At 37.3% G+C, this 50,987-nt stretch overlaps 4 protein-coding genes and 2 long non-coding RNA genes across 7 annotated transcripts; 3 read left to right on the forward strand and 3 right to left on the reverse strand.

Moving 5' to 3' along the window:
* Window positions 1–931: 931 nt before the first annotated feature.
* On the reverse strand, window positions 932–5,203 carry LOC133711123 (cyclin-J18). 2 transcript variants are annotated; one of them, XM_062137289.1, is made up of 10 exons: window positions 5,089–5,203; window positions 4,886–4,965; window positions 4,705–4,804; window positions 4,516–4,614; window positions 4,371–4,388; window positions 4,209–4,279; window positions 3,969–4,095; window positions 3,775–3,835; window positions 1,981–2,122; window positions 932–1,591 (listed from the first exon to the last, which is right to left on the reverse strand). In XM_062137289.1, exons 1-9 carry the CDS (start codon window positions 5,158–5,160, stop codon window positions 2,037–2,039), a joined length of 714 nt encoding a protein of 237 aa, XP_061993273.1. In that variant the 5' UTR covers window positions 5,161–5,203; the 3' UTR covers window positions 932–1,591; window positions 1,981–2,036. The 2 variants fall into 2 exon arrangements, with proteins under 2 accessions (XP_061993273.1, XP_061993274.1); XM_062137290.1 differs by lacking the exon at window positions 932–1,591 and adding an exon at window positions 2,368–2,782 and having other exon boundaries at window positions 1,992–2,122.
* A 6,263-nt stretch (window positions 5,204–11,466) lies between these two features.
* On the forward strand, window positions 11,467–12,941 carry LOC133711158 (uncharacterized). The gene is made up of 4 exons (XM_062137322.1): window positions 11,467–11,690; window positions 11,835–12,076; window positions 12,312–12,669; window positions 12,875–12,941. Exons 1-4 carry the CDS (start codon window positions 11,467–11,469, stop codon window positions 12,939–12,941), a joined length of 891 nt encoding a protein of 296 aa, XP_061993306.1.
* Window positions 12,942–13,860: 919 nt separating this feature from the next.
* Window positions 13,861–17,127, reverse strand: LOC133710659 (type IV inositol polyphosphate 5-phosphatase 9). Its single transcript, XM_062136795.1, has 8 exons — window positions 16,704–17,127; window positions 16,401–16,609; window positions 16,131–16,232; window positions 15,710–16,037; window positions 15,396–15,580; window positions 14,781–14,889; window positions 14,536–14,690; window positions 13,861–14,429 (listed from the first exon to the last, which is right to left on the reverse strand). The coding sequence occupies exons 1-8, from the start codon at window positions 16,731–16,733 to the stop codon at window positions 14,177–14,179; spliced, it is 1,371 nt and encodes a 456-aa protein (XP_061992779.1). The 5' UTR covers window positions 16,734–17,127; the 3' UTR covers window positions 13,861–14,176.
* Window positions 17,128–24,787: 7,660 nt separating this feature from the next.
* LOC133712360 (uncharacterized) lies at window positions 24,788–26,895 on the reverse strand. Its single transcript, XR_009847308.1, has 3 exons — window positions 26,513–26,895; window positions 25,954–26,054; window positions 24,788–24,984 (listed from the first exon to the last, which is right to left on the reverse strand). It is a non-coding gene; the product is annotated as an uncharacterized LOC133712360 (long non-coding RNA).
* A 7,024-nt stretch (window positions 26,896–33,919) lies between these two features.
* On the forward strand, window positions 33,920–34,885 carry LOC133708755 (histidine--tRNA ligase, cytoplasmic-like). Its single transcript, XM_062134276.1, has 2 exons — window positions 33,920–34,095; window positions 34,283–34,885. The coding sequence occupies exons 1-2, from the start codon at window positions 33,943–33,945 to the stop codon at window positions 34,397–34,399; spliced, it is 270 nt and encodes an 89-aa protein (XP_061990260.1). The 5' UTR covers window positions 33,920–33,942; the 3' UTR covers window positions 34,400–34,885.
* An 11,571-nt stretch (window positions 34,886–46,456) lies between these two features.
* LOC133713096 (uncharacterized) lies at window positions 46,457–48,455 on the forward strand. The gene is made up of 3 exons (XR_009847776.1): window positions 46,457–46,775; window positions 46,867–47,779; window positions 47,903–48,455. It is a non-coding gene; the product is annotated as an uncharacterized LOC133713096 (long non-coding RNA).
* Window positions 48,456–50,987: the final 2,532 nt, after the last annotated feature.

Here is a 50,987-nt window from a genome sequence, read left to right on the forward strand (position 1 = left end):
AAGCCAAAAAGACCGGAAAAGAGCCTAGGAGTTTTTTTTTTTTTTTTTTTTTTTTTCAGCCATTTTCACGGAGACTTCGCAAATCAGAGCAACTAGACCACTCATAAAGCGGCAAGGGATGAATAAAAGTCATACATTGTCCAACCAAAAATTGATGAAGACCATATGTATTTATAGTGGATATGTATTGTAACCTACATTTTTTTTTTTTTGAATAAATGGTAATTCCATTGATAATAGCGCATGCCAAGAAGACCATTACATACCCATCCGCTGACACATAACAATGGCCAGACAAGACTTCGTGGAGGAGCCACCGTGATACATAGGATATACCAACTATATTTGAACTTATCGCCCACTTATGACAGTGAGCCTATAACTATGCCAGACATTGTATTGTAACCTACATTGAAGAGGGAAGAATATATATATGTAAATATTGTATATCATATTCGTCCTTGGGTGGGGAATAAGAATAGTTATAAAGTACGGTTTTGCACTAAATGGATGTGGGGTTTGGTTTGCTTGGAATTATTAGCCGACACCATTAAAGCAAATGCGCCCAGTAAACAGCCTATTAGGGACGGCGATGCCACGGACTTTCTTGAGGACCTCCTTGTTAGTTAGCTTCTAACAAACACTTCTCTAATCAGATCATTAAGCACACGAGAGATAATCCTATAATTCAGGTAATACTGTAATAGAACCTGAAAATAGCTTGAATCGCAGCCCTTCGTGTTATATAAAGGGTTAAGATTAGACTCACCGAGTCCGATCTCCTTCTAATGTAACCCCGTACAATATAGAAGCAAATGAAAACGTGGAAATATTCAAGGGGTTTTCCTTGTAAGTTACTCTCTGAGTCCAACTCCTTAGCTTGGAAGTTGGACATGACATGTAGTCTTCTTTACAGCTGCGTCATCAACAAATCAAATGTATGTGTGCTTATTATACATAACCATACCAACAATAGTCAAAAACATGTTCTAGTATTCAACAAAGACTGGACGAAACTATATATGAGAATATAAAAGACTAGCTCGCCAAACTTGACCTCCAACAACAGCACTTGTACGGGCCCCTATTGATGAGGCAAAGCAAATTTGGTTGGACTTCAGCCTTGAGGTGGTTCACTTGCTCACTTCAGTATGACTATTTATATGCTTCGACTAAGAACTAGATACAACCTATCCTCAGCATAAAGCCTTACGGCCCTTACCCTTTGTTTTTTGATTGAAAATATAATAATTCATTAATTGATATAAATGTTACAACAATCAATGTCCGATATTTATCGACTCCATAAGCCATTCCGTCCAAACTCTGCATAATAGAAAGTATCACTTTCGTTCAAAGTGAAATTGAACTTTTTTTTTTGTAAATGTAAAATGAAATTGAACTTAGCTAGGTCATGAGCTGCTTTGTTGCACTGCCTTGATTAAAAGAAAGTTTTGACGCTACCACAAGTCCACAACCATGCAAAAGCGCCTCGGATTCATCTCCATTACGCCCTCTTCAAACCAACAACAATCAATGGAACTCACCAACCTTGTAATTTGTAAACGCTAAAGCCCTAAACCCGACAGTTCTGTAAATTTTAAGAAGGGAGAGATTATAAGGAAGGTGTTAAAAAGGAAATATTCCACAAGGGGACAAGGGGACAAACAACACCACAGTGATCACTGATCACACACTAGTTTGGCATCTAACACTGGTTTTCATATGGACCCAAACAATGTTAAAGCAAGAAAAAGTAAGGCAACTTCCCGATTGAAATCAATGGCCGTGTGTCTGGTAGAACCCACAGATCACAGAGCTTAAAAGTACTTTCTTGTGTGTTAATATCAATGGTACCCAACACCCTCTTTAATTTTTTTTTTTCCAGCTAGTTTATTTACCAGAGATATGAATGCGATCTTTATAAGTTGTAACAGAATAATTGCATCCAAAGCATATTGTTAAGAGAGAAGACAAAACCTTTGTGTCCCATCCATCACTTGTACCAAACACAGACAAGTTGCCCTCTTCAGACTTCAGCAAGAAAGATGGAATACGTGCTTAAAAATTTCTCTGACCATCTCTACAATATCCTCTTCTTCGCATCCGGTTACAAACTTAACTGCATACACGATAATGTATTTCAATTAGTAAGAATACTAATCTCTATCAGTTCAGCACAGAATAAGCTAGGAAAGACAAATCCCGATTCCATGTTCATCACTTAGATTGATGATCTAAAATCAGCTCGCCAAGATCTTGCAAAATTCTTTTATTTATTACTGACTGAAACACCTATCTCAGAGTTTGCCCAATGTATTTACAGTTAAACAAGCACATACTCGAAAGGCACATACGCACACTTACACTGATAGGGTGTGAGTAAAGGCAGTACCAAAAACTGAAATGCTGTAGCGGCATAAGAACACAAAAAGGATGGAAAGTACAGAACCACCAAACGAGAAGGGTAAGGCATCATTAAATTCAAGTAGGAACTCATGAATGGCCTAACAAACAGGCAAGGTAGGTGATAGTGTACGAAGAGCGTCGATCTTCCTTGAAAGCAAGCTAACAAAACTTGGGAAAAAGGTGGGTGGAAATGGACCCCCAAGCATTTGGCCATGGATGATGATCTAGATCAAATTGACATTGTGTCTTTGGATAAGGGCCAGTACAGAGAGGCTCCAGACCATCACTCCACCTTAATCATGAGGTTGAAATTCTACAGTCCACTTCCCAGTTCATGGCATTCACAAATGTGGCTACCTTGTTATCGGCATCACTGAAATATGTACCATCAAATCACATTGTGCAAGTAGAGGTGTACAAATAGAAACAGCCAGAAAATGTCCCTACATATCAAATCAGTTTGTTCAAGTAGAGGCGTACGCTCAACCACTTTTTCCTTGTAAGAGATACGACACAGCAGATCACAGACCCATGTCATGCTTAGGAAAGGAATATTTTTTCTCTTCTTTTTGAGCTAATCTTCCAACTGTTTTATTGATATCTATAGTGTTGAAAGAGCATCAGTAAAACAAACTTATTACCAAAAGAAAAAAAAATAGTTGGAGTGAGTCCGTAAGGATTTGCTGCCCTCTTAGTCTGTCTAGTAGGGAAATAGAAAGAATAACTATGAGAAGGATAGGCAGTGTTGCCTCCGATATGTGGAATTTCCTTTAAAAGAATATATTGTCAGCAAGGATTCTATTTCTATGTAGCTGTACGAATGGTACGGTGGACCAAAGAGTCAGCTAGAGCTGCGTATGAGGAAAGGGCCACCAAATTGATGATAAGATATGGCCGGTGGTCAAAGATCAAACAAGGCTGTGGTAAGGAAGGTTGCAAGAATGTGGAGGGACACTTAGTCAGTGCACAAAGACTAGAAGTTAATTTGCATCTTTACATGCATTTTTCTCACTAGAGTTGGAGCCCCAGTAAGGTGACTCCGATCATCAGATTGCATCTCAGATTCTCAGTCACCTGGAAATTTCTCATTGTCCCTACCAAGATTTTCTACTCTATCATACGAGTCAAGAATCAGTACAATTGATCTTTCTGAGGCAACTCACTGTTCTGTCTATCATTCAACCAACAAAGCCTGTTCCAACACATTAGATCTTTCTTGCTGATTTCACAGAGATCATTTTCTTTAGTTTGGAACTAAAATACATTCTTAAGAACTTCTAAATATGTTAAGCAGTTCTAGCAGTCAGGCACCAATTTGATTCAGGTTAAAGCACATAACAAAAGAAAAAGCATACGAGATCTTACCCCAGGGAAGAACCGGAAATTCCAACTTCTGTTTGGGAACTGTAATGACATATGAAGCAACCTGCAAAGCAACAAATAAAAAATCACACTCGAGAACAGATATTAAAGCTAGCTGCATTTGGTTTTCGGCTAACAAAGTTTTTTTTTTTGGCACAGCATTTAAAGAGATCAAAATTCAATGTTATCGAACGTGCCAAGACTGATGCAGCGAGAAAACGAGGATTAGCATAGAGCATCGTTGTCTCCTCCTTTTCATAAAGTAGATCCATGATGTCCATGCCTGCTTCAAAGTTCACTAGTTCCCCAACCTTTGACACTCCCCTGAACTCAAAAAACAAAAAACCAGGAAGGATGCATCAAAATGAAACAAGATTTCCTTGAAACAAATAAACGAAAGAAGAAACTAACAGTACAATGAAATAATAAAAACTTACTTGAATTGGAGTAAAAGCTCTTCAAAGTATACGAAAGCAACATTTTCCACACAAATCTCAAAATTCACTACCTTAAATAAGAAAACTCAATTGATCTTAGACTCTCAGCAGTGTAATAGCAAAACAACAGAAGAAAAAGAACTCCAGAGCTTTCGAGTTGACCTGCATTAAGACCACCTCCTACAAAATATCGACAAACCAAAATGCAGATGGTTTACTAGCCTCTAAAGGACCTTTACACCACTATATGTTACTGAAGAAGCTATTGTAAAAAGGTCCCCAAATTCGAGAATAGGAATTGGCTTACCGCTTCAGAATAATCTCGAATGGTGAAGTGTTGTTCACTGATACATTTGTCTCCCAAGGACTTGAATATCTTCACGGACAATGCAGGAGAAGAGTGTATCTACAAAGCATTAGCATCCATATATAAATGCACATACATTATATCAAAAAGTAAACGAAAAATCGCAGAGAAAGAGCATTGAAACCCTACTTTGTTTGAAATCCATAGCGAAACAAGCGCAAATAGCTGCAAATTGCTCTCTCTCAAGGGTTGCAAGAGCCAGTTCCCCATGTCATTGCCTTGTTCCATCCTAATTTACAGTTTTACAGCAACAGTGAATTCTTCTCTATAATTACCAAAGAAAATTACAAAAGTAATTCATGCAACTTACTGGGACATAAAACGGGGGTAGAATCTATGAGCGAAGAGTGACAAGGCGGTGTACTTCTCGGTCGGAGAAAGTTGGAGCCGCTAAATTGAGAATTCCGATGAGAAAATTGGAAATAGCAACTAATTAGGTCACCGGAAATTGAAACGAAGAGTGAAATTGCACGGTAAATTCAGAGTGAAAATGAAGGTAAAAAGAAGAGTGACCTGAGCAGATTGGATGAGGAAGTCGATGAGTCTTGCTCGGAGCGGCAAAGCCGAACCGGATTCTCTCTGCATCTCTGCGCCTCTGGAATTCTCCAAAATTTTAGTCTCTGTTTTTTTTTTTGCGCGAGTTTTTGAAATTTGGGAGATTTTATAGGCTAAATGCAAAACCCTCAACGTGCTACTGTTTGTTCATCTCTATTTGGGCTTCGAGCATTCAGGTAGTGACAGTCCATTTACTATTTAAAGGCCATAGGTCCAGGTCTTCCAGGAGGAAGAGAAAAGGTCCAGTCCAATTTTGAAAAGAGTGGATTGCAGTGCAGCCCAATGTTTCCTGTCTTTTATTACTCGAGATATATAAAAAAAAAAAAAAAAATTGGGAAATATGAGATTGAACAATTTCAACGAACTCTTTCGGTTTCTTATTGTACTTTAAACAACTCTATGTATTCGTAGAGTACACTATATTTATAGAAATGACTACAATAGAGTTTATGTTATTCGTATTAAACTACTCGAAAAGGAATGTTTTTATGCAAGGCTAACGATTTGATAACTATTGTTGTAGCTTCACAAGTTTTCAGTTTCTGCTACTATCACATAACATGGAAGATTATTTTTCATTTCAGGTCAAAATGTCATATTTGAAGTGTCTGTATAGTAGGTGTCGTAGATTGTTTGATATCTTGAGATTTGTTTGTCTTAATTAGTGCTTTTACCGAAAGGAACATGATATTTTGAAACCTTACTAAATATGAACATGAACATGATATTTTGAAGTCCAGTGTACATTTAGGATATTTTGTTTGTTTTCACGTTTAGATTTGTATAAGTTGTCAAATACAGGGGCGGAACCACGTTGAAGGCTTTATGGGCTCAAGCCTAGACAACTTTTTGGGCTAAAAACCCTTAAGTATACATATATCTCTCAGCCCATACCAGCCCAAAGAAAAAAAAAATTATAGGTTTGATTCATTCGCGTCCAAGCGTCATCGACTCATCGCGTGTATTCCCAGAAGGCCAGAATCCCAGCTGATTCGCGTCAGCGACTCATCCCAGCTCCCAGCCCAGTAGCCCACAGCAGCTGACAGCCTCACGCGGTCACGCCCTCAGTCCCTCACTGTCTCTAGTGTTTTGAACTTTCGATGGAGCCATGGAGGATTGGAGGTTATCCCTAAATCGATTGAAACAACTCAAACAAGGTATGAAGCTCTAAACCTATCGATCTCCCCTGTTTTGAATTTGTGAAGCTCTAAATCCCAGATCTGAAATCCTAGAAATCCCAAATCTTTCTGAGTTGGGCTTTGCCGATTCTGTTTCTTACCACTGAGGGAGAGAGGGACTGAGGAAGATAGAGAAAGAGAGACAAAGAGACTGAGAGAGAGAGAGAGAACCCGGTGGTTACTGGTTAGCTGAGGCGGTGAGGCCTGAGGAAGTGAGGATCTTGATTGAGTTGATTCTTGATCTGTTGAATGTTGATTACTTGATCATGGTCTGAATGTCTGATGGTCGGTCAGTCCACTCAGTCGCCCAGTCGGTGGATAGCAGGATAGACCGATAGAGTCATAGAGGGGATTAGAGGCTATCTGGTGAATTGATGATTCATGAATGATGAATCATGAATGATGATTGTATTTGTATATTTGTATTTTTACTTTTTTAGTTTGAATTACTGAATGATGTTACTATGTTAGTGATGTAGTGATTATTTTTTATTTAAAGATGTGCATTTTGTGTTGCAGATTGGAGAATGTTGAGTTTTGGTGATAGTGTCTGGGTTTATGCACAATACTGAGATTGTTGTTGATGTCATTTCCATCTGGTTAGTGTTACTAACTTTATATTCTTTAGCCTATCTTATTTAATCAGTGAGTGTTCCTTTCACAAATCCATTAGAATTATATATATGTGAAGGAGACACATATTAAATCCATTAGACATTAAAGTCTGCTGCTAGTTAGTAACTAATAACGATGTATAATTAGTTGTAGTTGCGTTATGTCTGAAATGTGTGTGTGTGTGTGTGTGTGTATATATATAATTCTAATGGTGGTATCTATATAATATTATAGGTATTGAATATAATGACGGATCACCGGAAACCCAAGAGGTACAAAAATCTTTTGTCATGGTTTACAAGTGGTACTCCATCAAGTGATAGTGTCGATGAGATTAGAAGTGGGAGTGGGAGTGGGAGTAGAAATGTGACTGAGAATTCTGTTAATGATGTCCCTTTAAACCCTTCTCCATCTATTCCACTAGAAGAGTGTCATAATGAAAGAATTGAGAGAGAAGAAAGTTTTGATGTTAGTTCTCTTGAACGTGATCCAGAAATACGACGTCCAATATGCAAGTACCTTTTGAATGAGCGTGACAATATTAGAAGAGCTTATGTGGTCATAGGACCGTATCAACCTCACTTAAGTTTTTACCCATTATCATTTGACGGAGGTCAAGGTCAAAAATTTAATCCTAGGTGGTTCAAAGAATGGTCGTGGCTTGAGTATTCCGCAGAGTTGGACAAAACATTTTGCTTCCCTTGTTTCTTGTTTGATAGATACCCATCCCATCATCCAGCATTTACTGAGCATGGGTTTCAAGGTTGGAAGAATGTTATGTCAAAAAAATCTGGCATTGTCTTTCACATGGGAGACATAAATTCCCCACATAATATTGCCATACATAAGTGGGAGTCACTAAGAAACCCATCTAAGCATATTGAAAGAGTGATTAGCACACAATCATCACAAGAAGTAGCAGATAACCGACTCCGGCTTATTACTACTATAGAGAGTGTAAGGTTGTTGGCACGTCAAGGATGTGCTTTTAGAGGCCATGATGAATCGGTTAATTCATCCAATGGTGGCAATTTCAATGCGGTTGTGGAATCCTTTGGAAGAATGAATATTGATGTTCGTAGAGTCTTTCAAAATGCTCTTGGAAATGCCAAGTATATTTCTCCCCTTATTCAAAAACAAATTCTAAATATACTTGCACTACAACAAATCTGGGCATTAGTGGCCATGATAGTGATCACTAAAACTAGGAAATTTGGTCATTAAATGTGGTTAGTGACCAAATTTGGGTGGTCACTGTAAGTCCCTCACTGATTCTATTCAGTGACCAACATTGTAAGTTGGTCACTAATTTAAAATGTCTTTAGTGACCAAGATTTTATGGTCATTAAATCAAAATGTCTTTAGTGATCACGATTTTATAGTCACTAATTCAATATGTCTTTAGTGACCACGATGTTATGGTCACAAATAATAATGGCTTTAGTGACCTACATATTCATCACTAAATTCTATTACCAATAGTCACTAAATTACAAAATCTGCTCATTTAAAGCCATGCCCTCGCATGGTTCGAGTGACCATATTTCTAGGTCACTGGTAATTTGGTAACATTATTCTTGGTTGTTCTATTGGCATTATTAACTATAACAAATCTGGTCATTCAATTATTCAATGTCACTACAAATCAAATATGTGAACAATGGTCAATTCTTTATGCAATAAACGGCTCAATAGTAGCCTTCAATATTCCAAAACCACCATATGAAAATGTACTGTAAAACTGCTGGTTAACAAGGGTTGATTATATCAATCCAATAATAAACATCAACCTCCATCTTGAAATACTAACTTTCTAAATCCAAAATATACAAATGTCAATATCCATCCTTGATAGCCATTTCAAAATAAAAGGAAGTACATACAAGTCTTCCTAGAAGTTCAAAAGCCTTCAATGATATGTATGTTGCTTGATCCCTTTTCATCTGCCAATTTTTCCAATGCTGCACCTGTACATATTGTGTATATCTAGATTAATTAACAAGAGCCACATGGGCAAAACACAATCTGAAGGTAGCAATGGCAAAATATCCATCAGTCATATCCAGATACAAATCTTCTATGTAACAACTTCGCTAAAACCTATCAATCTTGATTTTGCAACAACATGTAGGCAATGGAACTGAGATATTGATGGAAGCTTAAACAAGATAATATCATAACAGAGACAAATTAAAAGAAATGCCCAGTATTTAGTATATTATAGTAAAATTATGTTTCTATGATATTATGCAATCGCAATAGCACAAGTGAATATGTATGCATACCTTCATTTTTGGGAGGACAACTGCACCATCAATTTGAGTAAAAGTGTGTCAGTCTGATTTTGTCTTGCCTTTAGTGCCTCCAACTCTTCATTTTGTTGAGCGGATCTAACCTTCACTGCCTCTAACTCTTCATTTTGTTGAGCTGCACCAGCTTTGACCGTCTCTACCTCCTCATTTTGCTGAGTTGCAGTAGACTTTACAACCATCAATTCATCTGCAAGCTGCATTGCTCTTCTTTCCGCTTCATCTGCCCTTTGATTCGCCTCCCTCACTTTCCAAATCCTAATACAAATGAAAAAGAAGAAAGTTAAGAGCTTTACAACAACTTTGTGGTCTGCATTAAAATCACAGAAAACAGGGGAAAGTGAGGGGAAGAGAGGCAAGAAGAGTGAAAAAAATGGACCTTTGCATATAATATCTCATCTAAATGTCATTAGAATTCAAAACTAATCAACCTTTACAAAATGAGGTTAAAATGTTAAATAAATAAATTGGATCACATCACTTTAATACACTAGCAAGTCTATCCCCTCTAAACTCCCCAGATTGCAAAACCAAATAAAGAACACAACTAAGTTTGGCCAGCGATATCAGAACTTCACCTCCAGCTTTCCAACACCTGGGGAACCCAATAGAACTATTTCTCTTTTAAATTTGTAAGATATAAATCTATTTATGCCATCTGACAGTTAAGGACAAGTAACTAGAATACCAAAGAACTTCTGAAAACTTGATAACCCAAAGGAACATCTTGAAATACACCTCAGTTGGCTCAAACATTTAGGATGCCTAGCTAGTGTTTCACAAAGTAAGTTAGCTATGCCCTATAAACACTACTGAAATACACCTTTGACTTCATTGATTGTCAAATAGCTCAATCATGAAGTGAAATCAGTTCAACAAGCCTCTCAATGATTGAAAGAGATACTTACAATCAAGTAATTTGTTGGAGGAGAAGATCGACGGAGTCAGAGTTGGGGGAAGAACACGATGACCGACGAAGTTCACTACATCCACAGGGTTCAACAAAACAAGATAAGGAAATAGTGATAATACTTTAACTATGAGATGCACTTTTGGCTCTGATACCATTTTGTCACAGGTTATTATTCCTGGGAATCTACTTCCCGCTCTGATACCATTTTGTCACAATAAAACTAATTGAAATGCAGCCAGAAAGAGAACAATTCCATAATCACCACACGCAAAAGTGTTCTTTAATTTATGCAGATGCAAGTTTGAAACTACAAAGAAAACCAAACAACAGCTACAAAAATGGAATCCCTGTACATTTTGTGGAATAGTTATAAGTTATAACCAATTCTGCCAAAGAGGAATTACACTTTTGGCTCATCTCTACGGAAAGCAAAATCTTCAAGTTCATTGAGAGCAAAATAAACAACCAGCGGTTCAAATTTCAAGTTCGTTTAATTCTGTATCGTTTTCTGAGCAACCGAACAAGCACAAGAAAGCTTCGGATTACAATTTTACATGGAATCGTACCTGAATCGCAATCAAAATTCGGTGCCAAAACTTCGAATCCATTGCTAGTGACCAAAGCTCTCAGATTATCAAAATCTGCAACCGCTGATTGTGATTCTCCGGTTCTCGAATTGTTCTCAGATTCTTACACTAAGCTTCCTGAAATTCCAGAAATTAAAAAGATAATGAAAACTCATAGATCTTAGGATGAAGAAATTAGCGATGAGCGAAACAAACGACAGACTAAAACCTTGCGAAGATTCAATCTGACGGAGTCGGAGTCGGAGTTGTTGCCGAGGGAAGAACGCGATGGAGTCCAGCTTTCGATTCGTTCACCTCGAGGTATGCGAGTTATATATCAAACCTACTCTAAAAGTTTGCCGCTTGAAAATTCATTGGAAAAAAAAAAAAAAAGATAAAATAATTGGTCACTAACCCTAAAACAACAGCGTATTTGTTCAAATGTAATCAAACATGTAGTGGCCAGACCTAGCTTGGTCACTATTAATTATACATTTGGTCACTAATAGTCAAATGATTAGGCGGGAATCTGAAAAATTTTGCGCCAACTGTTTTAGTGACCAGTGACTAATGTTGATCACTAATTTTATTATATTAATGACCAATTACAAGTTGGTCACTAGGATTTGGTCACTAATGCCCAAATTTGTTGTAGTGTTGGTAACAAAGTTAGAACCAAGATTCGGGAGGAAGTGGGAGATGCCAAATTTTGTATCCTTGTTGATGAAGCTGTTGATGTATCTAATAGGGAACAAATGGCTATCATTCTTCGATTTGTTGATTGTGATGGGTTTATTAGAGAACAGTTTTTCAAAGTGCTTAGTGTGGCAGACACTTGTTCTCAAACTCTAAAAGATGAGATATCCAAAGTCCTTACTCAATATGATCTTCAAGTAGAAAATATGCGTGGGCAAGGATATGATGGTGCTAGCAACATGCGGGGTGAATTTAATGGTTTAGAAGCTTTGTTTCGTGAAGAGTGTCCATATGCATATTATGTTCATTGTTTTGCTCATCGCTTACAATTGACTTTAAAAGCTGCAGCTAAAGGGGTGCATGATATTTGAGAATTCTTTTCAACTCTAAGTTTGATTGTAAATTTTGTTGATTCTTCTGTAAAAAGACATTCAGCTTTGAGAGTTATCAGGGAAGAAGAAATTGCAGATTTAGTGGCTGCTGGAGCACTTGAGACTGGTAGAAGTGCTAATCAGACTTCCACTTTGCAACGAGCAGGGGCTACTCGTTGGGGTTCACATCTTCGCTCTATTTCAAGTTTGATTAAGTTATTTGGAGCTACCCAAACAACTCTTGCAAATTTGGTTGCAAATGGACCAAATAAAGTACAAGGAGAAGCAAAGAGTGTAGGTAATGCAATGAAACGTTTTGATTTTGTGTTTTGCTTGCTTTTGATGCATGATGTCATGAAGATTACTGATTTTCTTTGTCAGTCATTGCAAAAAAAAAGCCATAGACATCTTGAATGCTCTCAATTTTCTTTCAATCACAAAATCAAAACTTCAAGATATGAGAGAAAATGGTTGGGATGATTTGATTATGAGGGTTGAAGCATTTTGTTGTGAGTATGATATTGAAATGCCAGATATGTCTGCTCCTTATAAGAAAAGTACAAGGGCTTGTGAACAAAATATTACAAATGAGCATTATTATCAAGTCAATATACTTAATGCTGTGACAGACTTTCAATTGGCAGAGTTGGATAGTAGATTTACAGATAATTCGTTGGAGCTCCTTATTCTTAGTGCTACATTTGATCCACGTGATAATTTTCGATCATTTAAATGTGAAGATGTTTGCAATCTTGCTTTGAGATTTTATCCTCATGATTTTACATCATATGATATGCTTGCTCTAGATATGGAGTGTGGGTATTTTCTAGCAGATATTCATAAGGATCCAAGATTTGCCAACACAACTACTGTGTCTGATTTGTGTCGGCGGTTAGTTGAATCAAGAAAGTCAGCATTCTTTCCTATAATTTATAGATTGGTTTGTCTTGTGCTGACTCTGCCAGTTTCTACAGCAACAACAGAGAGAGCATTTTCATCTATGACCATCATAAAAAAAAAAACTTTGAAATAAGATGGAAGATGAGCTTTTTGATGATTTGATGGCTGTCTACATTGAAAAAGAATTTGCTGATAGCATTGATAATGATTCTGTGATTGCTGAGTTTGAAGTGAGTGGATCTCGGAGGGTACGATTTAGTTAGTTTATTGTTGTTTTACAACAAATGTATACTTGTAGTTTTTAATTTACGGGGTTTGGTTTTATGTCCCCTCCGTTGTATGTTTTGATCCAAAATAATAAAGGCGTGAGGATGAGCCTCCCACTGGGTTCCAAACCTTTAAAAAAAAAAAAAAATATTTATTGTGCCCTTCTAATTAGCCTAGACAGGAATTTGATCATGGTTCCGCCACTGGTCAAATATAGTAATGTACAAAGTACGTTCATGATAATATAACATACATTCTAAAAATTTGATATTTTGTTGCAACTTTTGTTGAATTGTTTGTGGTGAGGCTGGTGAGCAGGAGCTCATATATATTAGCTTTTCCTTTAATTTTTCTAACTGCAGTTTTTTAAGCTCCACATAAAAATGGTACTGGTGGAGTTGGTATTGAGTGAAAGATGGAGATAACTGTTTTTTAGGAACAACTTGTAGTTTCTTTGGCATGCTGGAGGAACAACTTGTAGTTATTAAACATATCTTTGGTGTCTACTATATATATAAAATGTAAGTATCAGATGTATCGAAGAAATGTTGGATATTAATTGATGGATATAGCTTCTTCAACTCAGCAATAGCAACTGAGAGAAAATGGTGCTCCCACTAGCGCGTTAACCATTTTATTTATTAATCCAAACGTCTCAGTCTTATATGGGATTTAATTACGTTTTTTGTCCCCGACAAATGATCGTTAATTGAAATTTGATTCTTGGGGTGCACTAATCATTTGGAAAGTTTGATTATAATATGCCAATGAGATTCATATGGCTGGATGGTAGTTAGCAAACAACACCCTAGTTGGGAGCATATCTTATATCCCTGCAATTTAATTAGTTGATTAATTTGTATCATAATTGAACAAAGATATATAGATTATATATACTTATTCGCCGGACAAAAGTAACAAACCGAGCTCCATTTTTATAATGTATCGAAAAAGATGGAAAGGATGCCTCAGACAAGCTTTCACGTATCAACTTCCGCCACTGTACATTCATCATCAGTCGAATTAACTAACCAACTAATGACCAAATATAATGAGGGTGATTTTGGCACTTCTCCTTCCAATATTGTTTAACTCTCACGCTTCACTTTAATATTATAGTTGAAAGTTGAAACGAATTGAAGCACAAAGAGTGCAAGTCGATCGAGTGCCGAAATCATCCCCAATATATAAGCTTCTTAGAACGAACCACTTTTGTTTTGGATGTATATACTCAAGCTTTGAAGCTTGATGATCTGCGTTGACATAGAAATCGATCGTCGGTGGAGGGTACCTCAAACTGGCTTGAAATTTTGTCAAACCTGTCTGAAAGAAAAAAGCTTTGGTATCCTCTCATAAGCGATGGTAGAACTTCAACTTGGGCAGTAAATATTGACTTCACTGGCCTGTGGTCAGACAATTTTGATTCACCTCGGTCGTATACATGTTGCTTCAACCCTTTTCCATACCAAATTATCCGATCACACCTAAATGACCACAATTTTTAAGACGTTAATTTGGTAGGTTACACGACATAAAATGAATCAATGAATTTGAGATAGGTATAAAACTAGTGAAGTAAAAAATAATTACCATGCAGGAGCACGCCTCTTTTCACCTTTCCTTGCAGGAGGAGGACATCCATAATATGTATCAGAATCTGGAAAATATTTGTAAGTCGGGGCAAATTTGATACTTCCTTCAAGCCAACCTTCAAATACTTGACCATCATTGAGCTCCATACTCAGCTTCATTCCCATTCAAAACTTAACGTCAAATTTAGGTTCACACACACAAATACACACATATTAAGTAAACTAATAATTATATATAAATACCTGATCGCTCTTCAGTAAGGCATTCCAATCTCTGCTATCCACTAATGACCGTGTGGTTGCTTCTGGAAGGGAAATTCTGTAATTCAAATCTCCCAAGAAGATTACTCGTCTGCAATATTAATATCGAACACACGCGTAATTAGTGGCCTATTCAGATATTTAATTTATCACTGTTGAATTCATCAGCTTGCTTTCTAGGGTTTATATAATATCAGCTTTTAATTTGATTATATATATGAAGTCAACTAATTATTTGTTTAAGGAAAGAAACCAAACAATGGACTGTTTAATGGTAATAGAAACGATCATGCAACCGCCCCTTCATGTGGTTTAGCAACCCATTTAACGTAATGAGTCCAACCATGACTATTTTATTATATGTCTAACAACTACTTAATTATAAAGAAATGCATATAGTACAAGTTTGGAGGCTTTCAATCTGTCACGACAAATTCAAAGTTGAGAAGAAACAATAATAATGTTCATCTCTGTCTTATTTTCGTGATACGTAGTGAAAAAAAAAAAAAAACTTTGATTAATTAACTAGCTGTAGGTTAATTAATTAACTGAAAAACGAAAAAGTTTGGACGGTTTCAAAGTTTAGTCTTAACATACTGGTGGTCTAGGATCTTTCGTGGCAAATCAAGCAATGGACCTCTAGGGAAACTTGTTCTGTTCAAGATTTCAGCTACGTTCGAGTTTCTGAGTTTCTCATCTCCTTGTCTTCCCCCTGAAGCTAGATGACAGCACACGAAGCAGAAGCTTGTTTCATGCAGTTGAAACCTAACTGACACCGAACCCTGCAAAAGTATAAATTATTTTAAGTGGGTGTAATTAACTGTATCAATATTAGCTATGAAGTGCTTGAGGATTAGTATACTTCTAGGGTTAATTATATTATTACAACATATTAGTAATATTATACGTACCTTATTGCCGAGGCAACCCATGATGCCACAGCCAACACATGAAACACTCGGATTCCGAATCAAAGGACGAAGATTTCTTCGAACCCAGACTGTTATTAGTATTCCCACCATTTGCTTACTTATAATACACTGGAAGTAATCCTGTGATTCTGGATTGGTACTGCTTTCCACAATGATTGACTTTCCATTTTTTTCCTTATTCTTGTCTCCCGGGTGGTTTATTTTCTTGTTCAAAGTTTCTCTAATGAAGGAGTTCCACTTCATGCAGATCATACTATTCTCAGATCCCAGAACATTTGAGGCTTTGAGAGGAACAATTTCTTGAAACCTAAATGGATTGAACATAAAAACATGCATCGTGAGTTAATGAAAAATTTCTAATCTTTTGGAATTTACATATCAAAATTACATGCCTACGTACCCAAAAACATAGATGTCACAGGATATGTCAGTAATCCAATCTGCCATGTTCATATCATCTCGTGGTTCAACTCCACCAACATTCCATGTACTAACAAAAACCCTTAAAGATGGAAGAGAAAACCAAATTAAATTAAGTAGATATATGAAAATGAGAAAATATCCGGTAAACGTTATTAACTAATAATAACTGGAGTTCCAGACGACCTTGCCGTGCTGGCAAGTTTATATATTTTATCTATGGAGTTATGTATTATGAAGAAATACATACTTGTAATTGTGTGTGTGCTTGTGGTGATTCAAGATTTTTGGAGCTGGTGTCGTCGGGCATAAAGATAACGGTTTCTCTGGATCAAAACTTGGTGTTTCCAGCTGCAAGGTGGAGTCCTCCGAGTTGCTTGGGAAATCTGCTACAAAGTTGTTGCTTCCCAATCGCTTCTTCAGAATTTTGTTCGCCACTAATCTAGGCCACATGATCACCTACACATATAAGAAAAGAATAATTCATTTAAGCATATCTGCGTGTAGATTGATCGGTATGAGTGAAATAGATCAGACGATAGATGATGCTCACTTCTCTTTGATTTCTTGCAGTTGCAGTCATGGACAGAAACTGAGAAATAGTGGGGATCAAATGAGGACAGATGAAGATGGAGTACTAGTACTTATGAGAAAAGGTTGGATAGAGAATGCCAAAAGAGATAAAAAGAAATTGCAGAGATAATAATTATTCATGCTGTGAGACCACACTGCAAGTTGAGAAACATGGAGGATGGAGTTGGGAATTAGCTCGCTCGCTCTAAACTAAAGCGATCGACGTGGATGGTGTATATATGTACGTGAATCAAAGAATAGAAATGCAAAACCTGTTAACCAATCACAAGAATCAAATGGCTACCAATTAAGCCACATTGTCTTCCCACTTGCTATATACAAATGTAATTTCCATCACTATATATATTTATATACGAAGAGAGAGAGAGGGGTTATTTTGAAGGCTGGTGATTTTGAAGGATGTATGATATCTATAGATATCTTGTGTTATACATATAGCTTAGATAGTTTAAGGGCAAGTTGTCCACCGGGGTGGTCCATCGATCTCACTATATGCATATTGGAAAACAGATGTGCAACAGAAAATTAACCATGCTCACTCTGATGTGTCGACAACTTACTGGCTATCCAAATGTCCGAACGAAGAAAGGTACCCTTTATTTAATCTGGATCATCACTCAGCTGGCTTCTACTTTCTCCAATGGCTGCACATATATCATGCCGACCTGGCCTTAATTAACTAGCTACTTGCTGATGAGGGCATTTGAATTTTAATCCAGGCGCGCGTAAAAGAGAACCATTTATAACTATTAATGAAATTCTCCATGTCAACCTCCCTCCCTGGTCATTGTCAAAAAAAAAAAGCTACACTTTAAAGTTTAAAACATTAAAATTAAGTTGTATATCTTATTGAACGTGGTGATACTTACTCATGTATATATGATTTATATCTATACATACGTATCAAAATTTTATTTATCTATTTTTTAATAAAAAAGACATCACTATATTAATAATTAATTGTATGATGTAAGAGAGCAACTCCAAGATATAATCGATGCAAGAGAAACCATAAGCTAGTAATACAACTATATATTGTGACATGTAAACTTCAGATAAGAAGGAAACGACCAATAATTAAAAAGACTAGCAATTTTTCGACAAATAATGACCCATCACTTCTATATATTTTGAAGCACAAATCATTTATTCTAAAAGCTGAATCCATAAGCAACTGACGAGTGTGGCAAAACACTCATAATCTAGAGTCGAGTATGAACATACACACACCACCGCTGAGAAACCTCCAACCCTAGCAACGGAGGATTAGCATGTGAGTTTGATTGATTACTACCCTAACAGTTACTCTATAATATCTAATACATGAGCCAATAAGTCACATCTTCAATTTGAATCCCAAAATTGGTACCTAATTCCCACAAGCAATCAGTCAATCACATAAATATTTTATATGAAATGATTGATTTTATCTTCCATGTAGACCCTCAAAAGACACATCCAAGTTCCAACTAAAAATGGCACTTAGTGTACTGTTGATTCTGTCATTCATAACATAGCTATGTTTCTTAAAAGCTGATTAAAGGTATGGTCTGATATAGTATTCCAGGTAGCTGCATATCATCAATTAACACAAACACACACACACACACACCAGTTGGAGGCACTATGTTGGTCCAGAGTCCAGAGCCGCCGGCACAACTAGTACCAGTTAGTGCACAAGTTGCTGTATAAGAAATTCACGGGCTAATGAACAACTTAATCCCGGCCCGGTGGGATTCTGTCTTGTAATGGATAATGTGAGTTTTAAAAGAAAAGGGTACGTGACCATGGAATAGTATCTAAACCTAACCAGCTAGGGCTAGAAAGAAAAAAGGGCTTCTCTTCCAAATTTTAAATATTACTTTTTTCAGTGAGTAACTGAGTACCCATCAACTTGGTACAACAATCCAATTTCCCTTTCATCAATAGAAAGTCATCTTTCAACACTCTCCAATCAACAGTCCTGATCACCTGGTCAGCAACTGACCAGGGATCATTTGCTCAATCACCGTCCGATTTCAATCGGACGGTTTACAACTCTCTTCTCCTCTCTCATCACTTAGCTGTGAACCGTCCGATTTCAATTACAGTTTTTTAATTAACCACTTTTTCTATTTATATACACACACATTCATATATACGCATTCATTATAGTGATTATACTAGTATACTAGCTATCAGACTCGAACTTTATGACAGCCACAGGAAGCGACAGACCATTCAGAGTTCTTATTTTTTTGAAAGGATCAGAGTTCTTGTTTGGATCGAATAAAACTATCACGCATCTCTTTTAAAATACACTGAATTATAAATATTTGTTTGTGCATGTCACTATAGTTCTTGTAGCTTCACGACTTTGTATTAATTAATATGATCCCCTATTGATGAAAATTAATTATTAGCATGAGCACCACTAACGGTGATTATATAATATCAATTGACGCTGAGAGTTTTGTGCATTTGCGTTATAACAAGCTAGTCGACTTCAAATTTCCTGTACATGATGCATGGAAGCTTACATTTCTGTTGGCTAATGCAATTGGAATTACCGATTTTTTTTTAATTTTTTTTTATTGAGATCACGCGGTTCCTCAAAGGCTTCTTAGACTCAGAGACTAATTTGTGCTGGAGGATCATGTCAGAACGCTTCCTCCCCCCTGACCACCAAGAATAGATTGAGATTTAACTCCAATCAGAGTAGGCGGGATTCGAACTCGGGCATGGGAGTTCCACACTTTGAGACTCTTACCAACTCGACCACCTGTGGTGGTTATTACCGAAATTACCAAACTTGCAAGCTTCATTAACTTCATTAATCATCGGAATTACCAAAATTGCCCAAATTACATACATGAATGATGCTTTAAGGGCTTCAAGTACAGACTTAAAACCCTAACCTAAAACCAAAGCCTCTTTTTCTTTTTCTTGTTATATACTTATATATATTGGCCGATTAAGTCAAGGACTCAAGGGTATCTTAGCTAAAATATTGTTGATTAAGGTACTTAATTGTAGACTTTCCGCCAAGAACTTCCTGATCGATCATTACAAATTGAGTAGTTGTTGGGGAGAATAGCAAGAAGTACGTGGATATAGGAATCAATATCCTCAAGTGCTGGACAAACATCCCATCTCACTTGTTACTAAATTAATTGACCTATTAATTAATTATTTAGCCTAGCTAGCTAGCTATGTAGTTTTTCAATTGTAAAGTGCGGGCTTAGCTCAAGCATTTTGTTGGACTCATGAACTAAATTAATTAGTGGAAAAGAAGCGAATATATACACTAATCAATTTCAGTAGAAGTTTCTCATCAAAAAAAAAAAATTCAGTAGAAGTTGGTGGTTCTGAATATGAAGGACCGACAAGAAATAAATTATATATAGGGCACATGCCCTGATTAACAAAAACACTTAAGGACTTGAAGCTTATATAGTATTGTATTGGTTCCCAACAGTCTCTGTCTTATATCTGATTTTATTTCACAAAGTATTGGTTTGACGGCATGGATATCAATTAAGATCGAGAATCTGAGATTAATTAAACTGCATTACAGCCAAGCATATGCATTATATCCCATTAGGTCTTCTAGTACGTACTATTGATAGCCAGTTAAGTACTTAATTACGCAAGTACATATATGCATTTAGCGAGGAACGAACAACTGATTTCGGTGCTAATTAAGGAAGATATTATTAATTAAGCTAACTTTACTGTAACTTTTTCTGCAAGATTAGATCTAATGTTATTATTATTATTATTATTTTTCTTGAGAATAGACCAACAATCTGGTCCTGGACATTTAGTTTTATAAAAATTAAGTCGCTTTTTTAGTTAACATTAGTGATGTAGTGTTGGTTAGCTGACTCTAGAAGACCTCAATTTTTACTATGTTTATTATTATCCTTTGCATCCCTATCCCTGTGGTTATGGAGTTTTAGCTAGAGAAATCGGATTCAGGATCGTAATGAGCTCCGACTAATTATAAGGCTTTAATTTGACCATTATTACAGTAAATTAAGTGACGCCTAATGTCCACGAAAATTGGTTCTCATGTTTAATTAACCTAAGGCGTTAATTGTAAAATCAATGTGCAACGTTTAATTGGTTTACGTATTGTCATTTTCTCTTCTAATGAAACAGTAGTCAACCTATGGGATTTGAATAATGCTAAATCCCATCAAATTGATTTGCAAAGTAACTAAGAAAGGACCACATTGATCTTATTCATATCGTCTATATCTCATATATGTCACTGCTGACGCATCTTCAACTAAAACTCCAAAAAGCTAGCTATCAGAAAGGGAAAAAAATAAAAAATAAAAACCTAAAACCTAGAGGATTAATACAACGCAGAGATAGCTGTTGAGATTATACATCCCACATGGGAAAAATGAGACCTTGCGTATGAGTTTATAAGGGTTTGGGTCACTCCATCCATTGTCAATTGGTTTTGAATGTGAACCCCAGATTACCTTATCATGGTATCAGAGCCAGGTTATCCCATGTGTGAATGTTTAACCGCCACACGTGCGGGGCAGCGGGGGCGTGTTGAGATTATAGATCCCATATGAGAAAAATGGGACATTGCCTATGAGTTTATAAGGATTTGGGTCACTCTATCCATTGCCAATTAATTTTGGATTTGAGTCACTCTATCATAGACTTTCTTTTCCCTAATAATTTGTTCCCGGTAAACAATAGTACGTCAGGTTGATGAAGTTTTTTCAATGCTCCTGCATGGGTAGCTTAGTTACCGGGCAATACAGTACGTTGATGGCCTAGATGAGTACGTAAAATATGTCACTCAACTAGACCAACGGCCGCAAAGGCAATTAAGCTTAGCCTGTATAACCTAGAGCGCATCCCGCAATGGGTTAAGTGGTTTTGAACTTTTGACCAGAAAGACATGGATACATATGGAGAATTGTCCTTCTCTTTTGGTGAAACGATGAACGAGTTTGTTGCTGTTTGTTTTAATAAGCTACAAAAATGGAAAACATTGATTTCTCGATTGAATGAAGTTGAACAAACAATTAATCATGAACTGATCAGCTACCTGGGAATATTGATATCGGGCCGGGACGGGAAAATTAGCAGTGATCTAATGAACGCTGCAATAGCTACTTATTAATACTACAATACAAAGCAATCAAATTAAGCTTATTATATTAAAGTACCCTCCCTTTCAGAAAAAAAAAAAAATTATAGTACTCCTGGTTCAAACAAGGGAAATTAGCAGGGACAGACGAAAAAGGCTGGAATGGCATCTGTGATCATCCCACCGGTGCCACCTTCGCTGCGTGATGATGCTGCTCATCTCTACCAGGCCTTCAAAGGTCAGATTGAATTCCCCTGGGCTTCTTTTTTGTGCATATATATATATATATATATATATATATATATATATATATATATATATATATGCACAAAAAAGAATTATTTCTGCATTCTATAAAAATAAAAAAAATTCTGCCTATATATAACATATTTGTATCCCAGTTTAAATGTACATTAAGGATCATAGTGATAACATAGCATGATTAGCATCCATGGATCTACACGCTTGAATCTTAAGCAAGCAAAACGAAGAAGAAGATGAACTTACAGAGAGAAGCTTCAGAAATATCTTCAGTGTTTTTCTACTAATTACCAACCTGAAGAAAATTATTACAAGCCACCCTATTTATAGTAACAACTAGAGTCAAAGCTACCTAATTAACTTTCCTAACCGTAAACCCAAATATTACAGGCTGGCAGTAATGTAAACTGAAATGATAGGCAAGGAAGTCCTCCACGTCAGCACAGGTAAGACGTTTCAGCAACATACAAAAAGCTGGTTAGAAAGAGCTAGGAATTGTTCGGTTAACACCTCCCCTCAATCTCAGTGGGGCTTGTCACACTGAGATTAGCACAATGCTTCTTGAAGACTGGACTGTGAAGTCCCTTGGTGAAAACATCAGCTATTTGTTCTTCTGTGGGAACGTATTGCAGCAACAAATCCCTTCTCTGAACACGTTCTCTCACAAAATGAAAATCATTGTCGAGATGCTTGATTCTTGAGTGGAAGAATGGATTAGAACACAGAGCTAAAGCAGACAAATTATCACATTTAAGCAGTGATGGTGCAGGAACCCTTATATGCAAATCACATAGTACATGCCTAATCCAGGATATTTCAGCAGCTGTATTGGCAAGAGCTCTATATTCAGCCTCAGTAGAGCTTCTAGAAACAGATCCTTGTTTCTTAGATTGCCAAGACACTGGACAGTGATCAAGGTATATTATGAATCCAGTAGTTGACCTCCTGTACGTGATTCACTTCTCTAGCCCAATCAGCATCACAATAGGCATTGATATAGGGTATAGAGTGTCCAAACTTATAAAAGAGTCCCTTATTTACAGTGCCTTGTATGTACCTTAGAATCCTCTTAACAGAAGCAAAATGAGCATCAGTTGGTGTCGACATGAATTGACAAACGTTATTCACAACATAGGCAATGTCAGGCCTTGTAAACGTGAGATATTGCAAAGCTCCAACAATGCTCCTGTAGAGGGTAGGATTGGAAAGAGGAGTACCTTCATTCTTAAGAAGCTGAACATGAGGCAAACAAGGTGAGTTGCATTCTCGACAAGTATATCAAGGCCAGCTTTGGCAATTAATTCATTTGCATATTTTTCTTGAGATAAGAATAAACCACTTTTCTTGTATTGAACTTCAATTCCCAGAAAGTATGACAAGGGTCCAAGGTCTTTCATGTCAAATACCTCACTAAGTTCAGAAATAACAAAGGATATAGCTTTCCTATCTGAACCAGTAATGATAATACCATCCACATATAACAACAAAGCAACCATACCTTGATCAGTAATCTTCACAAACGGGCTAGGATCAGAATGGGAAAACTCAAACCCCAAAGCAGGAAGGAAATTAGTAAATTTCTCATTCCAAGCTCTTGGAGCTTGCTTTAAGCCATAGAGAGATTTCTTCAACAAACAAACAAAGCCAGGGTGAATCTTATCAGTGAATCCTTGTGGTTGATGCATGTACACTTCTTCTTTGAGATCACCATGTAAAAATGCATTTTTGACATCAAGTTGTTTCAATTCCCAGTTGTTCTTGCAAGACTAAGAATAAGTCTCACTGTACTGTGTCTGACCACAGGGCTAAAAGTCTCTTCATAGTCAAGACCTTTTTCTTGGCTATATCCTTGTGCTACAAGTCTAGCTTTGTATCTAGATATTGTGCCATTAGGATTCTTTTTCACTTTATAAATCCACTTACTACCAACAATATTCTTCCCCACAGGTAATGGAACTAACTCTCAGGTTCCTTGTTTCTTAAGAGCCTCAATTTCTTCATTCATAACACTATCCCATTCAGGTATATATACCAACAACAACCTTAAAACTTTTAGGCTTAACAGGATCAACAACATCCATTACAGATGTGAATCCTGAAAAGAAGGCAAGTTCATCAAGTAGGTTTTGATTCACAATGCAGGAGTATGCACAAAAATCTTCAAACACCTTCTGTTTAACAATGCCATTCTTAGCTCTAGTTAACATAGAGTGATTATTGTATGCCTGTGTTTGATCTTTAATAAAAGCCAATTCTTGAGGTAACACATCATTGGGAACAACCTCCTGAGGTAACACATCATTAGATCACAGGACCAACTGAACTTGCATTGGAGGATTCAAATGAACTATCATAACTACCACTGCTATTGTTGATGTCGCTGTTATCATTATTCCAATTGTTAGAACTAGAACTCAAAGACCTCCCCTCATCCACAACATGAGAAGCAGGTGAAGGCTGATATCCAGTGCTGAAGGGCAAATGGTGCAGGTTAAGTAACAGTAGGAGCCACTACAGGTTGTGAAGAAGAAGATGAACCATGAAGAGATGGCAACACAGGAGAATATGACCTAGAAAAAGAAGAAGAATTATGTCACGCCCCGAATTTTGAATAATCAATTCAAATCCGAAACATGAATAATAACAAATTACAACTAACATCCTGAATTTTTTTCTCACAAACAACCACACTTCACAACTCTCAAATTTACAATAACCCAAATCCTCAAGTTATTTATTACAGCACACTCCCACCAAATCAAATTGTAAGGCTCAAATGAGCTTAACTCGCCTCACTATTACAATTGCTGTAAAACTATAACCATTGCTCTAACCGCACGATCACCGTCCTGGTTCTCCTGTCCTGTAGGATTACCCGCTACACAATTTGAATAGTGTACCGGGAGTTGCAACAACACAAAACCCGGTAAGCTTTTTACAGCCAGTATGAGTAAACAAGAAAGAACTGTTGATTTATTAAATTACAATTCAAGTAAAATTCAACAGTATTACGTCTGCAAAGAGACATCAAACCACTCATGGAAAACCACAAGGAATACATTTTCACAATCCTCAAATCACAATACACCACACTGGTCCTGCAAACACCCAACCCACATAACACCACTCTGGTCCATCCCAATAACACGTTAGAGCTCTAACTGCCTCGTTACCTCTGACACCTTGGCCTAGGGTCAAGCAACGGCAAAAATACTTCGGTTAACACTATAACCGTCGCGCTTTGGACATCCCCGTCCTCAGCACCATATACTTCGGTTAATAATAAACCGTCGCGCTTTGGACATCCCCGTCCTCAGCACACAACTTCGGTTAATAATAAACCGTCGCACCTTGGACATCCCCGTCCTCAGCACACAAACACTCCGGTTATCCTTAACCGTCGAACTTCGGACACCTCATCCTCAGAACCTTACATTCTCTAACTCTATACATCCTCCAATGTAAATCATGAATATTAACGAGAACTCATCAATCATGTTCATCACATATAAATATGGTAAGTCACATGTCAATTCATAATAATTTAATCATCCCAATTTCCACACTCTTCAATGTCACACCATTCACATATAATCACGTAAATATATATATACGTAATTATCCGCTCAGGGATAATCACTAATACCAACTATAGTTCACATGCAATAAAACCGAGAAATTCATTTGTATCGTAAAAATCATTTTACTTACCCATGGACCGTAGTTGATCAAGTCCATATGATTTTAAAACAAATATTTATTCCATAAATATTTTCACGCAATTACGACAAAATAAGGTAATTAAATTTATTCGGTTCGTAATATGAACCACGTGAGGTTTACTCACCTCTAATTCCCGCTGCGTCTTCTAAAAGCCAAATATAAATAATACTGGTTGGCGACCACGAAAACGAGTTCCTTCATCTAGCCGTAGCTCGCAACATTGCCCTGTACACAATTATATTTCCGTAAACGGCAATCCGATAAAATAAATACGAACCTAAACGAAACCCGAAAATCCCTATCTCCATTACTTCTCAAATTCCACCCAAATCTTACATCTAATACCAATTCGTTATCTTAAAGGTTCCAAGTCAGAACCAAGAGATATCCGACGGTCGGATTCTCGTAAATCGATAATCGAAACCCTAATTCCCAGAAATTCATAATCAATTGAAAACTTCTCCAATTCCAACTAAATTGACATATTCAACCTCTACAAAAATTATAGGATTTAACTAGCTAAAAAAAAAACATAATATAATCACTGCTCATACACCGCACTATTCATGCGACAAACACTGTTCATGTGGCGGCCAACACCTCCTCTGGCCACCAAATTTCATCCACAACATCATCTCAACATTTCCAATCACTTTCTCAACTGTGACAAAGTCAGAAAATACCTTGAAGTAGCCGAACAATTAAGCACTCCGATGTACAGTGAAATTTTCCAATTATGCTTTCTTCCTCCATGCTTCGATCTGGGTTATGAGACTTGGCGAGCATGAAGAGCGGCTTAAGGCGCTTCTAATGGACCTGGGTTTATGACTGGAGGTGGCCGGAAATCGGCGTTGACTAATTTGCTACAGTAAAAATGTTGGCTTCGATCTCCACATTTCCGGCCAAATCGTCGTAAACAACTCCCACATGCGTGATAAGGAGGAAGAGACGAGTCTATCGATGCTCGCAGCTCGCCATTTGGTGGTCTAGAGGGGGTGAAAGAGGAGGTTGCAGAAGAGAGAAAGAGAGAGTTGCAGAAGAGAGAAACTGAGAGAGCACGGGGGAAGGAGAGAGAAAAGAAAGAAAAGTTACCTGGCTACAGTAACATTCCAAATTTATACCAATCTACCAAAAACAGTAACTTTCATATTTCGCTTATAACTTTCGCATACGAACTCCGATTTTTACGTACCACATATGCACGCACTCGGTTTAATGTCCTCTACAACTTTCATGAAGGAAGTTTTCCCAAATTCCCAATGTATAAAAAGTCACTTTTTGAGACCCCCTAAATAACGTTCGTTTTTCGAAAATTAATCGTTCGAACTAATTCCACAATTCCTCCGAGCCTCATACTCGCTCCCACTATCGTGAAATCATTTCTAAAAATCCATAGAATTTAATTTGGATTTTTCGGGGTATTACAAATTATGACTAGATAAAGACAAGGGCACATGAACATGATAAGGGAAGATAGATTCATCATGAATCACATGTCTGCACATCCACAACTTATTTTTCTCAATATTGTAACAAAATACACCTTTATATCCCAAGGCATAGCCAAGAAAGACACACTATGCAATCCTAGGTTCCAGTTTATCATGTGAGTAAGGTCTGAGATATGGATAGCAAGCAGTCCCAAAAATTTTAAGAGACTTAAGATCAGGAGCTGATCCAAATAATTGAATATAAGGTGAAGACATGCTCAATGACTTACAAGGCATTCTATTAATGAGATAGCCAGAATGAGCAACTGCATGGAACCAGAACATTTTTGGAAGTTTAGCAGCAGACATGAGTGTTATACAAGTCTAAACAAGATGTCTATTTTCCTTTCAGAAACACCATTCTGCTGAGGTGTATAAGGACATGTCACAAAATGTAATATTCCTTTCTGCTCAAGAAAATTTCTGAAAGCCTTACTATTGAACTCACCACCACCATCAGTTTGAAGAGATTGAATATCATGACGAAATTGTGTAGACACAAAGTTGTAGAACTTGATAAAAGTAGACAAAGTGTCTGTTTTATTGATAAGAGGATAGACCCACACAAACTTTGTACAATCATCTATGAAGGTTACATAGTACTTGAAGCCCTGAATAGACAAACATGGTGCAGGACCCCAAAGATCAGAATGAATCTTTTGAAAAGGAGTAACAGACTTGGACACAGACTCTTGAAAAGGCAATCTATGCATCTTTTCATCCAAACAGTGAGAACAAACATGGCTAGAGCAATCTTTATTAAACTGAATTTGTGACAATGACAACATCTGTTAGCTAAATAGCCACCCTCAAGTATAAGGGCCAAGTTATAGTGTAGGGATTTTGAGTAGGGGATATCGTACCCAAGGGATTGGAAAATCCACTCTAGCTAAGGAAAACCTAGAGGATGCTAAATGAATATGCAAATGTACAAGTCATAAACAAGAGCTCACAAGTGAACCAAAGTTCATGGTGAATATATGCAATATGGTGTAGTGGTTTGATTTTTGGCTTTGAAAATGGTTTCGAATCAAATTAACACAAAATGAAACTTGAAATGTAAACTAGGCTATGTTAAACTAGATGTGATAAAATGGATGGAAGTTAGAGCTTTAGGTTGTTCACCATAGCCTCCCTTGACCTGCATTGATGTTCAAACTATAAGTAATGCAATATCAAATATCCAATTACCCTCTTAGCATCCGGATAAGACTACTAAGGCCTAAACTTCTTTTATTTTATCAATTTCCACCGGATAAGTGCGAAACTAACTACCCAAGAACAAGTTATATTACCGGATAAGTATCAATTCCTTGCTCCTAGATGCATAAAGATTTAAGTTTAGATAATCAAGCAAGCAAACCAATCCTAGATCTAGGTGATTTTAACTCACTACCCTCACATGCACACCTAGTGTGCTATCATGCTTTCAATGTCTAAAGCTAGCTATTCTTTAAACATTGTTCATGTAATGACAAATGCAAAGTATTCAAATTAGCTAGATTCAAATACAAGCATTCACTTCTTGAATTAGCATGTGAAGATGATCATGGTAAATGCATCAAATAAGACTCAAACATCAATTCATTACAAGTTTGGCTAGGGCTTTCAACCCTAGCCCCAACAAACTAACTACTCACTCATAATCAAATACATAAGCTTCAACATGTTTATAAACATCAAACTAAAAAGTATGGATAGAGAAAAGACTAGTGATAATCAAGTTGAGGATGGTGTAGATGAACTCATGAAGGCATTGACATGGTGAAAATGGTGATGGTGACAAGTGATGCTAGACTCCTCACCTTCTTCTTCAAAGGTTGATGATGGAATATGAGATGTAGAGATGATCAAGTGGTGAAATGGTGGAGTAGTGAAGCTTTTTGTCTATGAAATGGAATGGGTAGATGGAAAAGATGATGAAGGTTGTGGTGGTGGAAATGGAGATTTTATGAAGGAGATGAAGAGAGAAAGAAGATGTTATGGATTAAGGAATTGGTGATTTTCTTCTTTGTTGTAGCCTCTATTTATAGGCAACCAAGCAAAACTATTTGGCTTTAAACAAATGATGATGGGTTAGGTTTGAGCATTTAAACATTGATGGAATTTGTTAGGTTTGAATATTTAAACACTAATGGAATTTGTTAGGTTTGAGTCACTTTCTACTCATTTTTCTTTCAATTAATTCTCCACCAAGACTTCAGATTTTGCCCGTGACTTCTTCATATGAAATGATCCACCATGAGTGTAGATCATTGTGTCGAATTTTCAGAATTTATTTCCATGCCATTGGGCCGAAATCGCTGCTGGACTCCTTACAGGTCCAGTTTTGCAGTTTTGCTTCTGCATAAAATTGGGCTGACTGTTTGAAGGCCTTCCACTTCTATTTGGCTCTTGCACTCTTCATAAGAAATGTTTCTTAGGATGTCTAGAATGGATCTGGAAGGTTTCAGCTCATTTGAAGTTCATTTGGTCAGGTGGTCGCTCCTTCTTCCTTGCTTGGCTTGGTTTCTCCTAGCCGGAGTAGGAAAATGTGTAAAGTTGACATTTTTAGTGCATTTCCATTTTTCTCCATCATTTTCTAGCATGATAAGAAAAACATAATAAATATATATAAGTAAACTCAAAGGTTAAGCAAAAGTACAAGATTAGGAAAATAATGAAATTGGATTAGTCAACATTAAATTTGGACTTTAGAACAAGTAATTTCCATGTTTTAGGGGACAAATATGTATATGAATTATGATCCAACAACATCCTAGCAGCAATGTCATCAGTGGATGACCAAGTCTATGATGCCAGATAGAGGACTTGATAGCAGCTCCAACATAAGCAGTATGAGTTGAGGAATGAACAGGTTTGAATCTTGGAGTTTTGAATAAGAACAGTCCTTCTCCATTACTCTTTCCTCTGTACAGAAGAGCCTTTGACACCTTGTCCTGCACACACATATCATGTTCATCCAAAATTATGAAACAATGATTATCCCTGCATAACTTGTTAAAGGACAATAGATTAACTGCCAAGTTAGGAACATGAAGCACATTATTCAGGTAAAAAGTGTGTTTATCAGGTGTTAACTTTGTTGCACCAATATGCTTAACACTCAAACCTTGTCCATTGCCAATGGTGATTGAATTGTTGGACTCATAGGGATGAGCAATGGTGAGATTCCTCATATCAGAAGTCATATGGTGAGTTGCTCCAATATCTCCAATCCACACTTCACTATTGTCATTGTTCTGTGAATTAGAAGAACTTGCAATATTGCAATTAGAATGAGCAGTCATTGCAGTGAGAGAGACTGATGGTTGAGTACCTTGATATGAGTAATTACTCCTGTGATGACAATCAAGAGCAGCATGTCCTTTGAGTCCACATATCTGACATACAATCACAAACTTAGCAGGATGATCAACTGGCACATCAGTCCTATAAAAGCAATTCACAGTTGTATGGCCTCTCTTGCAGCAGATCTGGCATTTAGGGATGATACCATTGTTGTTCCTGTATTCTCCATTGTTGCCATTAGCAGGGTTTTGAAAACATTTACTAGCAATATGCCCTTTCTTGTGACAAATTTGACACTCAGTGTTTTGATAACAGTTGCTTGCAGTATGACCTCTCTTGTTGCAGATTTGGCACTCAACACCATTATAGTTCTTGAAGTTGCCACTGGCTTGGCCCTCACTTTGAACATACTTTCATTATTGCTCCAAGAGGATAGTTTGGAGCTGTTGCCATTCCAACCTGCTTTGCTCTTATCAACTCCAAAAGAGTTTGAGGAATGCTTGGTTCTATCATCATTTCCAGTGCAGTATTGTTTGACCTAAATGAATTATTTCTAGCTGCCATTGCAGTCAAAGAGCCTTAAGGCAGGAGCTGTCCTTCAATATCCCTTTGACTCCGCCTAGGAAGCATGGCTGCCCAGATCGCTTCTGAAGTGCGGTACCCATTCCCTCCCCTTTCTTGTTTGTTTTGTTAAATCTTGTTTCATTATTCTTGCAGTTCAATATTCCCAATCTACGCGTCTAAACCCTTGATTCTCTTCTCTCCCTCAGCGACGATCTCTTAAAGGTATTCCTCCTCATCCTCCCAATTGCAGGCTCTCTATGTTCAATTTTGTTCTTTAGTGTGTTATAACGCTGTTGTTGTGATTATATTATTATTGAATGCGAATTGAATTTTTCGGATGTAATCGCTGGCGATTTCAATGCTATTTTGTTATTCGATCTGTTCATTGACATTGCAATTCGGCAATTTGCAGTCCAACAACTTTGTAGAGGGTGTTTCTCACAAGATCAGGCGTCAGATCGAGGAGCTAGAGAGGGTTTCAGGAGTCGAGAGCAGCTCTCTCACTGTGGATGGAGTTCCATGGATTCATACCTCACTAGGTATTCATCACATCACTTATCAGTAGCTTTTCCATAATGTCTGTGTGTGTTTGTTTACCCACTGAATTTTGAGTTTCTCTCATGCTAGGTTCGTCTGGGATGAATCCTAGTTCCCCACAATGTCTCCTTTGAAGGAGGTTATCGACAGCATTCATGGTCAAGTTGCAAAGATTGAGGATGATCTCAAGGTAATGCTTTTTACCAATTTTCATTTACATTCGGGTTTGGGTCATTTTGGTCGTCCTCTTTGTTGTGACTTGTGAGGAGCTAAGCTGTTGTTGTTCTTGGTCATACTAAATGAGGACTCCCAAAGCTTCCAAAGGTAGTTGCATTGCTAGAATCTTGCTTTCATTTGTTTTATTTTTATGTACACAAAAAGAGGATCAAAGGGTTTCACTCCTGCCCCCATGGTGACAGGGGCGGATCCAGGATTGAAACCTTGGGCGGGCTTGGATTTCTTAAACAAAAAAAAAAAACCACAATTTTATATGCACTGATGCACAATGAAAGGAAAAGAAAAAAGCACCTCGGAAGACAGTAGACTCAAGCTTTTGCCATTCACTTAATCCCCTTGTGTTCCAGTTTGTAGTTCCAATTCATAGAATCATAGTGCCATTCACAATTAAACAAAAAAACAAACAGAAAGAAACCTCCTGTTTGAAGTACAAACTTGATTAGCACAACACTTGAATCAAATAATCAATTAAACATTTAAACCCACAACAATTGCACAGCAAAAATAACTCAGTCTTTTATGTTTAATTCATTGAGGTTTCTGTTTATCGTTAACAGGAGACTGGTGTGTTAATGTTCCTATGACTATAAATACTTGAGTAGATATATGTGTACATTACTATCTAAACTCTAATATGTTTTGCTACCTTTGTATTTGCGAATACCAGATGCAGCTCACCTGGACCCAAGACCCCAACAGTTACTTATCTCTCTCTCTCTCTCTCATTTTTCTGGGTTTGCAGATTGATTTGTGTTTTCATAACATTTATTGAACTGGGTCATCTTGGTTTTGGTACAAAAGTTCATAATTCAATGTTGGGTTAGTAAAGATTTGATCTTTCACTTCCACCGGCCACTGATGGACATTGATAAGAAAACAATCAATTAATCACAGTATCAAACCCACTTACCCACATCAATTAAACATTAAATTGCATATTTGCAAAACAAGGAGAAGGAGAGAATGCACCAGATTTCCAGACCAAGAGAATTTGACCGCAACCTTCATTTTTCAATCCACCAAATCTTCAATCCAATACAACCTACGAACATGAATTTCACATCAATCCTTATCCCTGATTTGACTACCGCAGGCAATCCTTTATAAATCAGTCAATTAGAGCCCTAATTTCAACAAAATCACCAATTTTACTGAATCAAATCAGCAACGAATCGGTTTGATTAAGAGGAACTAGATTCAGAATCAGATAGCGAGCGAAAAAGAAAGAGTACCTGGTGTAGTCGGAGATGGAGTCGGAAGTCCGGGTTGGCGCGTAACCCGTTGACTATGGCGGAATCATTCACCCAATTAGACCTGACGTAGCCCAGAAACGTCGTCGTGTACTACCTGGTGTAGTCGGAGATGGAGTCGGGAGAGCCAGTTGAGCCGCAGGCGGCGACTGGCGAGAGGAGGAGGAAGTGGGAGAGAGCAACTGCATGGAATCGGGACTGGGGAGAGACCAAGAGAGTGACTGGGCTTCAGGGCTTCTATTGTCTGGACAAACCCCAATTAAAAAAAAAAAGCATACATCTAATTTTTTTTTTGGGCTTCAAAATCTCGGACGGGCTCAAGCCAGTCCTAGTCTGTGAATAGATCCGCCCCTGCATGGTGACAATCTTGCTTTCATTTGTATCTTGAATGCTTTTTCTCCTATTTTTTTGTCATTGATGATTTGGAGTATGGAAAGGGAATATTATTCATATCTTGGCAACTATGACATTATCCTTTGAGCGACAGAGGTATCTCTTATGAAAGCAGGATCCTATCAATTTGGTAGTAGATTCTCAAATAAGTTTGATCTAGCTACAACTTATAATAGTTGTCTGTAGATTCTAACAGGATACTGTCAGTTTGTTAGTAGTTTAGTTGCCTTTCCTTCTTTTTTTTTTTTTCCTTTAATATACTGATTTTTGGGTTGTAATGAATGGAGTTACTAGCACATGTTGACATATTATTTTGCATGGTAGGCTACTCGTGACTTTACAAACGAACAAATGACAATAAGAAAGAAAGCATTTTTGATAATAGAAGATGTTTTTGAGAGGCATGGTGCCACAGCCCTGGATACTCCAGTTTTTGAATTGAGAGACACTCTCATGGGCAAATATGGGGAAGACTCAAAATTGATTTATGATCTTGTTGACCAGGTAATTATCTCTATCTCACCTTTTCTCAATTCAATCGAAGACTTGAAGTCCTGCCAAGTTTTGCTTGTCGTGCTTCATGTAAATGCAATGTGAAGTGGCATGGAAACATAACATTCTAGACAATGTTTCTGTATTTAGCCATGTTGTTTGCACATCTGATGTGCTTTGTGTTTTTTCTTGTTGACAGGGAGGAGAGCTTTCCTCACTGCGATATGATTTAACTGTTCCATTTGCTAGGTATGTTGCTATGAATGGCATCACATCCTTTAAAAGGTACCATATTTCGAGGCTATCTATGTGCTAACAGAACTTCTTGATGAGCTAAATATTGGAGACTATGAGGTAACTCTTTATTTTGAGACTGTCTTCTTTGATGTGCATCATTTTGTACAAAGTTTCTTTTTAAGTTGAAAAACTTAATGGATGATAGTCCCAGTGCTCCTTGTGGATATTAGTTTTACATTGATAGGTCACTGATATCATATATAGTTCATGTTAGACCTATATAGTTGATGTAAAGTTTTGAGTGGGAAAGACATTAAAGCCTGATTCATCATCGCAACAAATTGATATTATTTTAATCTGGTAGTTGTAGAGAGAGTTGAAGCAAAGATTTTTTCTCGGTGCTATGTATATGGAAGCAAGATTATATATAATTTTGATACCCTTCACCTTTATGTAGAGATGGACTGCCACATAATTATTGTCCTCACCTTGTAAGAGGTGCTATGCCAATATAACAAGTTTTCTTCATTTGATTTATAACTGTTGTTGAAGTGTTTTCTAGATTAATTTTCAGACTTCTTATGCCTAATCTTCTGGCTGAAGATTATTTTTATAATTGCCTATTGGTGTTTCTTGCACATGTTAAGTTAAATCACCGAAAGTTGTTGGATGGAATGTTGGAAATATGTAGAGTGCCGCCTGAAAAATTCAGAACTATTTATTCTAGTATCAACAAGTTAGACAAGCAGTCTTTCGAGCAAATAAAAAAAGAAATGGTAAAGTCTCAATATCATATGTCTTCCACATCATGTGCTTTGCTTACATGTTTATGTCTTGGTTTCTGTACGTGGTTCTTTGTTTACATGAGAAGTAATGGCTGTCTTTAGTGAGAAGTATTCACAGAGCAGAGTAGTTTTTAGTGTCCCACCATTATTATATTGTAATTTTTGCCTAACGGTTCCTATTACTTTGCAGTTTCATTTAAGCTCTATGACTGGGATAACACGGGCTTTATTGAGCACCAAGAGGTATTTCGTGTTCAGAGGAATATTACCACCACATTTCCAAGTTTTGTATTTAATTCAGAGGTTGATGAGATTGCTACGTGAGATACAATAGCTTAGATTGCAGTTAGAGTTCCATTGTCAAAAATTTGGACGAACCTTACATGAAATATGGTTAAAGTGAGTATCTATCTCCTCTTTTGCATATTTCAGGAATTAGAAAAGGTTGCTTCTATGTTTGAATGACTGGAGTTGGTATTAAATATTCATAGCATCTTGGTTAATCATTTCTTGATAATCTTTAACTTATGAGCAATATACTTGCAGGAAAAGAGGCTAGAAGATGCAGAAGCACGGATGGAGCTCACTAAAAGGGTTGTGTATTCTTACTGAATTATGAAGCAGGTTCCAAGCTCACTATGAGTTGCAGTGGCATCCCATTATTATTCGTTGTTATGTTTGTGAAGGTTCTTTTAATTACTCATTGAGCTGCAATTGCTCATATGTTTCCTAAATCTTCTTTTGCAGATCCTAAGGGTGCAGGGTAGGGAATGAGTGGAGAGCGCATGCATAGAGACTTGTTTTTTTTTTTTTTGAGTAACCATCTTGTTTACCTTTGGGTCTGGCTTCTGCTTGTAAGATCTTGTTATTATGCCCTTCTGAAAACTCAACTTTGTATATTTGCAAATGTAGAAAAGTACTAGAACTTGAAATGGAGCAATGTTTTATATTCAAATATGAAGTGCTTTCACTTCCTTTTCGTTTCTTTCCTTCTGTTAGTTTTTTTTTCAGTTAATTGTCAAAGTTCTTAATTCCATATATATTGGGATTGAGAGAAATACATCAGTCTCAAAATAAAAATCGATGTCTTATTAACCACAGGAGATCGAATTATTATGTTGGAACCGATATGCCACAAACTAGTGCACATCGTGTTTTAGATAGAGATCGATGTCCAGTATAAGTATTGTCATCGATGAAGACCAGAAAACCGATGTGTAAAACAGTATCAGTCATCGTTTTTAAATGAATAATGATGTTAAAATGCATAGTTATGCTGTAGGATCTATATTTCTTTAAGCATTAAAGGCAATAAAATGAAGGTTTAACAATAGTTAAACATACAAGTTTGTTATCAATTAAACGTATTTACATCGATTTATAATAGATAACCGATGTGTACACTGATACTAGACATCGGCTAAAAATCGATGTCTGCATTTTCCAGACATTTCTCATCACCCACTAAGACATCGATCGAGATTTTTTTTCTCATCGGTTTTTGGCCGATGTCTGAGGGCATAATTCTAGTAGTGGATGCATGTCGTAGGCGGGGCTAACCATGTTGCGGGGCCCACCAACGAGGTTGTTGCTTATGCTTGGCGGTATGTACAGTTTCCATGACCAAACAATATTGAATCCATTCTTCCTTCAGTTGCAAAACTCTTATTCTTCCTGCTAATGGGAAGTGGCATTAATGCAAACTCGTGAGGAAAGGACTTTGAAAATGTTTTACGTGTGTATGCAACATGCGGTGATGGCGTATGGGAAGGCTGTGTGGCTTTGCTCGAGGAAGTTATTATGCGTTAATCGCAGGAGAGGGTGAATATGCTCATTCACCCTAGGGGTGAACCTAAGAATTGTTCGTTCTAGATGGTGGGAATGTTGGAGGCGTTTGGTGGTATTATACGAAATGACAAGGGGGATGTTGCAGTGGCAAAAACTATTTTCCTTGTATTAAAACAACGTCATTATTGTACTTCTCTCTATTGTTTATAGTCAGCTGCGTTTCTTTTTTATTTATTTATTTTTTTTTATGGAAAGGATTGGAGGTCAAAATTTTATTGAACTTTGGATGAAATTACATAGAGATAGCGACGCCTGCTAATGTAGCAAGAAAAAACAAAGGAGAAGAAGAAAAATAATAATGTTCCTGTAATTCAAACTAGCATGCATTGCCATGAGATGAGCCACCTTGTTTGCACTCCTACTCACGTGCACAATCTTCAAATTTAGATGACTCAAATAATAAACTTAGATCATCATCATATATTCACCCCAGCACCGAAGTATTAGGGTCATCACGCTGCGCCAATTGCCTCTGTAGCACCCGATCGAGCATCAAGCTCTAGTAAAGCAGGAACAAACCCCTGCTCCACAGCAAAGTTCGCTGCCAACTTGCAGTCCAACACCTCAGCGTGCTCCAGGCATAATAACCCCTGCAGAGGCATACCTCCGCTAGCAAGAAAGTTGCCCAAGCTATCCCTTAGTACAAAATCCACTCCTCCACATTTTGTAGCATAAATATAGGAACCATCCACATTAATCTTGCACCATCCCAAAGGAGCAGAAGACCAACGTGACATCCACACAGTACGTCCAATATGAGGTTTCGAATTATGAAACCTGCATGCAGCCTAGTCATGGACATAGGAAGCACTTCAGAAATTGTAGCACTCCTATTCTCCCAAATCCGACAATTCCTTTCCTTCAAAATTCCCCACGATAGATAAATCAAATCACCCAAATCTATAACCGAAAGTGCATAAACACTAAAACTCATGCAAATCAAGAATATCCAAGTGAGCAGCATGAGGATTGTAGCACACCTGAGATAACACTCCATTGGTTTGAAGCAATTGTTTTGTGAATGGGCAATCCCGACATAAATGTATCATGGACTCCAAACCAGAAGAGCATAGAAAGGGGTTAAGCCCGTATGCCCAAAATTTCATGGTATTTTGCCCATTTGATCCAACATCTATGTATTTTGCCCAATTACACAACTTTTAGGGGAAAAGACTCATAAAGGTAGTCCTTTCTAAAGTAGTGCCTAGTATATCCTATGCTGACTTTTGGGTTCAAAATTCACTTTTTCTTAGAAAACCATGTTCCATCTTTTGAGAGAAACCAAACTAGCCTTCAACATGCCTAAGTTTTTCACCTAACGGCTCCCTGCCTAACGGTTACTTTAACAGGCGGAATCACTGCTGCTTGATTCTATCCTAAGCTGTGGCAAAGTTTACTAAGCTAAAGGAAATCTGGGCCTAAAGAGAGTATATGATAATGGCAGATCACAATTAGTAAAACAACAGATAACAGATAATTTTGTTGAATTTAAAATCTGATGAAATGGGTGAACACACTGAAAATATTTATATAAACATAATTACAAGCTAAGAATTCAGAACCTCATTCTCAGGTAAACAGCTAAAAAGCTGTTTAGCTATCCATGAGAATGATTACAGTACTTACTTGTAAATGGAAGCACACTTCACACTAGACAGGAAAGAAAGATCACACTGCTACTTCTTGAGAGAAGACTCTTCTGCTCAAGTTCTTAAGCTATCTTACAGATTGTGGAAGGTTTTTGATGTGTGGGGATTTTTCGATGCCCTTACAAATGAAACTCAAGCTCCTTATATAGAGAGCGGACTCCAAACTTAAATTCAAAAACATAAAATATACAGTTCAACTCCGTGATTTCCTGCTTTCCTGAGTGCTCCTGTTGGTGGAGGTCGGACAAGGAAAAGGCAGGTTCCCTTTTGGGTGAAATGTTTTTCACCTTTCCTTTTTTGAAAAGCAAAAGTAGCTTTTGGGAAGAGTCCAAAAGTACTTTCGGTGTTTTCTACACCTGCTGCTTCACATGTTCTCGTCTGTTTCAGAGTGGTGGCCAAAGACAAAGGAGTTGTTGTCTGTCTGGGCCATACGAGCGGTTGTTGCATTGTCCTCGACGTCTGTATCAACATACATCTTGTAGTGGTTGTCAATTTCAAGTTTTTCCACCCATTGCATGCATGCCATTGTCGAGTCTATCTCATTTCTGGTGAGAGATAGGAATAGGTCACTGCTGACTACGTCAGGGTGATCGTAAGCAGTGATGATTGTCTTTTCTCCTGCTGCCAGGAAGGTATTGTTGACATCTTCAGAGATGAATCTTCTTGATGTAGTCTAAGGCCATGGCTTTCATCCATGGGATGCTTGAGTTTGGTTGGCCATTGTATGCTACACAGGCTGGTTGAAGATATTTCCTTTGAATAATTCTCACATAATGATATGGAGGAATATATTCAACCTTACCGTTTGCCTTCTGGATCCATTCTGGAGGAGTGGATCTGAACTTCAGTCGAAGTGTACAGTCATTTTTTCTGATATTTTTGACTGTGTTGACAATGATGGGCGGCAAACCTTTTAGATCATCATTTGTTTTGCTCCATAGATTATGGACAAAACCATTTTCAACAAGCCAAAGCTTGTGTTCTTGAGGATGTTCACTCTGAACATTAACCAAGTATCTTCCAACGTATGCTCCTGAGACAATGAAGAGGGTTGGAGGAACAAGGTCTTCTGAATTGTGTCTTCCTATCAGATTGTGGAAATCATGCCAATCTGATTCAGTGAGTGCCATGATAGGGATCCTAGCACTTTCTGGATGTTTAAGGAAGTTAATTTTTTCTTTCTTATCAGCACTCTGCTGTAATTCTTCGAACTGTGGTCTTGCATTCTCGTATAGTTCTTCAGCTAATGCAAAGAGAGCTGGAAACATGAGACCACTGCTTCTTTCCTGAAAGGCAAACAAAAGATTATCCAGAATTGCCTTCTGGTGGTAAGCTAATCTCCTGCCAGTTCTGAACACAGGAGTATCGAACGTTCGAAGTTCATAATTGAAAACATTTATTACTCCAGTTGGAGTAGGTTTGCTTTTTGGCAAAGCAACAGCCTTCAACGGTCTTGATGAGCCTTTACCGTCTGCCGTTTGAGACGGGCTAGTCAATCCTTTACCCTGGGATTGATCAGTTGTGGCTAAGCCTTTTGAACTTAGCAGGAACCTCTTGAGGAATTTTTCTTTGGGATCCTCATCGGTTTCATGTTCTTTCCCAGCTCTTCTGCTTCTGGGATTGCGACCTTCGTCGTCGTCATCATTTCTTTTACTGAACATGGCTAATTCCCTTGTTAAGGCGTTTGGAAGATAGTTCTTGTTTCCTGCAATTAATTCAACAACATAATCATATTGGTTAAGGAATAATTGCCAGTTAGCTAGTCTTCCTCTATCAGCAGCTTTATCAAGTTTGAAATTTTTGAAATTCTTTACTCTGGCACAATCGGTGCGGACAGTAAAGGGTTTTCCAAGGAAAGCTGGAGAATTTAAAATTGTTTTTTTGACAGCCAAAATTTCTTTTTCCCCTGTGGGATAATTCAGTTCTGCAGGGCTGAACTTGCCACTACAAAATTTACAGATCTTTTCAATGTTAGTTCCAGGCGCTTTCGCCAGAACAACACCGGACCAGTAATTATCACTCGCATCTGTCTGGAGGATAATCTCATCATTCTCTTCTGGTTGTTGAAGAGGAGGGAGGTTTTTGCAGAGATTTTTTATCTGCTTCACCGTTTTTTCATCATCTTCTGTGAAGTTCCATTTTCTTTTGGAACTTGTTTTAGGTGATAACATTGCTGTTAACCCTGAGATCTTGGGGATGAAATCTCTCCCATAATTTATGACACCAAGGAATCTCTCTAGACTTTTGGCATCAGGAATTCTATCTGGGAATTTCCAGATTTTCTCAAGGATGTGAGGTTGGAGTTTTATCACTCCATTTTTGATATTTATTCCTAGGAAATCAACTTCATCAAGGATAAAGAAGATTTTCTTTTCTCCTAGGGTAATTCCATGCTGAACTATCAGCTTTACAACCTCATAGAGGTGTTTCATGTGTTCTTCTCTGTTTTTGGAGAAGACAAGGATGTCATCTATGTAGACGACGCAAAACTCCGTGACATGCTTGAATATGTTGTCCCTCTTACTTTGGAAGATTGAGGGAGCTTGCTTGAGACCAAAAGGCATTACCAACCATTCGTAATGTCCTTGTGGTGTTCCGAATGCAGTGAGAGGCATACTCTCAGGATGCATCTTGACTTGCCAAAAACCCGATTTTGCATCGAATTTCGAAAAGACTTTAGCTCCTCTGAGCTGGTTGATCAATACTCGTACTTGAGCAATTTGATAACCGTCTTTGACAGTCTTCTTGTTGACATCTCTATAGTCAATCACCATTCTAACTTTTCCTCTTAGCGTTTCTGCATGGTTTCTTACGTAGAATGCTGGAGCATGATGAGGGCTAGTGGAAGGTTGAATTAATCTCTTGTTCAGGAGATCTTCAATATCTTTTCTGAATTCTTTTTGGTCTTCCTCTTTGTACTGAGGAATGGCTTTGACATGACAGATAGCATTCATGTCATGCAATCTTAATTCACAGACCACTGGGTCTTTTTCCCAAAACTTCTGAGGATCTACATCGATGTTCTGCTCGAGTAGTTTCTTGATTCTTTCAAGATTGGGAATTTTCTGAGACTCAAGCTTATTCTGAAAGTGCTTGAGGTTATGCTCATGAATGAAACTAGCTTCTTCTTCTTCACTAGTTTTTGCTTCTTCTTCTTCTTCGTCAGAAGATTCTTCAACAAGTAATTCTTCTTGTTGTTTGATTTGGAGTATGGGTTCAAATTTGGGTTTGTAGGTAAGATCACCACTATTCTGTTGCGATCTCTGATATTGGGTAGTGAAGTTTGGTCCTACCACACTTTTGGCTTGAGTAAGCCTATCTGCCCAGAACACCCGTTCTCCTTTTCTGAAGCCTATTGCTTCTTCATCCTGAATAAATCGTTGTTGGAGAATGAAATCATTACCCAACAAGAAATCTGCGCCTTGGCCTTCAGATTGCCAGACGTTATGGATGATAAATGTTCCTCCACCAATGGTGATATGAACATTTTTTGCTACTTTATTCATGGTGAGATGGCTTCCATCAAAAGTAACACCAGTAGCTGTTTTCTTTTCTTCTTTCCAGAGTTTTTCTGGAATTGCAAATCTTTTTGCAACTGTAAATCCTGATCCATTATCTACAAAGGCATGTAGATGATATTTTTTATGATCAGGGAATTTTAGGCCAATCTCTATGTAGTTGCTGTATCTACTTGTAGAGACGACTTTCGATTGCTGAAGCTCATTTTCTTGAGCTTGTTCCTTTGGAATGAATGGTTTACATTCTTCTGGAACATTGTTCTGAGTAGGAGATTTATCAAAACTAGAAGGTTTTGTATCATCCCAGTCTGTAGGAATTATCTCTTTGCTATCTGGATTACTGAACCATGACGGAGGGTCATATCGGACTTTATAATCATACTTGCCAGAAGGTTGGCCAAGTAGATCCCATGTTTCAGTAACTGTTATAGCTGCTTCTTGCTTTTCTAAGAGATGAACAGTTTCTGGTGGTTTCACCAGTTCTATATTTTCTGGTATTTCAACCAGTTCAAAGTTGTCATCGATTTTTTCTTCGATGATGTCTCCCTTTTTCGAGGAAGATGGTTCCATGGTTTCCCGGAACAAAGTTTCTACTTCTTTCTCTTTTTGTTCAGAGAAATATTCTTCATATTCTTGTTCAACCAGTTGGCTGACAAGACCATTCTTGGTTTTTCTTCTTGCTTCAGCTATGAAGCATTCTTTGTGATAAGTCCTTTTTGACTCTTCACAGAACATAGGGAGACCATTCTTTTCATGACATAAGCAGTAGTCACAAACGAATGTACCAGGGTTCACCTGATAAGAAGACATTAAGGATTCTGTCTTGCTTTCTTCCCAGTTTTTGATTCTCAAAACATTCATTTGTCTGGATTCGAAGTACTCTACTTCAGAATCTGTCTCAGACTCAGATGAATCTTCTTCTTCAGACCAGGCAGAGTAAACTGACCTGTCGTCTTCTTCATCATCAGAATAGGCTATTTCGTAGCCTTTCATGTTTGCTGATTCTACTATATGCTCATATTCTTCAAAGAGAGCCTTAGTAGAAGATCTTTTACCCTTTTCCGGGCATTCATTGGCATAGTGCCCTTCAGCTTTACATAACCAACATCTGCAAGCTTTCTTGCTTGGTTGTTTATGTTGATGAGTATTCTTCTTTTTCTTGAAGAATTTCTTTTCAGGATTTTTCTCCTATTGTTTCTTGTAATTGGAACTTTTCTTGAATTTCCAATTCTTCCTTTGATTGCTTCTCTTGAACTTTTTAGAGTAATATTTTCCTTTCTTCTTTCTGTGGAACTTGGATTCATGACATCCCCAGTTGGTTGGCATATCCAGTATTCCGTAACAGAAATTTTCAACTCCTTTGAGTTGTTTCTTGGCCATCTTAGCTCTAAGATTGGCTTTGCATTGTTCTTTCAGTAATTGCCGGATTCTGTCGGCAATTCCTCCAACTGAAAATCTTTCAATTGGTTTTTCTGCTATGCTTTCTCGCACAGCTGTTCTCCATGGTTCAGGGAGTTTCCTGTGCAACAGGTTGACTAGATCAGTGCTTTCTAGTTCACCAATTGTACAGTAATATTCTTGAAATTCATTCAAGTATTCTTCAAAATATCTCATGTCACAAATTTTGAGAGCATAGATATTTGATTTGGCCGTTTCTCTGGCCTTTTCACTCATATTTGCAGAATCTCCACAGAACTGATCGTACAGGGGTACTGCAAAATCATACGGAGATTTTGAAGCTTTGATATCTTCCAGCCATTCTTTTCCTCTGGCTGTTTCTTTGAAAGAAAAATAATATTTCTTTGCTACTCCTGTGAGAGTAGTTTCAAAGTACATCTGAAGATCAGGAGCTTCGAATTTTCCAAAGGTGAGAGCAGATGCCATCATCAGGCTGTCTACCCATTGGTCAACAGTTTTTCTCTTGTCTAGAGTTTTATCCAGGTCTAACCAGATACCAAAATTGGTAATTGGTACTCTGGGTATCTTGTCCTCTGGGACAAATCTTTGAGAATTTCTTTCTCCATTTCTGCCCGTAGGGGCCTTCTGTATAGGGAGTTTTACCTTTCCCTTTTCTCTGGTGATGGAAGTTTTGGAGCTTTCTCCTTCTTCCATTTCAACATCCTGATAGGGAAGGAGTTTTCTTTCCTTTCCTGGATTGAAATTTTTCATTTCTTCGATTAGTTTTTCTAATCTTTCTGGATTTTCACAGAATTCTGCTTCTTCATATAGATCATAGAGCTTTTGTGCTCCAAGCATTTTGACTGGTCTGTTTAGATCAGCCTCAAGGTCTTCTTCAGTAATTGGATCTTCAATAGTAGATTTTGCGCCACTAGTACTAGCTTCTCTAGTGCTGTAGCTTCTTCTGAGAAGATTTTTGTTTATCCTGATATTCTCAGGACAGACATCACTTTTTCTGTGATTGTCAAAATTTAGACTGATTTCTCCGGTCTTTCTGCTTTCATAAATTTTAGCTTTTGCACTTTCTGCTGGTAGCTTCGGACCAGATAATTTCCATTCAATAGGAAACATTACTTCATTCCAAGTAACCTTATGGATCTGTTGTGAATGGTTCTTCTGACTGGTGAGGAATCCAGTAGTAAGACCAGGGATGTTTGATATCCTTGTCTTTGGCTCTACTGTAGTACTCATCAATTTATTGTATATCCTGTATACTATTGCCAATTCTTGCATATCTTTTTTCATAGATATGCCATCTGTCTTGACTCTCAGTCTGAGACAGTGAGCTGCATCTTTCAAGCTGGTAGAGAAGTTGGGGAAGCAGTTGAAATATGCTACTTGGTTGCACAGAGATGCTTCAAGGGTTCCCAAAAGACTAGCTTGAAAATCTTCCAGTCTATTGTCTTGTAAGACACATAGAACTGAACAGTTTATGCCTTCACGAGCTAGAAGCTTTATGCCTACTTGGACTGCTCCAATATGCATAAATTGATATTTTTTTGTTCTGGCCCTGGCGACTTCATCTGGAGTGATCATTAGTAGATCTGTTTCTCCTGTTGTAGAGGGGGTTGTAAATTCCAGCAATTTGAAATGATGGCTGTCCATCAGGTCAAAGGTTCCCCTTTTGTATATTTGTTTGAAATCTAGCTTTGGAATTGAGGCGTTTTTTACCTCATGCTCGATTTCATTGTATTCAAATTCTTCAGAATTTAGGAGTTGTACTCCTTTCTTTTTCCCGAAGATGCTCATCATATTGACATTTCGAGTTTCTTTCGGGTTTTCATACCGAATACTAGTAGAACTAGTTGAGGGATCCAGAAAAATCAAGTTTGGAACAGGATTCTCTGGTCTTTCTAATGGTTTGAATCCATTAGCTTTCTTTTTTACTGTAGGCACTTTCTTGTCCTTCAGTATAGTTTTCATAGAATCCAGCGTTTTTTGTTGTTCAGTGATTTTTTTACTAACACTTGTTAGCTTTTCTTCTTCCGTTTTTGGAAGATCTTTGATATAATCCAGTTTGTTTTCCAGTTTTTCTAACTGGTGGATTATAACAGGAATTTTTTCTAGATGTTCTTGATATCTAGATATTTCTTGCTGCAGGATCTGATATTTTTCATCAGAAGATTTTAATAGAGAATTCAGTCTCTCTATTATTAAATCAGACATTGTCCCCATTGGGGATTCCCCTGCTGAGCTATTTTACAAGCTCTGATACCAGTGATTTGCGGATCTAACCAATGCTCAGGTAGTCAAGAGGTTTTTGTTCCTCTTCAAGTACATATAAAAGATTATCAATATCTTCTTCTAATTTATAGATCCTGGTTTGGAGTCTATAAATAATATCCCAATAGTTGGGAGTTTCTCTGTTAAGACGTTCTCTATAGTCTTTCAATTTTTTCAACTTTTCTCTTTCTTTTTTCAATTCTTTGCTAGTGCTTTTACAAATAACATTTAATTCAAGTCTGTCAACGATCGAAATTATGAATAGTAAAACTAACTGTTTACCTTCGAGATCGAGGATGAAATTTAGCTGCAATTATAATTTAGACAAATAAATTCAAGATGGGCCCACCACGTTTCATCAAAGGAAAATAATAGTAAAAGCAAAAATTGGAATAAGAGAGAGGGGTACTTATGGGATAAACATTTAAGTGAAAGGAATAGTTAAGAGAAAAAGAGAAAACTTTTGTGTGAATGGGGTTTAAAATGAGTTGGTGGAGTGTATGGGGTGGTATTTGGTATTTTCTGGGTAAGTGGTCATTATCCCGCATAGAAACACAGAAAATTATACAGTACTGGGGGTATCTCATACCGTGTGTTTCGTGAATATTTGTGACCGTTGGATCGGTAATATATCCAAGGGTCATGGATATTCGAAACAGCTGACCTATTCAGAAGGTATCCCGTTTCGCCGTCACTCTCAGTTTGTCACCGTGCCTCCAGCGTCGGGCCTCCGTGCGTGGCGCTCCTCCGCTTCGCTGTGCCACCACGACTCTCTCTCTCTCTCTCTCTGCACTCTGCCTCAGTCTCCCTCTGTTCCACCGCTCCCCTCCACTCCACTGCTCCTCCAGTCCTCTTCAGCCTCCAGCCCACGGGTTCTCTCTCTCTGGCACGGACCCTTTCCATCTCAGCCTCTCTCCTATACCATCGAGGCGTCGACGGCCCTTTCTATACTCAACGGTGACGGACTAACGGTGGTAAATCAAATAGTTTATCGAAATTTCTGGGTTTTTACTTTTCAATCGATCTGTATCTCATGAACATCTCCACTACTTTCTGGGTTTTCAGTCGAATAACCTTGAAGTCTCGAACTTGGTTGCTCTCTTCCTCAAGCAGCAAAGCAGAAAGCCAGAAACTGTTGGTTACACTATGGGTTCGATTTCTGGGTTTTCACTTACATTCTGGGTTTCACTCTTCAAACTTAGTTAGTTGTTGAAATCAAGCTTGGTAAGTTGCTGGGTATTGTATATTTGTATGAATGTATAATCAAATTGTATGATTAAAATCATTAAATTGATTGAGCTTCAGGTTGCTGCATTTCTGAATATCTCCATTAGTTGATCGAGCTGTTGCCTGTTGCCTTGTTGATAAGTTGGTTTATTGGCTGTTTTGATTGAGCTATTTTGCCGTTATTTGTATATATGTATTGGTCCTGTATCTGTTTTGAAATTTGGCATCTGTTTTGCCAGTTTTGGATGGTAACTGAATTGCAAACAGTTTGGTAATTTGGATGGGAATTGCAATCAGAGTGTTCGAATGATTGTGGAAACTATTTGTAGAATTGTTTGTACTTCCATTACCGAAAATTATTTGTACTTCAAGTTTTCTGATCCTATTTTCAAATGGTTTTAGATAGATTACAAGTTGCATTTCTTTTCATTTGTACATGAACTGTGTTCAGGTTTCATGCACTCTGTGCATTATCAGTAATCTAATTTATAGCATGTCCGATTGAAAGAAATTGATTAAACATCTTTCATCTTTGCGAACTTGTCCAGCATGCCATTATGGAGCCTCCAAGTAACTACTCATATACACACTGGGATAAGTGTAATTACAATTTATATTAAGTTTCTATTATTACAAGATTTTATTTTCTCACAGCTTCAGTGGTTCAGAGGTTGACTATATCCACCATATTGTTCGAAAAGGGTCTCCAGAAGAGCAGCAGTTTCATCTTTCTGTCCCTGAAAAGAATGAGGTTAGATTTGCCCAATTTCTCTGTAGACTATGAGATCAACCTTCTACTAAGTGTCATAATATGTTGTCTTATTCCCATTGAAGTAGGTGCTGAGTAGCTCTTTGTATTATGGCTTGGATTCAGGTTAAAAGATGAAAACTGTTATGGGCACTTTACCTCATGAGAGATCCATTTTTCAGCAAGTATACCAGGTAAATGCAGATGTTATTTTAAATAAAGAATGTTTTCCACCCTCATGTTTTTCCTTCCCCTCACAGAAAAGATGAGAGAAACAAAAAAACCACTTTAGACTTGATTCAAACCACTGATAAGGGTGGGGTAAGTAAAGTGGTAGCTGACAGTCGCATCTCTCGTAATTTGATAATACGTTGCTGCTTTTTCTAGGATTTAATCATTTGTTTCATGACTCTTGTGGTTGAGAATTTTAGGTCAAGACTTGAAGGCACCAAGAAAATGTTGGAACATATACCTGTTGTTGGATTTCTTGTAGGTTGATTTTGTAGTTTATTTTCTTCATTTCTAAATTGTCTTGTTACTTTATGAAGTTGAGTTCTTTTATGTATTAAGAACTTGATCTGGCAACAACAAAATTTTTGGTTTGTGCAACAAAACTTGTTGAGCTTATTTCAGGAGCACAGACAAGGTATACTTACATGTCGGGATCATAAGACGTGGTTTGCAATTAATGACTATAATAAGAAAGCTTTGTATATTGTTAATTTGTTATTGAATATCAGTTCATACAATTTTGGCATTTGCAACAGCTAAGATCCATATCTCAATGTCATTCTGCCAGTTCTTCACCAGCTTCATTAGAATTAGAATCTTTAATAAGTCTGGAGTTCACTGTACTTCAGTACAACCCAAAAAAAGCATAGGAAAACAAGTTACAAACGTGATAGTTCGAGCACATTTTTTCACATATCACATGCAAATAATGAGCAAGTTTGCCACAAATTTATTTATTCAGTGTTACAAATTGAAAGAGCAAGTCCAACGTAAAATACACGGAAACAAAGCACAGATCTTAGTCCTTATTAGCAAACCAAGGCCAACATCAAGTCAGGTACATTGATCTTCATAATCAATTCAACGTCCCTAGTATCTTTGATGTACGTAAACATGTTTCCTCTGATGACCAAATCTTTGTTTCAACTGAGGGAATATCTTTAGAAGCACGTTATACAAAATTGCAACCCAGAAACCCAAATTTCAATTAAATATTGAACTAGGCCTAAATTTTGAAACCTTACCCAATCTTTGGTGAAGCGACCGAGAGAGTGCGTGGATGAGACTCTAAGAGAGCGAGAGAGACCGAGAGGAGCTGAAAATGAGATGAGACAACTGACTAAAATGTTGTAAAAAAAATGTCCTATTTGTGGTAATTACGAGGTCTAGGACCACATTTACAAGTTTATGAATAATTTTATAAAGTTCAAAACGAATGTGTTGTCTTTGGTGGTAAATCTTCATATTTTAGACTAAATAAAGCATGTGTCCTCATTCACGTAATAAAGCTCTCAATTGTGTAATTGGGTGGTACCTTCCTCATTGAAAAAATAATTACATCTCTGACAATGATTGTTACGAATATAAGGACAAATGATCAAAAATATTGTAATAAATGTCCTATTTTTGGTAATTACAAGGTCTAAGACAATATTTACCAGTTTATGAATTATTTTACAAAATTGACGACAAATGTGTTCTACAAGTAATAAACTTCATATTTCATACCAAATAGAGCATCTGTCCTCATTCACGTAATAGAGTTCTCGAATGTGTAATTAGGTGGTACCTTGTGTAATGTTCCTCATTGAAAAAATTGTTACATCTCTGACAGCGATTATTACGAATATAAGGACAAATGATAAAAAATATTTTAATAAATGTCTTGTTTTTGGTAATTACAAGGTCTAAGACAACATTTACCAGTTTATGAACTATTTTACAAAATTGACGACAAATGTGTTTTACAAGTGTTAATCTTCATATTTCATACCAAATAGAGCATGTGTCCTCATTCACGTAATAGAGTTCTCGAATGTGTAATTGGGTGGTACCTTGTGTAATGTTCCTCATTGAGAAAATAGTTACATCTCTCGATTATTACGAATATAAGGACAAATGATCAAAACTATTGTAATAAATGTCCTGCTTTTGGTAATTACAAGGTCTAAGACAACATCTACCACTTTATGAACCATTTTACAAAATTGATGACAAATGTGTTGTACAAGTGGTAAATCTTCATATTTCATACGAAATAGATCATGTGTCCTCATTCACGTAATATAATTCTCGATTGTGTAATTGGGTTAAACATTTTGGTATTTACTCCATTTAGGACAATATTTACATGTACATAGACAATATTATAAATTGATGACAAATGTGTTGTTAAATTGGTAATTTTCTTTTTTTAAGTTGTCATATGTCAAAATTTGAATGGGTAACCTGATGACCAATTCATCAGGTTACAATCATATTAAATTGTTATATATTAAAAAAATAAAAAATAAAGGTATGGGATACGAGTGGGTACTGTAGCTTGTCTCTCACACTTGTAATTCCAACACCATCCTTTTCGAAGCAAGTCTCTCAAGAGAAAGGTAAAATGTTACAGCACACTCTCATATGACAACATTCCGAAGCTTCTTTAAAAAATTAATACCCACTGAAACTTGAAAAAGACTTCTAGAATGCGACATAGAAAAATCACGACGATATGGAGGTTTAATTTTAAATTTACCACTCTTCTCTATTCTCCACAGCACTCTATCCTCAACAGTTCTAGAACTTACAGGTATACTCAGAATAGCTTTAGCTTCCTCCATTGGAAAAATCCTTCTAATATGTCAAGAGGTCAGTCCACCTCCTGCTTGATCCAACAGGTTACTAACCTGCCTAGAACGTGTCAGCTGCTTTCAATGTTGTTGATAATCTTGTGACGAATGACGAGCCTACTTTAGCCTCTCATGGATATCTACTTGATGAGGCTAAGGATAATAAGACCCGAGTTTGTAGCAATGTGGCGCATCTATTGGCTACATTTTATTTGAGGTGTTAGGCAATCTCCAACCCAAATGGCTAAAAATAGCTATGGGGCTAAATTTAGCCCTGAATTCTGTACTATTCATCGATGTGACATCAAACGTCTCCAACCCGTCAAGGCTAAATTATAGCCCTAAAATATATTTTAACATTT

This window comes from Rosa rugosa, chromosome 5, assembly GCF_958449725.1.
Source record: "Rosa rugosa chromosome 5, drRosRugo1.1, whole genome shotgun sequence".
Classification (NCBI taxonomy): domain Eukaryota; kingdom Viridiplantae; phylum Streptophyta; class Magnoliopsida; order Rosales; family Rosaceae; genus Rosa; species Rosa rugosa.

What these genes read in the sequence shown, in the direction of transcription:
- LOC133711123 (XM_062137289.1), bottom strand. Translation starts at nt 5,160, where the DNA reads ATGCAGAGAGAATCCGGTTCGGCTTTGCCGCTCCGAGCAAGACTCATC. An exon ending in TCCTCATCCAATCTGCTCAG is followed by an intron (nt 4,966 to 5,088) that starts GTCACTCTTCTT and finishes TTCTCAATTTAG; the next exon opens with CGGCTCCAACTTTCTCCGAC. An exon ending in ATTTCCGGTTCTTCCCTGGG is followed by an intron (nt 2,123 to 3,774) that starts GTAAGATCTCGT and finishes TCGTGTATGCAG; the next exon opens with TTAAGTTTGTAACCGGATGC.
- LOC133711158 (XM_062137322.1), top strand. Translation starts at nt 11,467, where the DNA reads ATGGCTATCATTCTTCGATTTGTTGATTGTGATGGGTTTATTAGAGAA. An exon ending in GAAGCTTTGTTTCGTGAAGA is followed by an intron (nt 11,691 to 11,834) that starts GTGTCCATATGC and finishes TTCTGTAAAAAG; the next exon opens with ACATTCAGCTTTGAGAGTTA. An exon ending in GTGTCTGATTTGTGTCGGCG is followed by an intron (nt 12,670 to 12,874) that starts GTTAGTTGAATC and finishes ATTTGCTGATAG; the next exon opens with CATTGATAATGATTCTGTGA.
- LOC133710659 (XM_062136795.1), bottom strand. Translation starts at nt 16,733, where the DNA reads ATGACTGCAACTGCAAGAAATCAAAGAGAA. An exon ending in TGGGTTGCCTCGGCAATAAG is followed by an intron (nt 15,581 to 15,709) that starts GTACGTATAATA and finishes ATACTTTTGCAG; the next exon opens with GGTTCGGTGTCAGTTAGGTT. An exon ending in CCTTACTGAAGAGCGATCAG is followed by an intron (nt 14,691 to 14,780) that starts GTATTTATATAT and finishes ATGGGAATGAAG; the next exon opens with CTGAGTATGGAGCTCAATGA.
- LOC133708755 (XM_062134276.1), top strand. Translation starts at nt 33,943, where the DNA reads ATGACAATAAGAAAGAAAGCATTTTTGATAATAGAAGATGTTTTTGAG. An exon ending in TTTATGATCTTGTTGACCAG is followed by an intron (nt 34,096 to 34,282) that starts GTAATTATCTCT and finishes TCTTGTTGACAG; the next exon opens with GGAGGAGAGCTTTCCTCACT.